The 60,948-nt window shown below is 35.1% G+C and overlaps 3 protein-coding genes across 10 annotated transcripts; 1 reads left to right on the forward strand and 2 right to left on the reverse strand.

The window, feature by feature from the left end:
• Positions 1–13,930: 13,930 nt before the first annotated feature.
• Positions 13,931–18,170, reverse strand: LOC8259282 (pentatricopeptide repeat-containing protein At3g53170). 5 transcript variants are annotated; one of them, XR_007216509.1, is made up of 5 exons: positions 17,649–18,169; positions 15,869–16,964; positions 15,487–15,562; positions 14,339–14,550; positions 13,931–14,233 (listed from the first exon to the last, which is right to left on the reverse strand). XR_007216509.1 is itself a non-coding variant. In XM_002517733.4 (3 exons), the coding sequence occupies exons 1-3, from the start codon at positions 17,985–17,987 to the stop codon at positions 15,537–15,539; spliced, it is 1,461 nt and encodes a 486-aa protein (XP_002517779.1). In that variant the 5' UTR covers positions 17,988–18,170; the 3' UTR covers positions 15,482–15,536. The 5 variants fall into 5 exon arrangements, 1 of the variants encoding a protein (XP_002517779.1); XR_001535119.3 differs by having other exon boundaries at positions 13,931–14,550; XR_001535120.3 differs by lacking the exons at positions 13,931–14,233; positions 14,339–14,550 and adding an exon at positions 14,693–15,104 and having other exon boundaries at positions 17,649–18,170.
• A 32,160-nt stretch (positions 18,171–50,330) lies between these two features.
• Positions 50,331–53,331, reverse strand: LOC8259281 (phenylacetaldehyde reductase). Its single transcript, XM_002517732.3, has 6 exons — positions 53,144–53,331; positions 52,257–52,426; positions 51,781–51,972; positions 51,468–51,630; positions 51,110–51,296; positions 50,331–50,842 (listed from the first exon to the last, which is right to left on the reverse strand). The coding sequence occupies exons 1-6, from the start codon at positions 53,259–53,261 to the stop codon at positions 50,698–50,700; spliced, it is 975 nt and encodes a 324-aa protein (XP_002517778.1). The 5' UTR covers positions 53,262–53,331; the 3' UTR covers positions 50,331–50,697.
• Positions 53,332–55,867: 2,536 nt separating this feature from the next.
• Positions 55,868–58,843, forward strand: LOC8259280 (phenylacetaldehyde reductase). 4 transcript variants are annotated; one of them, XR_007216483.1, is made up of 7 exons: positions 55,868–56,030; positions 56,570–56,739; positions 56,962–57,153; positions 57,540–57,702; positions 57,979–58,121; positions 58,212–58,298; positions 58,525–58,576. XR_007216483.1 is itself a non-coding variant. In XM_048376086.1 (7 exons), exons 1-7 carry the CDS (start codon positions 55,913–55,915, stop codon positions 58,667–58,669), a joined length of 885 nt encoding a protein of 294 aa, XP_048232043.1. In that variant the 5' UTR covers positions 55,868–55,912; the 3' UTR covers positions 58,670–58,843. The 4 variants fall into 4 exon arrangements, 3 of the variants coding, with proteins under 3 accessions (XP_048232043.1, XP_015573854.1, XP_025012869.1); XM_048376086.1 differs by having other exon boundaries at positions 58,112–58,121; positions 58,525–58,843; XM_015718368.3 differs by having other exon boundaries at positions 58,112–58,298; positions 58,525–58,843.
• The last annotated feature ends 2,105 nt before the right edge of the window (positions 58,844–60,948 follow it).

The following is a 60,948-nucleotide window of genomic DNA, read 5'->3' on the forward strand; positions in this document are numbered from 1 at the left end:
ACAATGCCTTGAAGATAGTGACAGTAATTGCTATTAATGAAGATTGAGGCAGAAGCTCATCTTCAATAAGGCGTGACCACGCCTTACAACCTGTGAGCTATGTAGAAGATCATTGTCAATAAGGCGTGACCACGCCTTACAATTCATGAGCTGCTGGAACTTGCAAAAAGAGCTTCAAATTTTTCAAGATAAATCCACAGTGGACCCATTTTTTAGTTAATTTCCTCTATTTTTGGAAGTACTGGATAAAGAGAACTTTCTCCATGAATTTAGGATTTTAATTTGTTTAGATTATCTTATCCTTCCTTATAGGGATAAGATCAGGAGCCTTTTAAAGTTTGATTTTTATTTCTTATCTCTTAGTCCTTTTTAGGGTTAGAATCATTTCAAAATCCTATAAATAGAGCTATGTATTTCGGCCAAAAGGGCATTAGATCAATATATCATTTGAATGAAGTTTATTTTCCTTGAGTTGTTAACTCTTGAATTTCTTAAGATTAAATTAACTTGTTTAGTTTAGTTTCACATATACATGTTTAATCAATCAATTAACTTTTTATTAGTTTCTTAGGTTGTTTGAACATTCTTCATCTATTTATAACTAAAGGGTTTAGTAGTTCTATTGCTAAATTTGTTAGTTCCATAATCAATTGCAAACTTTCAAGTTAGATTTTGGGGCGACAATTCGAACTTATTGTTAAGGGTGCTTCCTCTTAAATAGGGAGAGCGTTTATCAGTTTGAGTTTCTCACCATTGCTCATCTTGGTGTTTGAACGTATCCAGTTCGAGTTCGTATCATTTGGTAGTAGAGCCAAACTTATAAGTTTGGTTTACTTTCTTTTCAATTAAGGGTCTGTCTTCTATTTCATCTCAATTTCTGTTCGCATCATTAAAAAAAAGTATACTATTTTCAATTGCTGCCCGCATACCAAGGCAAATTTAAAAAGAAAAGGAAAGGAACGGAAAATTAACCCTAACCGTTTGTGTTGAGTGGTTCTTGAAGAATTGATTCATTCCGCAATTCTTTTTTTTAATTGATTGGAGCTGTTCTTCATTCTTGAAATTCTGATTTGGGTAATTTTTTTTTGTTTTCTCTTAAAAAGCTATTCTTTTGGGTTAATTGAGTCTTGTTCGATTAGTTTTAAGCTTGTTTTGTTCACACGCTTATAATTCATTTTATTGATTCACGAGTGTTCTATTGAACTTCAGAATTAATAAACGTTAAGAGGTTGTGAAAAACTTTTTTTTTTTATTATTAGAACAACTTGATTTAATTTCTATAAGGGATTCAATTCTTTGTGAGTGAAACACATGAGGGAGTGATCTTTTCTTATTTTACCTTTGACTATAAGAAGCCTCCAGAGTATAACACTTGATCACGTCTTGTTTTTTTTCTTTATTTTCTTTTCTAGTCTTTTGGGTTAACCATGTCATCTGAACAACCATTAACTTTGAAAAATTTAGCTTCTACATTGAAAGATATAGTAGAACATATGCAAAGACAATTTCAAAAACAAGATGACAAATTAACTAGGTTATTGAATGATATGCCTAAAACGTCTAAAGGGGACAATTTTGATAATGACTTAGAAAGTGAGTCTAAAGGGTCTAGACATAATCTCCAACCTAAAATTAACACTAATTTGGGTAGCATTAAGATGAGAATAACGTCTTTTCATGGTAAGAGTGACCTTGAAGTTTTTGGGAAAAGAAGGTTGAAAGGGTTTTTGAACTTCATAACTATAGTGAGTCTAAAAAGGTTAAACTTGCTGTTGTTGAATTTTGTGATTATGCTGCCATTTGGTGGGATCAATTGGTGAGTGGTCGTAGGCGTTATGGAAAACCCGAAGTTGGTTCATGGGATGAGGTTAAGCACATTATACGAAAAAGGTTTGTGCCATCGCACTACCAAAGGGATTTGTGCAACAAGTTACAAAATTTAGTACAATGTAGTAAGAGTGTTGAGGAGTATTGGCAATCTATGGAGATAGCTATGATTAGAGCTAATATAGATGAGGATAGGGAAGCCACAATGGCAAGATTTCTGCATGGTTTGAATTGTGATATTGCTAACATAATTGAGTTGCAACATTATGTAGAGATGGAGGACATGTTGCACATAGCCATAAAGGTGGAAAAGTAATTGAAAACCAAGAGCAAAAGTGCTGCTCCTAGCTCAAGATGGAGTAACATATGGAAAGGGAGCAACTAGCCCCCTAACAAGGGTCGTGAGGCATCAAAGGACATCAAGGCAACCCCTAAATTTGATGTTAACACTAAGCCAACGATGCAAAGTGACCTCAAATAAAAGAAAGTGTAATGCTTTAAGTGTTTGGGGTATGGGCATATATCTTCCCAATGTCCAAACAAGCAAACCATGGCAATTCGAAATGGTGAAGTGGTCTTTGAGAGTGATGAAAAATCCGAACCTGGTGAGGAGGATTACCTAGACATGCCTGAGTTAGAGGATTGTGATGATGTGCAATTGGGTGAGGTTAGTAATGTACTTGTAACCTTTAGAGCTCTTAATTTACAACCTGTTGATGATGAAGCTCAAAGGGAAAACATATTCCATACTACATGTAAAGTACAAAACCGTGATGCTAATTGTAGTTTAATCATTAATAAGGGTAGTTGTACTAAAATAGCAAGTGCTATGATGGTTGATAAACTTAAATTTTCAACTATTAAGCACGCTAAGCCATACACCTTGCAATGGCTCAATGATCAAAGTGGAATTAGAGTTACTAAGCAAGTACGGGTTGCATTTAGTATAAAGAAGTATCATGATAAGGTATTATGTGATGTTGTTCCCATGCATACATGTCATATGTTGCTAGGTAGACCATGGTTATATGATAGATCTGTAATTTATAATGGTCGAACCAATGCTTATTCTCTTGTAATGGATGGAAAACCGTATGTTTTGGCACTATTAAGTTGTAAAGAAGTTTGTGAATTACAAAAAGTTGTAATGGACCGAATGGAAGCATATGAGAAAGGAAAAAGTGTGAGAGTGCACATGAAAAAGAAAAGGTGCACAAGCAAAAGGGGAGTTGTATGGTAAATAATAAAGGGCGAGAGTAAAGAGTGGTAAAATGAGAGTTTAGTGAGGGTTTGCGCAAGAATATGAGCAAAAGAATGAGTAAGGCGCAAGAAAAAGGGGAAGCAAGTGAGAAAAAGTGAGTTTCTTAGTTAGAGAGCGAGACTTGAGAAAAGCTTTGAGTGAAAATAGGCAAGTACTTGTACTTATGTACAAGGAAACTTTATTTAACACTAATGATCTTGACTCTTCTCTTCCTAGTGTGTTTGTAAGTGTTTTGCAGGATTTTTTGATTCCCACAGATCATGAAGCATTGAAGCACTTGAAGGGACAAAACAAGTTGAATAAATGCCATGCTAAGTGGAGAGAATTCATTGAAGCATTTAACTATGTTATTAAGTACAAGCTAGATTTGATTGCTTTACCTTTGAGTGAACAAGTGAATTTAGAAGGCACAAAGAAGGCTCGATTTGAGTTGAAGTTGCATGAACAAGTGCATGCAAACTTGGAAAGGCGTAATAAACAAATCACCAAACAACGCAATAAGGGCTGCAAAAGGGTGGTTTTTGAAGTTGGTGATTCGGTTTGGGTGCATTTCAGGAAGGAAAGTTTTCCCAATTAAAGGAAATCAAAGTTGATGCCACGTGGTGATGGTCCATTTCAAGTGATAGAGCGCATCAACGATAATGCATACAAAGTTGACTTACCTGGTGAGTATAATTTTAGTGCTACTTTTAATGTTGTTGATTTGTCTCCTTTTGATTTTGATGGAGGCGTTGATTTGAGGTCGAATCCTTTCGAAGAGGGGGGGGGGGGGAATGATGCAACCAAGGATGCATTTAAGTCAACTAGTATAGATCCACTAGCCTATGGAGGACCAATGACACGAGCATAGAGTAAGAAGTTCAAGCAAGCCTTAAATTCTTACTTGGAGCATGTTTTGAAGATGGCTAATGATTGTGCTTTTGATGATGATAACAATACCTTGAAGATAGTGACAGTAATTGCTATTAATGAAGATTGAGGCAGAAGCTCATCTTTAATAAGGCGTGACCACGCCTTACAATTCATGAGCTGTTGGAACCTGCAAAAAGAGCTTCGAAATTTTTCAAGATAAATTCGTCGTGGACCCATTTTTTAGTTAATTTCCTCTATTTTTGGAAGTACTGGATAAAAAGAACTTTCTCCATGAATTTAGGATTTTAATTTGTTTACATTACTCTTTATCTTATCCTTCCTTATGGGGATAAGATCAGCCGCATATTATGAGTCTTTTAGGGTTTAATTTTTATTCCTTATCTCTTAGTCCTTTTTAGGGTTAGAATCATTTCAAAATCCTATAAATAGAGCTATGTATTTCGGCCAAAAGGGCATTGGATCAATATATTATTTGAATGAAGTTTATTTTCCTTGAGTTGTTAACTCTTGAATTTCTTGAGATTAAATTAACTTGTTTAGTTTAGTTTCACATCTACCTGTTTAATCAATCAATTAGCTTTTTTATTAGTTTCTTGGGTTGTTTGAACATTCTTCATCTATTTATAACTAAAGGGCTTAGTAGTTCTATTGCTAAGTTTGTTAGTTCCATAATCAATTGCAAACTTTCAAGTTAGGTTTTGGGGCGACAATTCGAACTTATTGGTAAGGGTGCTTCCTCTTAAAAAGGGAGAGCGTTTATCAGTTTGAGTTTCTCACCATTGCTTATCTTGGTATTTAAACATATCCGGTTCGAGTTCGTATCAGTAAGAGTACTTATTCTATTAATGCTATCTCTTCAGAATCCTTCTATTTGCATTGTAGAGTTAATGATATTTCAACAGGGCTTTATTAGGAGTTATGCGTGATGCATCTAAGTATTGAGGTCGAGCTTAGGCGTGATCAATGTGCTCGGTTAGTTTCCTACTTACCGAATGTGTTTGACTAGGTTTTGATATGTGGAGATTTTGATCTATTGTTGAGTACCTATGAAAAACATGGTGGTTTCCATATGAATGGTCTAAAATAAAGGAGTTCTAAGATTTCTTAAATGAGCTTCAAGTTTGTGATTTGGGCTTCTCGAGTCATCTATTTACATGGAATACCTGTCGCCAAGGAGTGGATAATATGCAAGAATGCTTGGACAAGTTTGCTTGCTTGCTTGCATGCATGGAGTAATATGTATCATGGGGCTCACATATCTCACCTTGAGGATGTCAGATCATACCATTGCCCTATATTTCTTAATTCTAGCTCTAATGTTCTAAGGCTTAGAGGTTAGTTTCATTTCGATGCTAGGTGGGTGGATGAGGCTCGTACATAAGAAGTGATTTCCTTAGCTTGGAATTCTGGTCTGATAGGTTCAACTATGTTCATTATGCATGGGAAGATTAAAACATGTCATCACTAACTCCTTGCTTAGCGGAAACAAAGTAAGTCTAATGCTAGACTCAGAATTGGGGAACTCAAAACTAAATTAAAAGAGCTTAAAGATTTAGACTAAAGTTGGGATAGGGTAGAAATCCAAGCGGTTGAGGAACAACTGGCAAAGGAAATTCAATATGAGGAGTTGTTCTATGCTCAGAAGTCACGAGTTGACTGGTTGCGTCCGGGGATCGAAATACAGCTTTTTTCCATGCTTAGACAATCCAAAGGAGGAGGCAAAATGCTATTACAGGTCTGTTTAATGGTCAAGGCACTTGAAAATTAGGTAATGAGGCAATAATGCAAGTGGCAATGGAATACTTCTAGAATATTTATTCCTTGGTAAACCCTCAAAGCATGAATTGTATGACTTGATTAGTTCATCAAAAAGTCTCAGATAGGATGAATTTGTATCTAACAAGGAATATTTTAGACTCGGAAATTTGTAAAGCGATGTTTTCAATTAATCCAAGAAAGGCACTAGGAAGTGATGGCATGACAAGTAAATTCTTTCAAGCTTATTGGGATATTATAGGGACTGACGCCTATAAGGCAGTGGCAAGTTTTTTTCGGACTGATAAGCTACTGTGGAGCTTCAATCATATTATCATATCTTTGCTTCCCAAGGTCCAACAACCGTAAATAAATATCTTAAGTTATTGGTTGTGATAGCAAATTGAAGAGGAAAACCTTCGTGGAAGTGAAAGAAAGATGTTAAATTGGCTATTAGGGTGGAAAAAGAAGTTATGGTCAGCCAAAGGTAACAAAATTATGCTTAAAGTTGTGGCTACAGCCTTTCTTGTGTATTCGATATCATGTATCCTTTTTTTTAAAAAGTTTGTGTATAGAAATCAATAGTATGATGAGCCATTTTTTATGGTGACCAAAGGAGAGGGAGAACCATATCCATTGGATTCCTTGAAAACGTTTTTTGCCAGTCAAAGAGAGATGGTGTTATGGGGTTTATGTTGTTGCTGGACTTTAGAAGAAAAGCTTAGCACAAGAAGTAAAGCTAGAGAATGCAAGTATTTGGTGCAGTAAAACTTACTACTTTTCTCATAATTGTTGCCTTTTATTTATATTGAAAAGAAAGCTACAAATAAGGACTTATAACCACGTTCTACTTCCTACGTGCATGCCACTATTTAATTAATTAGCAAACTCCTAAAGACTAGGTCAAAAAGTAACCAACATCTATTAGCTAAAAGAAAACACATTGCTGAAAATAGAACTTTTAGAGTACGAGCTTATCCAATAAATCACCTCCTTAAGCTTGCTACACTGTTGATTCGAACGATGCTGAGCTTCTGAACCATCTTGATGGACTTGTTCCGAGCCAATGCCTTTGTCAAAATATCCGCTAGCTGCCCATCTATGCCGACGTGATCAACATCCATTTTCCCGGTCTCGACACACTCCCGGATAAAATGAAATTTTGTGTCAATATGCTTGCTCCTCGCATGATACACTGGGTTCTTGCAAAGCGCAATAGGCAACTTATTATCCACCAGTAGTTTGAAGCTCAGTTCTTCGCGCCCGACTAGCTCGCGGATAAGACGACTGAGCCTAACGCCTTGGCATGTCGCGGTCGCCGTCGTAATGTACTCTGCCTCACAGGATGATAGAACAACAATCTTCTACTTTTGGGAAGTCCATGTCACTATGCTATTCTCGGTGAAGAAAGCTATCCCGGAGGTGCTCTTCCGGTCGTCGATATCACCGGCGAGGTCATTGTCGCTGTAGCCAATCAATGCCACTTTTTCTTCACCTGTCTTGTAACAACACCCGTAGCTTGGTGTACCTTGTATGTACCTAAGTATCTACTTGATAGCCGTCTAGTTTTGTGTGCTTGGCGCCTCCATGTATCAACTAGCAATCCCTACCGCGTGAGCAATGTCAAGCCGCATATTAACCAAGTAATTAGAGGCTTCCGATTACACTTTGATACTTCATTACGTCCACTGCAGTGCTCCTATCCTTCTTGTTTAGACGGATTCGATTCTCCATTAGCGTGTGACATGGGTTACAGCCACCCATGCTGGCGAACTCCAAAATCTTTGTCGCGTATGCTCCCTGGCACATCGTGATTTCACCATCGCCTTGACGCACTTCGATTCCCAAGTAATAACTAAGAAGACTGAGATCGCTTATCTTAAACACCTATTGTATTTGTGCTTTGAACTTGACGATTTCTTGAACACTTGTCCCCGTAATGATTAAGTCGTCCACATAAACGCCCATAAGCAGAAAAGATTGAGTTGTACCTTTCCTATAGACAGCATGCTCGAGCTGGCTTTTCGTGAACCCAAGTGAGATAAAGGAGGCTTCCAGCTTTGAGTTCCATGCTTTCGGTGCTTGTCGGAGCCCGTATAATGCCTTGCTTAGCTTGAGTACTTTTCCATTGTTGGCATTGTCAACGAAGCCTGACGGTTGCTGAACGTAGACTTCTTCAGCAAGGTCGCCGTTCAAGAACGCCGACTTCATGTCCATGTGGTGCACCTGCCATTTTCCGTGTGTGGCGAGTGCTAGCAACTGTCGCATTGTCTCCATCCTTGCCACTGAAGTAAAAACTTCCTCGAAGTCCACTCCCTGACGCTGAGCGTAACCCTTGGCGACGAGTCTTGCCTTGTGCTTCATGATGTTATCGGTGGGATCTTTTTTTACTTTAAATACCCACTTGAGCCCAATGGCGCGGTGGTTCGCCCATGTCTTGTTATCGACGATCGACTTCATCTCGTCCTCCATATCACTCATCCAAGACGCATCTGCAAGTGCAACTTCCACGCTCGCCGGCTCCTCCGCTAACAAGAGACATTGACTGTTTTCTTCGACATTTGTTATCTCATTGGTGGTGCTGTACAAGTCTGAGATTCACCGGTATCGCCGAGGTCCTGAGTTGGTGTCGAGGTTGTCATCGTGTGTGGGTAGTGTAGCCCACTGAACCTTCATCTGAACGAGCATAGGTGTTCGTGGCTCAACTTCCGGTATGGTCAGTCCAATTGCTAGTGTGCGTGGTGCACCTGTTGTTGTTGCATTGGTCTCCGTTGAGTAAACCACTATGAACGTGGTCGGTGCTGCTGTTGTCTCCAAGCTCGATGTCTCCCAATTCCAGGTGTGGCCCTTCTCAAAAACAACGTTTCTAGTTACATATAGCCACTTCTCTACCGGGTCGTAAACCCGGTAAGCCTTTGCACCATCCTCGTAGCCTATGAACACCCCCAACGTCGAGTGATCTGCAAGCTTGTGCATTCCTGGTCCGACTCTCTTGACATGTGTGATGCATCTGAAGGTTCTCAGATGGTGCACGCTCGGCTTCTTTTTGTGCCATGCTTCGTAGGGCGTCATGCCGTCCAAACTCCTCGTCGGCATGCGGTTGAGAAGGTACGATGCAGTTCTCACAGCCTCTCCCCAAAGCATTCCGGGCACAGCCATCGACTTCATAAGACATTGAGCCATTTCAACCACCGTTGATTTTGCCTCTCCACAACGCCGTTTTGTTGCAGCGAGTAAGGTGCTGTGGTGTTGTGCTTAATGCCATTCTCCTTGCAGAACTCCACAAATTCGCCGGAGTTGAACTCTCCGCTGTAATCAGAACGGAACGCGAGCAATTTGCACTCATGTTCTGCCTCAGCTATTGCCTTGATCTTTTTGAAACACCGGAATGCCCCATCTTTCGTCCTGAGCAACTCAATCCATATAAATCGACTAAAATCATCGACTATGAGCAGAAAGTACCTTTTATCGCTTGCGGTTATTAGAGTGATTGAGCTGCACAAGTCTCTGTGGACTAGTTCCAGTGGACGTCATGCGTGGAACTTCGAAGCCTGAGGAAACGGTGTTCTGTGTTGCTTCCCAATTGCACATCCGTCATAGAGTTCCTCTACGTGTTCGATGTAGGGAATGCCACATACCATCTCTTTACGCGAAAGATTATGCAACGCTCGAAAGTGGCGATGCCCGAAATGGGCATGCCAAAGCCAAGCTACGTCGTCCTTCTGCATCAGTAGACTCACAGGCGCCTTAAGGTTCAGACTCAATGTGTAGAGTCAGTTGCGTGCGAGTGATACCCGTGCGAGTACTTTGTGTGTTCGATCAAGAATACAAAGCACCCCACCTTTGATGACGATTTTGCAACCATTTTCATCAAGTTGCCTAAGTGAGATGATGTTGCTCCGTAGGCTTGGGATATAATATACATCGGAGAGAACACGATGGTCGTTAGTGAGACACTGAAACATGACTGTGCCTCTGCCACATATGTTCACCACTGAGCCGTCGCTGAATCGCACCATGCCATACACTGTTTCATCGAGGGTCCTGAATGCTTTCTTTTCGCCGGTCATGTGACTGCTGGTGCTAGTGTCGAGATACCATACGCCTTCAGTTGCAGCCACGGGCATCACCTTCTCTTCTTTTAGGTACATTGCTGGAGGTGTGTTGTCGACACCTTGTGCCAACGTCTCAATCTGCACCATGAGCAGCACTGGTTCATCGTCTACCTCTGCCTCAGTACGAGCAAGATTCACCTGCTCTTGCTACTCCTGGTCACGCTTTGCTTTGCTGCACTCCTTCGCCTAATGCTCTGGAATCCCACAGTAGCGACAATTGCCCTTTTTTCGTTAGCCGTTGCCTCCGCTGCTTGATGATGACTTTGCTTTGTACCCTGCCGGCGACTTTAGTTTAGCTGCAGTCTTGCTCTTCTTGTCGCAGCCACCGGATGACCCTTGCCCTTGCTCACGATGACGCTGCCGGGACTGCCACTCTTCCTCCGTGAGGAGTAAATGACCTCCGGCAAGTGCGGGGTCATCAAGCTCGCCGTGCTCCTCTACGACTAGGAGCTGGCCAGTGAGTTCTTCGATGGACAGGTTTTTAAGATCCACTAGTGACTCAATCGCCATAGCCATTTGCTTGTACTTGCGTGGCACACTCTGAAGGAATTTGAGCACTGCCTTGTGCTCAGTCACTGGATCGCCCAACACCTCGAGGTCGTTGACGATAGCTGTGAGTCGAATGCCGAAAGACTCCACTCCCTCACCGTCCTTGAATGTGAGATTCTCAAAATCAGTCCAGCGTGTCTGCGCCTTAGCCTCTCGGACACGCTCGACGCCGACCTACATGATCTTGAGTGTGTCCTAAGCCTCCTTAGCTGTCTCCTTTATGCCAAGCATACGGATTAGTTCCGACGGAACTGCCCATAGCAGTGCCGACATTGCTCTCCGGTCCTCGCGTTGATCGCCAGGACCACCTTCGATGACATCCCACAAGCCTTGCGCTTGTAGTTGTACCTTCATGAGGATCACCCAATCCGCGTAGTTGGTTCACATAAGAACCAGAAAGTGTGCTGCGCTATCGCTCTCCCTGATGATCCGTTCCACTATGCGTAGCTCACTACCGCCACCGCTGTTAAGCTGTCCGAGCGGTGGAGTTGGACTTTCCCCCTTGTTCTTGTCGACTACTTTTTTTCCTTCTTTTGCCATTTGTCGAAGCGGATCAAACACCGATTGACTGCAGAGGTTTGGATCAAACACCATACGCTCTAATACCACTTGCTGTTGCTGGACTTTAGAAGAAAAGCTTAGCACAAGAAGGAAAGCTAGAGAATGCAAGTATTTAGTACAGTAAAACTTACTGCTTTTCTCATAGTTGTTGCCTTTTATTTATACTGAAAAGAAAGCTACAAATAAGGACTCATGACCACGTTCTACTTCCTACGTACATGCCACTATTCAATTAATTAGCAAACTCCTAAAGCCTAGGTCAAAAAGTAACCAACATCTATTAGCTAAAAAAAACACATTGCTGAAAATAGAACTTCTAGAGTACGAGCTTATCCAACAGTTTATAGACTTGCATAGTTTCAACTTGGCGCTTTTGGCAAAGTAGGGATGGCGCTTGATTCGATATCCAAACTCATTGCTCGCTCGAATCCTTAAAGGCAAGTATTATCCGAATGGTGATTTCTTGTCAACTCGCCCGGGGTACAAGGGCATGAAGGAGTATAATGAAAGGAAGAAAGCTTTTAGCATTGGGTGTAAGGTGGCAAGTTGAAATGTGGTGTGTCAATATGGTGCTTGAATTATGTGCCTGGATTCTATCAAATTATTTTCTCAGTTAACAATCCTCGTCCATAGGGTGCACACTGGGTATCACAGCTCATAGATTTATGGTTGGGTAACTGGCAAGAGGAAGTAGTGCGTAGCATGTTCTCCCCCATAGAGGCAGAGGTTATCCTCTCTATTCTATTAGTTTGACTGGTGCAAAAGATTAATTAGTATAGCATTATTCTAACCCTGACGAGTATTGTGTCAAGTCCGAGTATTTTTAGCTGAAATATATGTGATTAATCAAAGGCGTATTAGGGAATTCAAGAGCAATGGCTGACCACCTCTAACCCGGGGAACAAACTCATATAAAGTCTATAAGTCTCTTCAAAACTCAAGATTTTTGTATGGAAACTGCTGAAGGGGGGCCTGCAATTGGCGAGGAACTCTGTAAACGACTGCTACATGTTGAGGGGTTGTGTCTATAGTGTGGGGGCTTCGAAATTGCACTTCATACTTTTTTCCACTATGAGGTAGTAAAACATATATGGTTCTCATGAAAGCTCAATTTGCACACTGAAGGCTTGCCAAAAAGTTCGATCTGAGAGTGTTGGCAATTTCTTGCTAATGGCCTAGCATCATCTCGAGATTATGGTTCTCTAATGTCCTACTTGGTAGCTGCACTATAGGCAATTTGGAAGGCAAGAAATGCCTTATGTTTTATCCAGGTTCGGTCGACCATGACTTAGATAGTCGCGAGGGCAATGCAGTTTCATCATGAGTTTGTTCTTAGCCATCAGGTGGCAGCTACAGTAGGTCCAACGGGTGTATTTAAAATAGCCGTTGTTGAGGAGCAACCGCCACATTGGCACCCTCCTCAGTCCGATTATATCAAGCTTAACTTTGATGGTGCCTTTCTTAAAGATGGAAAAAGAGGCGAAGTTGGCATTATTTGTCGGGATTATAGAGGTTGTGCTCTTGAGTGCAAATCGAATCTAGAGCAAAATTGCTCTGGTGCTATGCTGGTGGAAGCTCTCGGTTTGAGGGAAGGCAGTCATTTTAGCAAAGGTTAAAGACTAGCCACATGTGGTATTTGAAGGAGATGCAATGGGGGTAATTGATATGGTCATGGAACCTCCCCTATTGCATAGACCGTCTCAATTGTCGTAGGGGATATAATTAGTTTTAGAGAGAAATTTGTGTCTTTTGTGTTTCATTTTACTCATAGATTATGTAATTGACAACCGATTTGCTGGCTAAGAAGGCCCTATCTTGTAACGACTCTTGGTTGGACTTTTTCAATCATTATCAATGGTTGAATGAGCTATTGGGTTTGTAAATGGTTCATCTCCTCTCGTTTTGCTTGGAATGAAAATTGATGCTTTTGTCAAAAAAACATAGTGGTTAGTTATCAATCAACTAAATATCTATTATTATTTATTAATATTGTTTTATCTATTTTTAAATTTTTTAAAATTTAATCAATAATACTTGACAACTATGAGATTTACTTACATAATTTTAATATATATAAATAATTAGAAATTATATATAAATTCACCAATAATATAAATTAATAAAAGAGTATATATAATAAATTTATATAAGATAATACCGATTGATTTTTTAGAGTTGAAAAATAAACTGTATAATGGTAGAGTATCATAATGGTACTCTAGTTAAACTCTATATTTTGTATTTATAAATATAATTTATAATACCAATCAATTATTAGGCACTCTATCTACTAAAAGTTGATTTTTATAGATAAAGTTGGATAACAAAATGGATATCCACTTAATAAATTCATTAGATATATATAAATATATATGCAATTAAAAGATAAAATTAATGAAATAACCTATTATAATAAAATAATAACACTAAATAAATAAATAAAATTTAAATTAATCATATGAAACTAAAATTGCAAGTAAAATAATAATATTAAATAAATACTCACTACCCATATATATAAAACTCAAACCGATTACAGATATTAAAAATTAAACTTTTAAATTACAACAAAGGACCTTTTTATCAAAATCAATATTTTTAATTGAATTTCACACTTAAAAATCAAGCGCAAAATCCATCTAATTTAAAATAAATTTATATTTGTTATATACCATAACGAACATCAGATTAATTCATTTGCAACTAAATTTTATTAAACATTCAATTATTAATTGAATTCCGCATAAAACTTGAAACAAACACAAAGTAATACAATGCAAGTCTATTATCATTATGATAAAATTAAATAAATATATAATTACTCCCCATTACACATTTGATAATATTTACTGTGTTTTTAAAATTACCAAAGCATGAATTCAAGACTGAGCCCAACTAGAGTCACTTGGTGGGCTTTTCTCTGATTCAAAGTTTTTCTTTCCGCCAACTAATTACTTCAAGCTCCTGTGTGAAATACCAAGTTCATTGCTCGAACAAACAATTTCTTTTCATGTATTTTCACCCACAACGCAGACCATTTTAATCCAATCAAATAGGACCGTGTCCATCTTCAAATTGTTTAAGAGTGTATGATATTGCATGAAATCAGTAATTTGCAAGAACAGAAGTACATGTGAATCTATATATCAACAAGAGAAATATTGTATATGAGTTGATTGTATTTCACAGTCAAATCCTGTCTTTTATCTATATCTCCTTCATCTTTTCTGCCAGAACCTGGCCATCTGGTGTTGAAAAGGTCGAGACGCAGTTACCTGGAAAGCTATTCAAACTGCTTGCATTTTAAGCAGCAAGTAGTGGAGTGGGATGAGACCAAAAGAAAATGTGCTTGTTTATTCATTGCTTATATAGAGTGAAGCACAAGAATGTACCAAACCTTCCCTCATGGAACTCCAGTCTGACTTTGTACCAAATCTAAATACAGTTTCCGATAGTAGAATATGCAGATTGGCGTCATCAAATGGAAGAAGTATAACAGACTTGGAACTGATAGACTTAGAACTGCCTATTGACTGCCTCATGAAGTGAAAGATGGCTGTATATGCTTTATGAAGTAAGCATAGGTTGATTAAAGAAGAAATTACCCCCCTGTTGCAAATATATGAATGCAGAACCATGTAAATATACAAGTTGCATGTCAATAAATAAAAAAGAAAAGAAAAATTTAGAACTTTGAAGGATTGCAGGTTCCAGGAAGGCTCACTTCAATAAGGTCATCGCCCATTCAACATTAAAACCAAATAAATGTCTTTGAATTAATGCCTTGGCCAGGGTTAAATGTCAACTCAGAACATTTTGAGCACCAGACATGAGAATTGAGACCCAAGAAAGCTCTAAAGTTCTCATGATAGCCAACAGTTTCGCAGGAATTAATAGAAAATGAAAAGAAAAGACATGCTAGCTTATCATGAAATCTATCTAAATAGTTTGACAGTAAGAACCAGGGATTTGTTCAAACTGACTTATTTTGGCCAATACATCTTCAGACTAATTCAACCAATTGCCTGCATCTCATTCCGCTTAGAGTTCCCACAGTAATCAAACATTTCGATTGCGAAGCTTTCCTAGTCACTTCTCCGTCCAATTTGTTTTGCCTTCACAGTCTTGCTACTCACTCAACTAAGATTAAATTCGTGCTTTTTCTGCAGAACTAGAATCCCCAAGTCAAATACATCCTGGTTATAGAATTTGCTGACCTCTATATAGTAAAGTTACAAGTAAACAACCCTTTCTAAAATAACTTTATCATATTCTTGTATCCCAAACTCCTAATTGCTACAACATATTTTAGATACCTAATACAATCAACATTCACATTGGCATAGACATTAGAGATTGTTCCGAAATGTCCCTATTCACATGTGCCCTTCGGTGGAGCCTATGGATTCACTTTCTTCTCATTTTCCTTCCTTTATGTATCATACACACACACATATATATATATATATATGGCAAGCTTTTCATTTCAACCTTTAAGAGCATTAGTTTAAACTAATCTGCAAGCACTGGAAATGACAACCTTACCTACTGCAGAAGCAGCCACAGGGAAAATCTCTTTCCAAGTCTCTCCTCAGCTAGGCTTCAATCATCCATGTTCCTCCTGAATAAATACAAGAAGTGGTAAGCTGTGTCCATGAGTCTTTTAACATGTTTTCATCACAGTTAAACAATGTTATAATTCAGAAGAAGGAAGAAAAAATGTCTTCCCAGGTTAAGTACTAGGCAATCTTGATTGTTTAATTCTTTGAAACTAAAAATGAGGACAATCAAGGAAAAAAGAAAAAAGTATGAAACAACAAAATACAGTGAATTGAAAATCTCCAAGCATAAATTAAATGCATAGCACTTATATCCTGTAGGGAAGTTTTAACAGGAATACTATAAAAATGTTGAATGCATCAGATACCTGAGTTTCCCTTTGCTGCAAGCATCATTTTTTCCAAAGCTTGAGCAGCTTCAGTCATTCCTTGCCCTCTATAGGCTTGGATCATCGTTGCAAAAGTAACATTGTCAGGCATGCATTCTCTTTCCCTCATTTCCAGAAACAATTCAGCCATTTTATCTACATCACCAGCCTGACCATAGGCATTGATGATACAGTTAAAGAAAGTGGTATCTAGTACTACATCAGAGTTCTCTACTTGTCTTAAAATTGAATTAACCTTCATAAGAAGTCCAGCTTTGCTATAAGCACTAACAAGAGAACAATAGGTAATAGCATTAGGCTTCATTCCCAGATGCTTCATTGTTTTGAAGTACTCATCCATATTCTCAATGTCACCAGCCCTTCCAAATGTCTCAATAATAATATTATAAGTGACAACAGTTGGAGGGAAGAACCTTTTCTTCATAAATTCTATAACAGAGTTTATCTTCTCATACATGCCTGCTTTTCCATATGATTTTATCAGGATATTAAATGTCTTAATGTCTGGGCTTATTCCCATTAGCTGAAATTCATTATACCACTTCTCCATTTTTTCGATTCGGCCACTGTTCCCATAAGCCCCAATGACAGAATTAAATGTGAAAAGATCTGGAACTGAGTTGCCAATTTCAATCATATTTGTCAGTGAGTTCTCCATTTCTCGAAACATTTTAGCCTTACCATATCCATTGATAATAGTGTTGAATGTGACGGTGCTGCATTCAACTCCCAGATATGACATCTCAGAAAGAATTCTTCCAATCAGGTCAAAGCGATGGAGCTTAGTGCAAATATTTATTAGGACAGAATAGGTATATACATCTGGTTTACAGTCACTGACTGATTTCATTTCATCAACAGTTGAAAATGCCTTGGCAAGTAGGCCACTTTCTCCATAAGCACTAACAAGAGCAGTATAAACATCAATAGTGGGTCGGAGGCCTTCAGTCTGCATGACCTCAAAAAGCAGCCTAGCCTCCTCAGGTTGCCTGCACTTACCAAGCATCATCAACAACTTTGTGTATGTTTGGCATCTTGGCTCATACCAGTGTTGTTTACGAAGAAGCTCGAAAATCTAAAAGAAGACATGCATTTTCATTCCAGGAGTAGTTTTAAAGACTTGAGAAGTCATGCATGTATACATTATAAGAGAAAATATAAAAAATCATTAATAATATGGACATGGAAGCACTCAACTTTTAGCATTTGCAATGCAGCAGTTGAATTTGACAACCACGGAATGGATTTATGCATTATAAAAGCAAATTAATTATCATAAGTTCAGTTCAGACTCCAGCTTAGCAGCCTAAATCATATTATAGCAAATAGTCATTAATGAAAGAAGAAACAGAAGCAGCAAGACTTTCACAGGAAGCATTTCATTAACGAGAGTGTTTGGAAAATCTAAAAAATGCAAGAACTCATTAAAATGATTTCTATTTAGTCATTACTGTATCTAGGAAGCACATAGTTGCTAAAATGAAATAATGCAAATAATAACATGATTTTGCAAGATTCAACTAAATTGAAATCTTGCTCATGACTTACTAAAAATAAATACCGAAAAGAATGACCTGAAAGAAAAGAGACAAATTAAGCATAATAACAACAGAACAAATACAAAAGTAATTAATCATTAACATGTCTTCCATGGAGCTTACTTTTAGTGGGATAATAATCGTCTATAAATCATACACGGAGCTTACAATAATTAAAACAAACACACACATAAACGAAGAAACTACCATAACCCACAAACCTTAAGAGCAGATTTCCAGCGCCTTTCCTTTATAGCATCATCAAGAGCCTCCAAGACAGCCTTAGGCCAAAGCCTATTATACTTACTCGAGTCAGCCTTTTGCTCTATAGCCTTTATAGCAGCATCCGTCCTCAGAAACCGAGACAACTCCTTCTTAGTATGCCTCTTAGGGCCCACTGGAATCAGGTCAGAGCTCAAGTTGGATGAATGAATACCAAGAATTGGTGGGTCACTATGAAAGTTTCGTTCTTTGAGGACTTTTATCAAATGGATGGTGGGTGGTGTAGAGATGGAGTATGACCAATATAAGTTCGTGTAAGAGATTGGATGCGGGTGCATTTCTGCAAGAGCGAGAAATTGGAAATGGTGTTTGAATTCTGAGTTTGTAGACACGGAAAGGATTCGTTTTCAGTAGAAATAAATTGGCGGGAGATGTATTGGCTGTTGCCGGAGGTAACCGTTAACGGTTGGCAGCAACGTGTAGGAATCCTAATAATAATTCAACCACTAATTTTCTCTTAATATTTAAAAATTATAATATTTTGTCTTTTTATTTTATAATTTTATATTAAATAATTTTTTTGGTCAAAATTTATATTAAATAACAGTTAAATTTTTATACTATTTGTCTCATAATATTTGATATAATAATATAACTTATCTATTATAATTTATTTATTATATTAAAATCCCTTATCTAATTTTTTTTATTTAAAGAACAAAGGACCCCTAGGCTAGGTGTGCCGTCTTGGTCGTAGTTTGTGATCCTTATCCAAACCTCGACTTCTGACATGTAGTGTCGAGGAATAGCGATTCTACCGGCGATTTCGTATCGAGCCTTAGGTTACTAAGAAGAGAACCTGGCCAACATGACTTCAGAAATCACTACTCATACTTCTACTCTACAACTCTCCCCTTCTTATAGAAAGACTGTATCAAATAAGATAGACCACCTTGTGGAGATTTCTCATATTCTTGAAAATGTCCAAATAGAAAACACCCTTGTGCCCATCATATAACATTTTCAAGAAGCAAAACTTTATTTGAAAGACTTTTAACCAGATCATTCACAAGCAACCATTGTCTGTTAAAGAGTATGTCAAATCTTCCTCACTTTCACAATGTTCCCTTACTTCCACCATTTAGGAACAGTATGTTACTCTGGAGATCCCCACTTCCTTTATAGAGCAGTGGAAGAAACAGGGGTACACTCATCTCCATCTTGGAACTGTCAAGCTCGTACTCTTTTATTATGGCAGAATGGGTTTACTTGTTACGGCCTGGATGTCTCTCTTGGACACCAGGTACCTCAGATACAAACATGCAGTGATCGGGACTATTATCACAACACTTAACACCAGAAGTATTGTCCTGACTTTTTTCCCAAATTTTAATTTATCTCTTAATGATCCTTACTTGTCCACTGCACTCAAAGTCCAAGTTCAAATCACTAGAGCTAACCAAGTGATTGATGCTCTCTCCACAACCCTGCACCACCAAATTGTCTACAGACTATAAGATCATGCCTTCAATTTACAAATCCCAGGCTTCCAAGCCACTTCTGATGCCTTATTTATCATGGCAGATTCTGGCCAAGTCCCTACAATAGTTCAAGCCCCAAGGCAGCTGGAAAGAGAAGATCTACAGAAGCTAATTCCAAATGAATGAGTGACAAATTACGAGAAACTCCATGCATCTCAAACCAAGCCTGTTCAAGCTACTGATCCTCTTTTTGTCACACAAAAGGATGGTACTGTGAAAATAATTTTTATAAAAACAGAAGAATCTTCTTCTGCTCCCTCTATTTTCCAGAGCTTGATGATTCAAACTTTCGGTCCAGACTCTAGAGAAGATCCCCATTCATTCTTTCCAATCCTCTGGTCATCATATCTACACAGCAAGGATTAAGGGACATTTTATCTGGGATATTGACCTAGAAATATGTGAACCAGGCTGCACCTGCAAAGATGACCTTTATTTTGCTGAATCGTGTTCTCAACACCCGAGGAAAACCTCAAGAGCCATGTCTCCAGAGACTCCGTGTTCAGTCAAGAAACCCAGGCAAGATGACCGAGATCCAGACGGTCCTTGGATTGGCATCCACAAAAAACAGCAAAAAGAAAAGCATGATAAATCTCCTCTTCCTATGTATAAGGAAGCTTTGAAACTTCTTGCAAAAGAAGGAAAGACCATCCTTGACATTACCTATGATGAGATGAAGATCTTTTTGGCTAAAAAAGGAATTGTCTTTGGACAGAAGCCTTCTACTACTTGCAGACAGGAGATTTACTCTGATTTGCCAGCAGTCTAAGCACCCCAAATAACTTAAAACAGTTTCATGTTCCAGCCTGAAGATTTCCCTCCTCTAGGGAAGTCAGAAAATAAAAGATCTGAGATCAACCCCTCAAAGGTTATTTCATCACGAACTTTAGAGCCTCTTACTCCGCCAGAAGAAGTACTGAATTGGCAGACTTCTAATTAAATAGTCCAGAACTCTTATTTAAAGAAAATTAATGGAAAATTAGATCAAGCTCTCCATTTTGGCTCACAAGATAGATCAAAAGCTTGATAGTTATTCAACAGAAGTCTTCCAATTGTATTCTTCTCTGCAAAACAGATACCAGGCTTTAGATAAGGAATTGAGAACTCCTCAGCTGATGTCATCAGCCTTCCGATAAAAGGAAAAAGAGATCATGAACCTTAAACGTCAGATATAGCAGATTGAGTATGATCTGAAGAAAATGTCTCCAGAAATTCCTATATTTTCATTTGCAGCCTCATCATCCTCAACTGTGACTCCTCCCTTCCGATAAGGTTTCTCTCTGTTCTCACCTTCACCATTAGAACCAGTGACCAAGTTACCTTTTGGAACTTTCCACCATCTAAGTGCAAGACCACAAACTTCTGCCTAGAAAACCCAAGCTCCAGATAAGAGCAAAGCACCACAATAGTTGATGATTGGAGCTTATGACTCTGACACTTCAGAAGATTCTGAAATGGCTGATATTTCAGAAATCTTAATGAATACTCAGCAATCACAACCTGAACCTATCGTTGAAGATCCTCTTGATGATTATTCTCATTTTATGCCTACATCGACTCCCAAACCTAGTGCCTCCTCAGGACCATGGTTCACATTGGATGATATTCCACCTTTCAAATGGAAGGATAGGATGTCAGAATTTCTAGTATGGATCGACTTACAAATGTCCTACGAAAATGCTAGCCTAAAAAAGGTCCTTACTAAGTCTAACACCAGGTTTACTAGAAGTCTCAGAGATTGGTTCTAGAACCAATCTGAGTATGTGCAGATGCAGTTCACTACTATGCCTTCAGCAGCTATAGCAATCGCATTACTTCACAACCAATTTCTTGAAGATGTTGATATGATTATCAAGCAGCAGAAGCAGGAGTACTTTGATCGAAGGTGCTGTTCTTTGAAGAAAAAGGATCTATAAAAGCATTATATGGCAATGTCAAAGCTGTATTATACGATTAGCGGAAATGAAAGTGATGATACTTTAAAGTATTCTTTCATTTCGTCCCTTCCAGAAGAACTTTAGCCTGAAATTCATTCCTCCATCAATGCAACTAAAAGAGCAGTAAATGCTATAAATTTTAGAGAAATATGGCAATTTACACTGGCAGCACTCAAAACACTGTGTGAGTTACAAGAATTCTTCAAGTCATTGCAGTCTCAAGGTACTCTTACAAAGCAGGCATGTAATAGAGATCATATAAAAATCAAGTGCAAATCTTCAAATTGTACATGTTCAAGGTGTTCCAGTACGAAAAAATACAAATCCTCTTCCAAACATTACAAAGAAAGCAAAAGGAGAAACAAGACTCATTTTAAGAAGTTCCGTTACTTCAGAAAAAAAGCACCAAGTCCTCTAGATGCTACATTTGCAAAAAGAAAGGACATTTTGCAAAAAATAGTCCTAAGAACCCAAATAAGGCAATTAAGATGGTCCAGCATGACATTGTCATTGCCAGAAGATTTCGAAGAAGATATTGAGTCTCTCCTCTCTGAACAAGACGTCCCGACTAGTGATAGTCTTTTTAGAGTAGAAATACATTAAGATTCTAGTTCATCGGAAGATGATTCTTCTTCAGGATCAGAAGGAATTCCAGCTCTAATGATGGATTTACAGATGGAAAGTATTGATAACATCATAGCGGATGTAATGCAGTATCCATTATCTCCCAGCTTGGCTCCTGAGTCTACCCAATTTGCAGCTCAACCAGAGCCTCTCATTCCTTATGTGCCTGTTCAGGTCTTGCCTTCAAAATATGCCAAGCCAGTGACAGTAATTGCTTTCTTTGACACTAGGGCACAAAAAAGCATGATGAACCCGTCTATTCTTCCACAAGAATGTTGGCGATACCAAGAGAATAGATTTAAGGCAGCTAATGGAGAGATTTTTAGGACAACCCTGATTACAAGACAACGAATAGGTATACAGTTTTTCCAAAATTGTGTTATCTGGAAGTATGTTATTGGATCAGAATTGCCAAACAAGGACCTCTTGATCGGATTGACATTTATCATCAGGCTACAAAGTTACAAATCCTCCCTACAGGTATTAAATTCAAGAGGTAATTCCGTCCATATACAGATACCAGTAATCTGTTTGCTATCTCAGATGTAGAAGGACCTTTCCTAGAATACAGGGAAAAGTTCTTATCATTTTGTCCTGAATCACATACTCATTTTCAGCATCCTCAGCCACTTTGGAAGAACCTACAATTTTTCATTAAGCTACCTTTCAAACTTAATGAAGATATGAATCCTACCCGGGCGATCCACCCTGGAATGTCTCCATCAGATTTAGCTCTTGCCAGGTCAGAATGCTTAGGGCTCCTTCAGCAAGGTCTCATTGAACCCACAACATCTCAGTGGGCTTGCCAGGCATTTTATGTTGAAAAACGATCGGAGGAACTTAGAGAAAAAAAGCGGTTTGTTATTGATTACAAGCCTCTAAACTATTTTCTACAGGATAACAAATTTTCTCTTCCAAGGATCTCAAACCTCAAGGTCTACATCCAGAAAGCCCGATACTATTCAAAGTTTGATTTAAAGGTAGGCTTCTGGCAATTGGGCATAAACCCAGCTGACGGGAATAAAACAGCATTCTGCATTTTGAATGCCCAATATCAGTGGACGGTCATGCCATTTGGGCTCAAAACAGCCCCATCACTGTTCCAAAAGACCATGGTGCAAGTATTTCAACCCATTTTACATTCGACCCTAATTTATATTGATGACATACTACTATTCTCAGAAACAGAGGATGCTCATCATGAACTTCTACAGCATTTTCTGGCAATTGTCCAAAAATATGGAATCATGCTTTCTGAAAAGAAGAGCATTATTGGACAGAAGAAAATTGAATTTCTTAGCATGCATTTCAAAGATGGACAATACACTTATGGTCCCCATCTCACTGAAGAACTAAAAAATTTTCCTGACGAGAATCTTTCAATAAAGCAGATCTAGCAATTTCTCAGAATTCTTAACTATGTCAGAGATGTCCTGCCCCATTTGTCCAAATATACATGTCATCTCTCAAAAATGCTAAAGAAGAATCCTCCTCCATGGTCTGTAGAGCAAACTATAGCTGTCAAGAAATTAAAAGAACTGGCCCCGGATCCGCCTGCACTGACGATACCCTCAACAGGAAAATTAATACTCTAAACATATGCATCTGACTACGTATGGGGAGCAATATTGGTCGAGAATCTTGACAAAAAGCAAAAGTTGTGTGGATATGCATCAGGAACCTTTTGTAAAGCAGAGACACATTATCATTCAACATACAAGGAGATTCTTGCAGTCAAATACGACATAAAAAAGTTTGAATTCTTTCTCATCAGCCAACATTTCACTGTAAGGATGGACAACTCCTGTTTTCCAAAGATTCTTGAATTCAATCAGAAAACTATTCCTGAAGCACAATTGCTAAGATTGAAGTCCTGGTTCAACAAATATGACTTTGAAGTCCAGCATATAAAAGGGACAAAGAATGTGATTTCAGATTTCTTATCCAAACTTTCTAAGCCTAGTCCCCAACCAATGATTCACCTGATGTCCACTTTTGATCTTCCAATCATCTTCATGGCCTCACTCAAAAATAAAGGATCATCTTCATCCATGCCAACTCAGCCACCATCTCCTCCAACCCTATCTCCAGGACTGACTTCAAAACAAGTCAGTAATTTTGCCAGAAATATGATGTTCCATTACCTCTCCGTCATTCAACAAACTTTCAAAATCCCAATGAGTCCAAATTTCTTTTACACTGATCACCCATGGAGATTGGTTTATCACCTCACCTCCTCACATCATCAGATACAAGAAGAACTTTGGTTCTTATAGTGCATCTCTACCCTCTGTTATTATGCAATAGAAGTTCCTCTTATGGACCTCCTATAATTCCTTAATCTTGACACCAATAATGGAACATTGCCTTGGCAGTATCTTACCTGGTTTCGAACTGAATATCAGTGGAAGGTTGACCTGTTAAAATTAATCCAGGAAAATAAACTTTTCACTGATAACAATACTCGAGCATCAGAATATCGAGTAATTTTCATTATCCACAGGCCCTATTTCTAGGTCATTGAAGGAGCATATGCCACTCAAAATATATGTTACCATTGGAAAACCATTGATTGGCCTCTACATCAGGCACCTCAGGTTATAGCGGAACTAGATCTTGCACTCAGAGTTAGGAACCAGTAGGAAGACATGGTCATTTCCACTCCACTCATCTGCACACAGCAATGGATGGATGTTGTGCCACGATCTCCCACATTGCCGACACCCCGGGATGACCCCACACTCTTTCAAGAGCAGCAGGATGCACTAATGCAAGATTCCCAGCCACTAGAAGATAATGAAGAGCTAGACGACATCAACACTGGTCCATGGTACAAACATCTTTATGATGATGTCAATAATGAAGACTGGCAGAATTTGAACCTCTCTCCCTCTCATTCTATGTAATACATTAAGTGTTGTCGTGTTTCAGTTACAGTTGTCAAAAGTTGAGGTAAATTTATGTATTGTCATGTCCTAGAAGCCAATCATGTGGCGTGAACAGTTAGACTATTGTCATAGTCTTTATGTATTGTCATGTCCTGGAAGCCAATCACGCGGTGTGAACAGTTAGGCTTCCTTGAAATGTGTAATGTACAAGCCCTTTCACTTAGTGTCTTGGGTGAGCCTCAAGTCCCTATTTAAAGAGGCCTTGGTTGTAATGAGGGGGCAAGCTTCCTTCCCTCCTCTGATAAATAAAATCTTTGTGTTCAAATACTCATGGCTTTTTGAGCTCTCTCTCTCTTCTTTGATCCTTTGGTAATGGTTTCTTAGCTAAGCTACGATCTGTTTATTCTCGAATATGAAAGGGCTAGCTCGGCTCATCAGGATTTAAAGAACAAAGGACCCCCAGGCTAGGTGTGCCGTCTTGGTCGTAGTTTGCGATCCTTATCCAGGCACGAGTAAAAATATAAAATAATAAAATATAGGATACTATAACAGTTTAATGCATATAGAAATTAGAAGAATACGTAAAAATATTGATTTTTAGAAATCTTATGAATAAGATCCAAGAATAAGATTAGTTTGATAGAATGAGAGAAATAAGTCTGAGGATCCACTAGTAAGGAGAGGGGGATCACTTGTTCCTTGAACAGTGCTTTTAAAAAATTCATCTATCTGATTGATTTGATAAGTCATAAAAAAATTCATGGTTCATATGGTTATTAAGACTATAAAAAAGAATAATCGAATTGAATTCATGAATTTACCTAAGTCAGGTTATGGACCGATAAATAATTTTTTTCTTCGAAACCCATTAGAAATTAGAAAGGGCAGTGTACAAGAAATCAAATCATACATAAATGATAGAAGCTTCAAAGGCCCTGAAAATGCTATGAGGTGTTCGAAAATGGTTGAAGTAGTTGAATAGCAGGATTCACTATGACTATAGCCCTTGGTAAATTTGCCAAAGACGAAAATGATTTATTTGATATTATGGATGACTGGTTACGGGGGGACCGTTTCATTTTTGTAGGTTGGTCCGGTCTATTGCTCTTTCCTTGTGCCTATTTCGCCGTAGAGGGGTTGGTTCACAAGTACAACCTTTGTAACCTCATGGTATACCCACGGATTTGCCAGTTCCTATTTGGAAGGTTGCAACTTCTTAATCGCCGCAGTTTCGAGGCTGGATAAGGATCGCAAACTACGACCAAGACGACACACCTAGCCTAGGGGTCCTTTGTTCTTTAAATCCCGATGAACCGAGCTAGCCCTTTCGTATTCGAGAATAAACATATCGTAGCTTAACTAAGGAACCATTGCCAAAGGATCAGAGAAGAGAGAGAGAGCTCAGAAAGCCATGAGTATTTGAACACAAAGATTTTATTTATCAGAAGAGGGAAGGAAGTTTGCCCCTCATTACAACCAGGGCCTCTTTAAATAGGGACTTGAGGCTCACCCAAGACACTAAGTGACAGGGCTTGTACATTACACATTTCAAGGAAGCCTAACTGTTCACATCACGTGATTGGCTTTCAGGACATGACAATACATAAAGACTATGACAATAGCCTAACTGTTCACACCACGTGATTGGCTTTCAGGACATGACAATACATAAATTTTAAATTAATATTTTTTTATATTTTGATTTCTAGTATATAATTAAATTTTAGTAAAATTCAAATATTTTAAAAATATTTATATTTATTAAAATAATAAAAATTCATATAATTTAATTTTAAATTATTAAAGTAAAATAAATATTATTTTTATTATTTATTTTGTTATACTCGAATTATGCTTTTGCTAAAAGAATTTGAGAATCAAATTATATTTTTTTATTAATTTAGTTTTTTAATTGCATTGACTTTCAAAATATAAATGGACTTTAATGAGAAAAATAAAATATAGAAGACAATTCGTCTATTACACAAAAAAATTAAGAAGCAAATAGTATAAAACTAAATCTAATTAAAGATTCTCTGACGAAAATTCTGATTGAATGGATCTTTAGTATAAAATTATAAAATAAAAAATATGTAATTTTTAAATATTTTAAAGTAACTCATATAAGTGGTTAAAGTAACTGATTATTTTAAAGTAACTGATAAATAGTAATGAAAAAGGGGTTATAAAATTATTTTTCATCATAGTCTGTGTAGTCATGATATAACGCTAGCTGTCACTCATAACTTATGAAAACTTTAAAGGTATTAAGGGAATACAATATATCAATGATTAGGAAGTGTCGTAATATTTTTTATTGCCAATTTAAAAACGAACCTAGAAAGTCACACACAATAAGAGAAATAAGAGCAGATTATAAGTTAGATTTGCATAACCTGCAAAATGCTAGCACACTTGAAGTCTAAAGAGCTAAGAGAATATGGTGTGATCTAGATTCAACTATAGGAGTTATAATTTGAAAGATATGTATATCTTGTAGTTATATTTGGTTGAGACTCTAATTGAAAGTACAATTAATTCTAATGCAAGTAGAAAATTTTTAGTAATTACTATAGAAATTAATTATACTTTAGTTAAATAGTTAAATCAAATTATAAATATATATTTATTAAAAGGAGGTTAAATGTTAAAATTAAAAGAATTTTTAATTTACCTTTATCATATATTAATTAATTAATTAATAAGTGTATTAATTAATAATTAATATTATGGTTTTCTTTTAAGATATATCTCAAGAAAAATATCTCTGGAGATAAAACAATACAGTCTTTTAAGAAAAGAATATTATAAAGATTTTAGTGGCTATAGGAGAAAACAAATCTAGGGTTTGGTTTTGGCAAAAGGGTTTGACAAAGAAAAAGATCAGATCTTTGCAATACTGCTCCTACATCTCTATGTGGATGGACTAGAGGCTTTATAGTTGGAGAGCTAGAAAGCCAAGAAGCCAAAATATTTTTTTCACTGAATTTTTGCACTATAACAGGTAATCCTAATTGATTTTAAGATAGATCTAGGCACTTGATTATGCGCAATACAATTTGATATAGTATATGCAAGAGTTGTGATATGTTGGGTATTTTGTGTTTTGAATCTTAAACTTTTTTTAATAATTTTTTATTCCATTATGCTATTATTATATATTAATTAGGATTTTCTAACAATAAAGTGCTGAAATATCTAAAGTAATCTTCAGGCCATAGTATTTTCTTTCTTGCAAACTTTGAGCTCAAGTTGATAGCATTTTGTAATAGTGACTAGGTAGGTTGTAAGGATTCAAGGAAGTCTTTAACTGGTTTTAGCATTTTTTTTTTGGAAAAGCTTAAGTTAGTTGGAAATCTAGAAAGAAAAATGTAGTGGCCAAAAGTTTGACGGAGTAGAATACATAGCAATGGCTTCTATAGTATTTAAAGTGTTGTGGATCTTGTTTCTATTAAATGATTTGGGAGTAAAGCATCAAGAAAGTGTTGAGCTGAATTATGATAACATGTCTGCCATAAGAGGTCAAAACACATTGAAATTGATTGCCACTTCATGAGAGACAAATTTATTGAAAGTGTCTTTAAGCCAATTCATATTAACACCATGAGTAGATTGTTGACTTCTGCACAAAAGCTTTGAATCCTAGACAGTTTGTAACGACCCAGAACTAGATCACATGAAATATTATCCGCTTTGGCCTCCACTAGCCTTACAGTTTTGTCCCTTTGGCGGGTTCGAGAACTTCCTAGGAGTTCCCCCATCCTAGAATTTCTCTGAACCAAGCACGTTTAACTTTGGAGTTTCTATGACTCCACAGCCAAATAACCAAAAGGCACCTCATGTGATTAGTTCCATCTCTTTACATATATGTTATCAACCATTCCCCACCCCATTTCAATTTGTAATTCGATTCATTCATGTACCCCTGTACCTTAAAGTGCTGCCATCCTAGAAGCCTGCGAGAAACCGCTTCTTGTCTAGGCATCCTATCTTTTCCCCAGCGTCCACTTCCCGCTCTCGTTGGACCACTCTCTAAGTCAGGTTGTCACATGCCCACTAGCTTCCGCCTGGTTCGTCCTCGAACACACATCTACTAAAGGGGTCCTGCTCTGATACTATTTGTAACGATTCGGAACCATATCACATGAGATATTGTCCGCTTTAGCCTCCACTAGCCTCACGGTTTTATCCCTTTTGGCAGGTTCCAAAACTTCCCAAGAGTTCCCCCATCCTCGAATTTCTCTAAACCAAACACGTTTAACTTTGGAGTTCCTATGACTCCACAACTAAATAATCAAAAGGCGCCTCATGTGATTAGTTCTATCTCTTTACATATATGTTATCAACTATTCCCCCACCCCATTTCGATGTGTAATTCGATTCATTCATATATCCCCGTATCTTAGAGTGTTGCCATCCTAGAAGCCTGCTAAAAACCGCTCATTGTCTAGGCATCCTATTTTTGCCCCGACCCACTTCCCGCCCTCGTCGGACCGCTCTCTAGGTCAGGCTGTCACATGCCCACTAGCTTCCACCTGGTTCGTCCTCGAACCACACATCTACTAAAGGGGTCAATTTGAATTTATATAACATATGTTATACCCAAAATACAAAACATCAACGTTGCTGGAATTTTGACAGTTTTCTGTCTTAATATACTTAAAATTATATCAAGCTTAATCTTTATGTAATTATTCAACACTCTACTAATTCATGATAATCAGACCTTTAATTAATTAATGAAAGCATCAATTGAAGTTTTTCCAATTTATAATAAAAAACCCTAATGATAAATTAATAATACTCAAGTAACAACTCACCAATTTCAGCTTTTGGGTCGCTAATATGCTCAAATCCTTTAGCTTTAGGTTGGCTTCTTCAATAGTTGGTAAAACCCTATCTTAATTTTAAGTTTTTCTAGGTATTTCACTCATCTCTCTTATTCTAAATTTTGAGTTTTTGGCCATGTACGAATTTTAAAAAAATGAAGAGGTAAAATAAGCTTGCTCATGGTCCAATTTTCAAGATTCATCTCTGAATGCCACCACCTACTAAAATTAGTTTTATCATCCCAAGTTAATTCTTACTAACCATACATAGGTACTAACTTTTAATTGTATCTTTTAAGTCCAATCTATTTACCCAACCTTCAACTATTGGTTCAATTAAGTCTTAAGGCTTAATACACATAATCCAAGTACTTAATCAACTTATCTAAATTAATAATCTAATATCATGCTTCTTATTCTCTACTTATAATTAATATATGTCTATTATTAATATACCACCATGCCCAATGATTAAATGTAAATGCACATAACATGTATGATGAGAAAATGTAGGCGTTACAACTCTCCCCTCCTCCCGAAATTTTAACAACTCACCAACATTACTATGGAATAGATGCAGGTACTTCTATCTCATATGCTCTTCCACTTTCCAAGTTGCTTCTCCTGGTGAATGATGACTCCACTTAATCTTGACAATAGGAATGTCTTTATATAGCTAGATGGAACATGTTTACATGATATTAAAATAGTTTTTGAGAGTCTTAGAGGAAGAGTTAGACCTATGAATTAGAAAGGGAATGATATTGTAATGCATTAGAACTAGCATTTACATAAATATTTGGAATATGCATAAAATGTGAATTGATGAATGTGTTAACAGGAACTCAAAGGCCTGGAAAGGAAGTTGTGGAGAAAAGAGATTCTTCTATGTTGAAGGAATAAGTGTATTTTGAGTAAGTAAATAGTTAATATTTGCTATATTCATATATTTAATCAAATGTTCCGCGAATGATTGTGTTTTCTTAATATCGTGTTATGTTTGAAAGAATGAGATGGAAATTATTGGTATTGGGTGAAATAATTGTTATTGCTTGAATATAATATAAGTGAAATGATTGAATTGTGATGCGCATGTGAATGGTGGATTCCCTTGTGAATATATATATATATATATAAGTATGTAATGTGAGGATGAGGCGGGGCAGCTTACGTGTGCGATAGGTGAGGATGAGGTGGAGCAGCATATTAAATGGGATCCACGAGCCGTGAGAACTAACCATAATTGCTGAATTGTATTGTTTTTATGATGGTTGTAATGAATTGAGTAGAATGGTATGATCTTATGCGTAAATTATAAATCATGATAAGTTATGTGATTGGTGAAAATTGTATTAAGTGTATGTGATATAAATTATGTTGATTATTTATTTACCGAACTGGAGGCTCACCCCTCTCCAAATTTTTTTTTCAAGTTTGTAAATAGTAGTGCATCAGTTGGTTGTATCCGAAGTCTAGCTTTTAGCAGTTCTGTCAGGTTGGGCCAGTTTTGCGGAGTCTCCTCTTGATGCATTTTGTATGCAGTTATGTGATGTATATGAAAGTGTGCCTTGTAAGGCATAAGAAGATATTTTGAATACTTGTTAAATGATTTTTAAGTATAATCATATGTTTATATGTTAATAACCTTATTTCTTGATTCTTAACAATCTCCATATTGACCTATCTACAAGTAGTATATAGTCTATGACGCTTGTATGCTACCTGGCAAATGTCTGTTGGTTAACATGTAATGGGGGTGTGAATTGTCTGAGACAAGGAAGATGTAGATAGGGTTTGGTCAAGTACTTGAATCTCGTACTGGAACTAGTTATAATGTTTTACTAATGGTCTTGGATTATTATTGTTGATTATGTGGTTTTCTAGAATCCCAACAGCTTATGGAGCAGTATATATGCTGAAATGATCTTGCCATACATTCGTAACGGATTATGGTGGTTTTTGCTTGTGATTTTCTGGGATCCTAACTACTTATTGAGTAGAATACGTGCTAAGAATAAAAAAAAGAAGGGGTTTTCTTAGATCTTGTGCTACAATCTGTTTGTGATTTAATTGGATTTCTAATTGTGGTAGATTTTGAGAATTATTTATGTGATTTTCCATGAGTCATCAAGCGTGTGGAGCATCATGTCTCCTGAGACTGAGAATTAGGTTTTCTTTGTTGATTTCTTCTTCTTATGTTTGTATGTGATTGGGTGGAAATTATATTAAGTGTATGTGATTTGGTTCTGGGTCGTTACACAATTTAACTACCTTCTTTCCAAGATGAGTATATATAACATATATGCACATCTTAAGGGGGAGTGCAAATAGTTTTGTAAATAAAGATTAGTTAGGATTTCGTTATGCTCATTTGCTCAACTAGCACGTGTAGCTTACTGCCCTTCTATATTATTTAAAGAAGTTGTAATATGTTATTTATCACTTTTGTGAAGAATTTTTTCCACACTTTTACTTTTACTGGATACTAGATAAAATAGATACGTGCAATTTATGCATCGACACATTAAGTTTAAGTTAAGCAACTAGGTTGTTTTGCGTTATAAGTTTTCCTACAATCTGTTCTATAGACAAAAGCGAAGTCAGAACTTGTGATCCAATATCAATTACAGTTGAATCTAAACTCATACTCGAGAGTTAGTTGTTCATAAATTATTAATTAATGTATAGATTCTAAGAAAAATAAGTCTTATTATGGTTTTCTTAGATGACTCCGACCCTATAAATGAATAAAAAGTTAAATTTATATTGAATCTCACTTGAATTGCCCATTTATCCTTTTAAGGAGAAAAATTTGTTTCAAATCAGGTTTGATTTAGAAAAGTATGCCATACTAATGTGCCTTAGATCACCCATATCTCAAGATTCCGTCGATGAGCAAATTGAACTATTCATATAGTTGAAAATTTTCACAAGCCAAATACAAAACACGATTATTTGGGACACATTCTACCACTGAGTCAATTGTCTATTGTGCGGAATTCTTACTGGAGACTTACTATGCCAAAAGTGAGAGGAACTCTGTTTTAATATTTTTGTATATTACATGTATTTTATTAATAGAAAAATAAATAAAATTGTGCATCATAAAATAAGATACGGAAAGATTTCATATTGTTCATTTGGGAATCCTCCCAAAATAGAAAAGCAAAGCATTTTGGGAGAATTTATTTATGTTATATATTGAAGGTTCAATGGTTATGAATTATATATCCTATCCTTATATTATTTACATACAAAGTAATTTACATATTCAAAATCTCTAAATTTAGAAAACAAACGTTATTAATATTCAAAATATTATTCTTTTCAGTACATCATAATGTGTGAGGGACAATTAACCTCATCTATAAGATGGTTTCGTCCTAGATTATAAACCAATTAATTACATCAAATCAAAATAGATTAACCTTTTTAAAATTACTGATAAATAATACAATCATTGTAAAAATATTTTAATTAATTTCATAATTTAAATTTTTAGCAGTTTAGTTAATTAACTTGCTAATATTGTCTTACTATTTTTTAAAATAATAGTAAGTACAAAAAAAATAGTTAAGCGAGAAACTAAAACAAAGCGAAATCCTATTTTCAGAAGAGTTAAAATTGTTTTTCTTCCTTTCCTTTAATATGGAGTTATAATATATATATATAAATATTTTGAAACCTAAACTTTTTCTGATATTGTGTCTTTTTTTTACACATAAAATTTTTATTTTGACACGTGTACTTATTTTTGACACACGAGATTCAAGCTTATGTGTTTATAATTTTTTTCTATTAATTTATTGATTAATAGGTTAAATTCCTAATTAAATACTAATTCTTATTCCTAAGAAATATCATATTAACAATAAATTAATTTTCTAATTAGATAATGATTATCCTATAAAATAAAATATTAATTATATTTTAATATTATATTAATTGATAAATTAATTTTCTAATTAGATACTAATTATAATTTTAAAAATAATATTTTAAATAGTTTATTCGCTAATAAATTAATTTTTTACAAATATAAAAAATTTTAATTATAAAAAGTAGAAATATCAATTATATTGATAATGTTAATTTATATAATATCAGATTAATTAATAAATATTTTAGAATAATTCTATATTAGTACATTAATAAAATTTTAAAATACTAAAAAATTAAGAAAGACAATTAAAAATATCTAATTTGCTATTATTTTTAAAATATGATGAATGAATATTATATATTAAATATTATATTAAATTATATTTATAAAAATAATTTTATAATCATAAAATAATAACGGCAATACAATATACGGGTAAACGACTAGTGTATACTTAATTTATAACACATAAGATTTTTATTTTGATATGTGTGTTTACTTTTGACACATGGGATTCACGTTTATGTATAACTTTATAGTTTTTTTATTACTTTATTAATTTATAAGTTACATTCCTAATTAAACACTGATTCTAATCCTAAGAAATAACATATTACTTATATTTTAATATTATTTTAACTAATTAATAGTTTTCTAATGAGATAATAATACTAATTCCATCATAAAAAATAGCATATTAATTATGTGTTAATATTATATTAATTAATAAAGTAGTTTTATAATTAGATAATAATTCTAATTCTAAAAAGTAACGTCTTAAATTATACTTTTAATATTAAACTTAATAATAAATTATTTTTTAATTATATAATAAATTTTAATCATAATAATATCAATTATATTGACATATTAATTTTAAAATTAATTAACAAATAATTTTTAATATAATTCTTATATTATGCATTAATAGAATTTTAAATTTTTTAAAAAATTAAGGATATTTGAAAATAGTTAGTTTGCTCTATAAATTAATATTAAATATTAAATTTTTTATTAAATGTATCTATCAACTTTATTTTATAATGAAAATAATAATAATGGCCATGCAACATACGGGTAATCGACTAGTATATATTAATTTATGAGATCTAATTTTTTTTAATATGTGTGCTTAACACATAAAATTTTTATTTTGACATATGTACTTATTTTTGACACATCAAGTTCAAACTTATATGTAATTTTATAGTTTTTCTATTAATTTATAGTTTAATATGTTACATTCCTAATTAAATACTAACTTTAATCCTAAGAAATAGTATCTTAATTATATTTTAATATTATATTAACTAATAAATAATTTCCTAATCAGATAATTTTACTAATTTTTATCATAAGAAATAGCATATTAATTATATTTTAATATTTTATTAACTAATTAATTAATTTTTAATTAGATAATGATTTTAATTCTAGAAAATAACATCTTATATTATATTTTTAATATTTATTCAATAATAAATTTATTTTTCAGTTATATAATAAATTTTTAATTCTAAAAATAGTAATATCAATTATACTGATAGTATTAATATATATAATACTAAAACTAATAAATCAATATTTTTAAAATAATTTTTAGTTTGCTATTAGTTCTTAAGATATTAAGAATTAATATTAAATATTAAATTTTTTATTAAATTATATCTATCAATTTAATTTTATAGTTGATATAATAATAACGGTTGTGCAACACACTAATAAATGACTAGTTATTTTACTAGTAAGAATTAGCCGTTTGCTTTAGAAACAAACACTTGAAACAAACAACATCTATTATCAAAAGTTTTGTTTAAATAAAATTCAATTAAACTCTTAGACTTATCTATAAAGACCAATCCACCTTTTTTACTACTTAGGATTATTCTACTTCACTATTCTAGCTCAATTACTTCTTCTTTTTTAACAGCTGGAAAAGTACATGGTTTACACTCTTGTCACTGGGTGTGAAAAATGTAACTAAAAAATCAATTAATTTTTAGATGTAATTTTAAAAAATTAATTACTTTCTTTAAAAAAAATCAATTTCTTATAAAACAATTCAAAGTGTCAATTTAATAAGAATAAAATAATAATAAAAAAAGGTCATTACCGGCACCTAACAACAAGCAAACAACCTCTAAATCAATAACCTTTAAACCACCATTTCAAGATAATCAATCTCGAAGTTTGCAATAAACATAAGTAATCATCTTACATCTCCTTATCACAACCATTTTAAAATTGCTGATCATTATGAAATTAGTTGAATAAATCTAATAATTTAAAATCCTGAGTGATTAATACCTTAATTGCTTAATTAGCTTGCTAATTTTATGTTAAGATATAACTAGTTTTTGAAAATTCTTTGATGTTCTTTTAATATATATTAAACTTTAATCAAACTGTGAAAAATTTATAACTGATAATAATTATTTTTTGAAATTAAAGAGTAATAAGTTATAAAATAAATAAGTTTTATTTTCATTATTTTTGTCTAATCAAATATGTATTCGTAGATTGCATTACATTATATAATTTATCAAATAAATTCTTGAGAGAAAACATTATATAGTTTACCGACTTTAAAAAGTATATTTTAAAACTCAAAAAGGAATTCCGTCTGGAATCTATAGTGAAACCTTTTATATATATATATATATATATATATATATTATATAGAGTATAGATTATAGATTATAAATGTGGAAAATGAATGGTCTCGACTCGGGATGGAGATGAGAATAGCCTTACTTCCGCCTTTTGGGCCTATCCTTTACTCTTCTTTGATCTATATCGACGACATCCTTCTATTTTCGGAAGCAGAGAGGACACTTCCTTGCCATCATCCAAAAATATGGCATTATGCTATCCGAAAGAAGAGCTTTATTGGCCAACGAGAAATTGAATTTCTTGGAATGCATTTCAAGAATGGCCGATACATATGGTCCCCACTGACAAAGGAACTTGATAATTTCGGGAAGAAAATTTATCAAAGAAACAAATTCAACAGTTCCTTGGAATCACGAATTATGTTCGAGAGGCCATTCCACACTGTCTAGTTACACGTGCCACCTCTCAAAGATGCTCGAAAAGAACCCCCCTCCATGGGGAGCTGAACAAACAATTTGTCAAAATTAAAAGAGCCGGCCCACAATCCGCCACCTCTTACAATCCCGTCAGTGAGAACTTATTCTCCAAACGGATGCATCCTGACTATGCATGGGGGCCATCCTCCTAGAAAAGCTCCACGACAAAGAACAACGTGTGGATATGCATCGGGTCGATTTTCCTCTTGGAAAAACATTATCACACAACCTACAAGGAAATTCGCGTCAATGCACGGGATAAAAAGTTTGAATTCTTCCCGATTGACACTTCCGGTTCGGATGGACAACTCTTCCTTCCCAAGATTCTTGAATCCAACCGAAGACCTTGCCGAGCCCCAACTATTGCGATTAAAATCATGGTTCGAGGTATGACTTTAAGGTTGAGCATATAAAAGGGATAAGAAACCTAATCCCGGATTTCTTATCCGGACTTTCTAAGCCTCAGAATCAGCCTATAGTTCTTCTCACCTCTACAATAAATCTTCCCATAATCTTTATGGCCTCCTCATCCTTCAGATCCAACCTGCAACCTCCTTCACCACCAGACCTTCCCAACAACCTTACAACCAAACAAGTCACAGACTTTGCCAGAAACATGATGTTCCATTATTTGGCAACTTTTCAACAAATCTTCTCACTCCCAATCCAACCCAACTTCTTCTTTCCAGACTACCCTTGGTGTTTGATTTACCACTTATCTCCCCGAACATCCAAAGCATGAAAGTGAGTTATGGTTTCTATGGTGCCTATCTACAGTCTGTCATCATGCTATAGAGGTGCCTATTATGAATCTCTTACACTTCTTTAATAATGAAGCTAACTCGGGGTCTTATCCATGGAGATTCCTTACCTGGTTTAAGACTCCATACCAATGGACAGGAGATCTCCTTAAACTTATTCATGGGCACCAGTTATTCTCAGACAATAATTCCAGAGCTTCGGAATACCATGCTATTTTCATATTACAGGCCCTATCTCCGACTATCGGGAAGACACCTATGCAACTCAAAATATCTGTCACTATTGGAGAACGCTTGATAGTCCTTTACATCTTGCTCCTCCACCAATCACAGAAGAACTAAAACGGGCCCTGCAGTACAGGAATGAATTAAGGACAGCTAATGTGTCTGCACCATTAGTCTGCACCTTCAATGGACATCAATCAACTGAACAATCCATAGAACATTTCTGTTTCTCTGATCTTCCAACTCCTCCTGGATGACCCTACCTTAACCAGTGAAGCCCTCATGCAAGACTCCCGACCAATGGATGATGACTCATATGATGACGTCTTCTGACCACATACGACTGTCGGCCACACTTTTATATTATTGTTTGTCCTTATTATGTAAGTGAAGTGTATTATTAGTCTCAGTAGGATGTCCACTAACCTTTGTTTGATAGTGCTGTATTATTAGTCTCAGTGGGATGTCCACTTTGTTTGATAGTGCTGTATTATTAGTCTTAGTGGGATATCCACTAACTTTTGTTTGATAGTGCTGTATTATTAATCTTAGTGGGATACCCACTAACCTTTGTACATTTTCTACCGACTCTCCACTCTATATAAGGAGAAGTCTTTGATAATAAGAAGAAAAGCAACTTTTCCTCTAAATAAGTCTCTTTAAAACTCTCTCTACACTCTCTTATGGCTTTCTAACTTTCTCATTTCTCTTCTCTTGATCCAATGGCAATGTTCTAATAGTTGCTACGATCTGTTTATGGTGTAATCCAAAAGAGCTAACTCAGCTAATTTAAAGATCCAAAAGAGTAGAAAGACCCCATGGCAAGAGGCCGCTTGTGTCTTAACTTGAGGATCTGTCCATGCTTTGAGTTTACAGCATGAGGATTATGCCATGAACAGCTCTCGGCTCCCCTTTGAGAAGGATGTCGTCGATATAGATCAAAGAAGAGTAAAGGATAGGCCCAAAAATCTCAATCATTGTCTTCTGGAATTGAGATGGGGCCGTCTTGAGCCCAAAAGGCATAACAGTCCACTGGTATTGGGCATTAGGGATACAAAACGCAGTTTTGTATCTCTCTGTGGGCTGGATACCGAGTTGCCAAAAGCCTGCCTTTAGGTCAAATTTGGAATAGTACTGGGCCTTTTGGATGTGGACCTTGAGATTTGAGATTCGAGGGAGAGGGAATTTGTTGTCTTGAAGGAAATGGTTTAAAGGTTTGTAGTCTATGACAAGCCTCTTTTTTCCTCGGATTCTTTCAGACCTTTTCTCCACATAAAAGGCTTGGCAAGCCCATTGTGAAGTAGTGGGCTCAATTAAACCCTGCTGTAACAGTGTCAGGCATTCTGATCGGGCAAGGGCTAGGTCTGTGGGAGACATTCCCATGTGTGTGGCTTTAGTAGGGTTAATGTCTTCATTAAGTTTGAAGGGGAGGCTGATATAGAATTGTGGATTTTTCCACAGAGGAAGAGGATGTTGGAAATGTGAATGGGATTCTGGACAGAACTGAAGGAATTTTTCTGTGTATGAAAGGAATGGAGGAATAGTATTCGTCACAGAAAACAGATTTGAAGTTTCAGTGTATGACCTAAACTGTCTTTTGAACTTTATACCAGTTGGAAGGATTTGGAGCTTTTGAGCTTGGTGATAAACATCAAATCCTATCAGAATATCCTTGCTTGGAAGATCTGAACCAATGATGTGTGTCCACACAACGCAATCAGGAAAGAACTGAATTCCGATCTTCTGTCTTGTGATCAGAGTAGTTTTGAAGGTTTGACCATTGGCTGCCCTGAAGAACTGATCATGGGGCTTCCAATACTCTGATGGGAGAACCATTGGGTTCATCATGCTTCTTTGAGCTCCAGTGTCAAAGAAAGCTATTACTGGAACAGGCTTGGAGTATTTTGAGGACAGTATCTGTATGGGAATATATGGGACTGGAGGAGGTTTTATAGTAAATTGAAAAGTTTCAGGAGGTGGAGGAGAAACAAAGAAAGAAGATAATAGGGTTGGAGAAAGAGGATATTGTATTGCATCTTCCAGAATATCCTTCTGACTTTCTTCATGCAGACCAATCATCAGGATTGGTATTTCACTATCATCCGAATCAAGAAGATTCTTGTGAAGACTACGTGGAGTCCGAGAACTCCATTCTAACCCAAATAAGCTTTCTGGGGTAAGATCTTCTTGCTCTGAAAGTAGGGATTCTATTTCTTCTTCGAAAGAGTCTGCAAGAGATAAGGACATGCTAACTTGTTGTATCATCCTTGCTGACTTTTCTGGATTCCTGGGACAATTTTTCGCATAATGTCCCTTCCTTTTGCAGATGAAACATCTATCAGACTTGTACCCCTGGTTCCGTTTTTTACGGAAGTATTTAAATCTCTTTGGGTTCTTTTCCCTGAACTTCTTGTTGCTGCGCGTGTATTTCTGGAAATGATGTCCAGATTTCTTCTTGTGATTTGTACAGACGCAGTTGGTGGCTTTGCACTTGATCTTTAGGTGGTTTTTGTTGCAAGCCTTTTGGACAATCAAGTCCCTTTGAGACAACCTTTTGAATAATTCCTGTTGATCACACAGTCTCTTAATGGAAGAGAGTGTGAATTGCCAGATTTCTCCAAGTGTAATAGAGGTGACTGGTCTTTTTGTAGCCGCAATCATATTGTTAACCTCAGGTTGTATCTCATCTGGTAGAGAGGTGATGAAGGTATACTTTAGTGTATCATCACCATCATGTCCTCCAATGACATAGTAGAGCTTGGACATAGCCGAATAATGCTTTTCCAGATCCTTCATCTTGAATGAACAGCATTTTCGATCAAAGAACTCTTGTTTCTGCTGTCTTATGACAAGGGAGCCGAGAGCTGTTCATGGCATAATCCTCATGCTGTAAACTCAAAGCATGGACAGATCCTCAAGTTAAGACACAAGCGGCCTCTTGCCATGGGGTCTTTCTACTCTTTTGGATCTTTAAATTAGCTGAGTTAGCTCTTTTGGATTACACCATAAACAGATCGTAGCAACTATTAGAACATTGCCATTGGATCAAGAGAAGAGAAATGAGAAAGTTAGAAAGCCATAAGAGAGTGTAGAGAGAGTTTTAAAGAGACTTATTTAGAGGAAAAGTTGCTCTCTTCTTATTATCAAAGACTTCTCCTTATATAGAGTGGAGAGTCGGTAGAAAATGTACAAAGGTTAGTGGGTATCCCACTAAGATTAATAATACAGCACTATCAAACAAAAGTTAGTGGATATCCCACTAAGACTAATAATACAGCACTATCAAACAAAGTGGACATCCCACTGAGACTAATAATACACTTCACTTACATAATAAGGACAAACAATAATATAAAAGAGTGGCCGACAGTCGTATGTGGTCAGAAGACGTCATCATATGAGTCATCATCCATTGGCTGGGAGTCTTGCATGAGGGCTTCTTGCTGCGTCCTGGTTAAGGTAGGGTCATCCAGAGGAGTTGGAAGATCAGAGAAACAGAAATGTTCTATGGATTGTTCAGTTGATTGATGTCCATTGAAGGTGCAGACTAATGGTGCAGACACATTCATCCTTAATTCATTCTATCTTGCGGGGCCCGTTTTAGTTCTTCTGTGATTGGTGGAGGAGCAAGATGTAAAGGACTATCAAGCGTTCTCCAATAGTGACAGATATTTTGAGTTGCATAGGTGTCTTCTGATAGTCGGAGATAGGGCCTGTGTAATATGAAAATAGCATGGTATTCCGAAGCTCTGGAATTATTGTCTGAGAATAACTGGTGCCCATGAATAAGTTTAAGGAGATCTCCACATCCATTGGTATGGAGTCTTAAACCGGGTAAGGAATCTCCATGGATAAGACCCCGAGTTAGCTTCATTATTAAAGAAGTGTAAGAGATTCATAATAGGCACCTCTATAGCATGATGACAGACTGTAGATAGGCACCATAGAAACCATAACTCACTTTCATGCTTTGGATGTTCAGGAGATAAGTGGTAAATCAAACACCAAGGGTAGTCTGGAAAGAAGAAGTTGGGTTGGATTGGGAGTGAGAAGATTTGTTGAAAAGTTGCCAAATAATGGAACATCATGTTTCTGGCAAAGTCTGTGACTTGTTTGGTTGTAAGGTTGTTGGGAAGGTCTGGTGGTGAAGGAGGTTGCAGGTTGGATCTGAAGGATGAGGAGGCCATAAAGATTATGGGAAGATTTATTGTAGAGGTGAGAAGAACTATAGGCTGATTCTGAGGCTTAGAAAGTCTGGATAAGAAATCCGGGATTAGGTTTCTTATCCCTTTTATATGCTCAACCTTAAAGTCATACCTGCTGAACCATGATTTTAATCGCAATAGTTGGGGCTCAGGCAAGGTCTTCTGGTTGGATTCAAGAATCTTGGGGAAGGAAGAGTTGTCCATCCGAACCGGAAGTCTTTGTCAATCGGGAAGAATTCAAACTTTTTATCCCGTACTTGTGCGAATTTCCTTGTAGGTTGTGTGATAATGTTTTTCCGAAGAGGAAAACTGACCCGATGCATATCCACACAGTTGTTCTTTGTCGTGGAGCTTTTCTAGGAGGATGGCCCCCCATGCATAGTCAGATGCATCTGTTTGGAGAATAAGTTCTCCTGCTGACGGGATTGTAAGAGGTGGCGGATTGTGGGCCGGCCTCTTTTAATTTTTGTGTTGTTTGTTCAAGCTCCCCATGGAGGGGGGTTCTTTTTGAGCATCTTTGAGAGGTGGCACGTGTAACTAGACAGGTGTGGAATGGCCTCTCGAACATAATTCAGGATTCCAAGGAACTGTTGAATTTGTTTCTTTGATAAATTTTCTTAGGAAAATTATCAAGTTCCTTTGTCAGTGGGGACCATATGTGTCTTGGCCATTCTTGAAATGCATTCCAAGAAATTCAATTTCTCGTTGGCCAATAAAGCTCTTCTTTTCAGATAGCATAATGCCATATTTTTGGATGATGGCAAGGAACTGTTGTAACAGTTGGTGATGGTCCTCTGCTGTTTCTGAAAATAGAAGGATGTCGTCGATATAGATCAAAGAAGAGTAAAGGATAGGCCCAAAATCTCAATCATTGTCTTCCCGGAATTGAGATGGGGCCGTCTTGAGCCCAAAAGGCATAACGATCCCGGTATTGGGCATTAGGGATACAAAACGCGAGTTTTGTATCTCTCTGTAATTTGGATACCGAGTTGCCAAAAGCCTGCCTTTAGGTCAAATTTGGAATAGTACTGGGCCTTTTGGATGTGGACCTTGAGATTTGAGATTCGAGGGAGAGGGAATTTGTTGTCTTGAAGGAAATGGTTTAAAGGTTTGTAGTCTATGACAAGCCTCTTTTTTCCTCGGATTCTTTCAGACCTTTTCTCCACATAAAAGGCTTGGCAAGCCCATTGTGAAGTAGTGGGCTCAATTAAACCCTGCTGTAACAGTGTCAGGCATTCTGATCGGGCAAGGGCTAGGTCTGTGGGAGACATTCCCATGTGTGTGGCTTTAGTAGGGTTAATGTCTTCATTAAGTTTGAAGGGGAGGCTGATATAGAATTGTGGATTTTTCCACAGAGGAAGAGGATGTTGGAAATGTGAATGGGATTCTGGACAGAACTGAAGGAATTTTTCTGTGTATGAAAGGAATGGAGGAATAGTATTCGTCACAGAAAACAGATTTGAAGTTTCAGTGTATGACCTAAACTGTCTTTTGAACTTTATACCAGTTGGAAGGATTTGGAGCTTTTGAGCTTGGTGATAAACATCAAATCCTATCAGAATATCCTTGCTTGGAAGATCTGAACCAATGATGTGTGTCCACACAACGCAATCGAGAAAGAAGCGAATTCGATCTTGTCTTGTGATCGAGTAGTTTTGAAGGTTTGACCATTGGCCGCCTGAAGAAATCGATCATGGGGCTTCCAATACTCGATGGGAGAACCATTGGGTTCATCATGCTTCTTTGAGCTCCAGTGTCAAAGAAAGCTATTACTGGAACAGGCTTGGAGTATTTTGAGGACAGTATCTGTATGGGAATATATGGGACTGGAGGAGGTTTTATAGTAAATTGAAAAGTTTCAGGAGGTGGAGGAGAAACAAAGAAAGAAGATAATAGGGTTGGAGAAAGAGGATATTGTATTGCATCTTCCAGAATATCCTTCTGACTTTCTTCATGCAGACCAATCATCAGGATTGGTATTTCACTATCATCTGAATCCGAAGAAGATTCTTGTGAAGACTCTGTGGAGTCTGAGAACTCCATTTCTAACCCAAATAAGCTTTCTGGGGTAAGATCTTCTTGCTCCGAAAGTAGGGATTCTATTTCTTCTTCGAAAGAGTCTGCAAGAGATAAGGACATGCTAACTTGTTGTATCATCCTTGCTGACTTTTCTGGATTCCTGGGACAATTTTTCGCATAATGTCCCTTCCTTTTGCAGATGAAACATCTATCAGACTTGTACCCCTGGTTCCGTTTTTTACGGAAGTATTTAAACCTCTTTGGGTTCTTTTCCTTGAACTTCTTGTTGCTGCGCGTGTATTTCTGGAAATGATGTCCAGATTTCTTCTTGTGATTTGTACAGACGCAGTTGGTGGCTTTGCACTTGATCTTTAGGTGGTTTTTGTTGCAAGCCTTTTGGACAATCAAGTCCCTTTGAGACAACCTTTTGAATAATTCCTGTTGATCACACAGTCTCTTAATGGAAGAGAGTGTGAATTGCCAGATTTCTCCAAGTGTAATAGAGGTGACTGGTCTTTTTGTAGCCGCAATCATATTGTTAACCTCAGGTTGTATCTCATCTGGTAGAGAGGTGATGAAGGTATACTTTAGTGTATCATCACCATCATGTCCTCCAATGACATAGTAGAGCTTGGACATAGCCGAATAATGCTTTTCCGGATCCTTCATCTTGAATGAAGCATTTCGATCAAAGAACTCTTGTTTCTAGCTGTCTTATGACAAGGTCATAACTTCCAAGGCCCGGTTATGGAGGATCGTTCTGCTAGCGATGGAGTCGGTGAGTGACAAATTGAAGCCTAGTGTATTCGGTGAGACCGAAACCAATCTCTTAAGCTTAGGTAAACCTTGTGACAAATTCGGCAAGGACTTTTTTGAGTGTGGCCCTTCAAGGGTCATCCGAAGATCAATCCATGCCAAGAATTCGGAAAGCTTATCCTTCCATTTTGATGGTGGCAAGTCATCAAAAGTGAACCAAGGTCCTGTGCTAGGCCGGCTTTGGCCTTGGGTTTGGAGCTCCGGTGGGAGCAAAGAATGACCGAGCATCTTCATCTTGGGGTTCTACTACTTACGGGTGGGATCGATGGCGAAGTGTTCATGAGAATTCGGTGATGTACGCCATCTACGAATCAGAAGAAGATTCGAATCATACTGGACTGATGAGAGATTGCTCTGGAAATTTGTCCTTAGGGGCTAGAGGAGGAGAGGATTTCTTTTCTTTGGGTTTCTGTGTTTTTTGGGTAAAGGTGAGAAAATGTGCCAAAGGGCCGATAAAGGGTTTCTTGTGGTTGTTCGGTTGTGAAAGAAAAGGGAAAGAAGAAAAGTATGAAGGAGTAATAGCCGATATGAATGTTGGAATTGCAGCAGACTGGTCTTTCCGGAGATCATTTTCAATTTGATCTATTTGCTTCTTCAGCCGGGAAATCTCCTTTTGCTTTTGCATGAAAGAGGGGGTAATCGGTGAGGTATCCGGAGTTCTTTGTCCAGGAGCTTGATACTTTCTTTGTCAAGGATGAGTATGATTGCAAGACTTCTTGTGAAAAAGTATCCAGCTTGTGATCCATGTTTTGAACCAAGTGCAGGGCTTGATCCAATTTGCCATCTATCTTCTTCAAGTAAGTGTTTTGGACAATAGAATTAGATGTCGCGATTGAGAACTTCTTGAGGGGGTGTCGGCCGGTTCTAAGTTTCCAGAAGGTGAAATCCGTGTAGGAAGGATTTCAGATCTTTTGTTCTCTGTTTTTCCCAAGGGAGGGAAATCCTCTGGTTGTAACATGAAACATTCTTGAACCAAGGGTTGTACTGTTGTCTGATTGTGAGAGATGAAGTAGGTCCAAAAGTTCGTGGCGTTGTTATACGTGACGTTTTGTACCTCCTGTACAAAGCGGGCCAGATGGGTTTCCGACCTATAAACCTTTGGATCCGACTCGATCTCCATTCGCAAGTTGCGGAAGGGGATTTGCCATATTCAATGTTGAGTTGTGCCATAATTTCTTTGAACTCATCATAAGAAACGTCAATGACCGTTTTTCCTTCTCTGGCAAGAAACTCAATTGCCTCGTCGAACATTGGCAGTGGCTTTTTATTCTCTTTCTGGGAACCATCTGGATCTCGATCATCTGGCTTAGGATGAATCTCCGAACAAGAAGTATCCAGAGACATCCTTTTCGGATTCTTCTGTTGATGCTGAAAACAGGGTTCAGCATAATCCATGTCATCATGACATAGGCACTCTGGCTTGCACATTTCTGGGGCTACATCCCAGACAAAGTGTCCTCTGACTTGTGCAGCATAAATCTGGTTGCCAGATGCTTGAAAGGAGTGAATAGGGACCTTCTCCCTAGGCCGTGATACTGGTTGTATCATTGATGCTTGGAAAATTGACGGTGCTGAGGAAGATTCCTCAGTTCTTGTAAAGATCGTCTTAACAGTCCCATCCTTTTGCTGTATAAAGAGGGGATCTGTGGCTTGAACTGGTTTTGATTGAGATGCCTGGAGCTTCTCATAATTTGTTACCCACTCAATAGGAATTAGTTTCTGTAGATCTTCCTTTTCAAGCTGTCGAGGAGCTTGAACTATTGTAGGGGTTTGACCAGAATCAGCCATGATGTACAAAGCATCTGATGAGGCTTGGAAGCCTGGGATCTGCAGGGTTAAGTGCATGATCCTGCAATCGATAAACGATCGATGGTGAAGAGTGTTTGAGAGAGCATTTTCAACTTGACTAGCTCCCGTGATTTGGACTTGTACTTTTAAGGCAGTGGATAGATAAGGATCACTCAAAGAGAGGTTAAAGTTTGGAAAGAAAGTCAAAACAACACTACCAGTGTTGAGTGTTGTGACTATTGTCCCAATCACTGCATGCTCGTACTTGAGGTAACGAGTGTCCAAAAGCGACATCCGTGCTGTAACAGGCAATCCCATCCTTCCATGATAGGAAAGGACAAGTCTCATGACTCGAGATGGAGATGAGAATAGCCTTACTTCCGCCATTGTTCTATGAAAGAGGTGGGGATTTCTAAAGTAACATCGCTCTTGAGAAGTAGCGGTAAGTGAACAACGAGAAAGTGAGGAGGATTGAACATATTCTTTTATGGTGAGGGGTTTTTTGTGGATGATTTGGTTAAAGGTTTTTCTAACAAAGTTTTGTTTCTTGAATATGTTGTAAGGGTTGATGATTGGTACTAGAGTATCTTCTATCTGTACGTTATCAGGAATATGGGAGATCTCAACAAGATGATCTATCTTGTTAGATATGGTTTTCTTACAAGAGGGAGATAATTGAAGGGTAGAAGTATGAGAGGTAATCTCGGTTGACATGGTGTTTAGGTTTTCTCTTCATATTGACAAATATACCGTTCTTATGGGACGTTTTCTCTTATATTGATAAATATACCCCTATTTTATTTCTAATCCTCATGCTGTAAACTCAAAGCATGGACAGATCCTCAAGTTAAGACACAAGCGGCCTCTTGCCATGGGGTCTTTCTACTCTTAATAACATTAGATACTAATTAAATAAATAATAATATTAAACCCGTTTTAATATTAAATACTAATTAAGTGCTTATTAAAATAAAATGATAGCTGAATATAATTAAAAAATTAGTGATATAATGGCACTAAATCACTATGTATCTATTTTTTTATTAAATTTGAAGTTATTAAATTAAAATAGTACTATTAATTATTTATTAAAGTAAAATATAACTAAATACAATTGTTTTTCCTATAATATAATATGTTTATAATTAAAATAGGTTACTTTAAACTAAAACTTTTAATCATAAGATTATTTATAATTACGTATTAGTACAAGTAAAAAAATAATATTACTAAATACTTATTAAAATAAAATGGTAGTTAAATATAATAAAAGAATTATTATAAATAATGACTCTAATTTACTATATAATGACTCTAATTTATATATATTAATTATAATTTTTAATTATTTTTATAACTATTAAACATTAAAGTTATATAAGTAAAATGATAATACTAAGTGCTATTAAAATTAAATAATAATATTTTTTATTAGAATAAGATATTTCAAATTAAAAATTTATATCATAGGCTTATCAATAATTGTGCATTAGTATAAGTATATTACTAGTATATATATAAAGAATACCAAGTTTGAAGGCCAAGATACGATACTTGTAGTAGTTGATAGAACGACAAAGTATGGCCATTTCCGTTCTCTATCACATCCTTATACTGCCTTGACAGTTGCTCAGCTATTTATGAACCAAGTCTATAAGCTGCATGGCCTTCCTTGTAGCATCATATCAGACAGGGACAAAATCTTCACCAGCAATTTTTGGCAAGAGCTGTTTCTACTAGTGGGGGTAAAACTTAATCTGAGTACAGCTTATCACCCTCAGTCTGATGGATAGACTGAATGCTTGGAAAATTACTTGAGGAGTATGTGCTTTCACAAGCCAGGGAATTGGAATAAGTGGTTATCTCTCGCAGGATTCTGGTACAACACTAACTTCCATACCAGCTTACAAATGACTCCTTTCCAAGCTCTGTATGGAATCGCACCTCCTTTAGTTACTTCTCTTCCTGCCAATGGCACTACTGTGGCTACAATTGAAGAATACTTTGGAAATTAGAAGGCAAACGACTCAAAATCTAAAGGAGAACTTAGCTAAGGCTTAGAATTGCCAAAAGCAATTTTTAGATTCTCACAAGATAAAGAGAAGTTTTAATGTTGGAGACTTGGTGTATCTGAAATTTCAGCCTTATAAGCATAGTTCATTAACAGTAAAAAGGAACATTAAAGTCTCAACTAACCATTTTAGTCCATATAAGGTGCTAGCCAGGGTTGGCATGCTGGCTTATAAACTGGAGTTACTAGAGAATGCTTAGATTCATCCAGTTTTTCATGTCTCACTCCTTAATAGACATATTGATCCTAAAGTCTTGATTGCTACTGATTTGCCTGTCGTGCCAAGAATGGGGAATTTAAAATTCATCTTGTAACTATTTTACAGCAAAGGGAGATTATCAGGAAGAAAGAAAAGGTGCAGCAGGTCTTAGTTCATTAGCTTAACATGTCACCAGAGGAAGCAACTTGGGAAAATCTCAGTTTCTTGAAAGGCCAATTTCCTGAATTCTTTCTTGAGGAGAAGAAAGTTATTGCAGAAGGGGGTAGTGTCAGCTAGAGAATGTTGAGTCAGCAAACAAGTGAGCAGATGATGAGGCAAGGATGAGCTTAGGGAATCAAAAGGAATGAATGGAAAATAGGCCAAGGGATAGTTTAATAACATTATAGAAGTTCTATTGTTAATATTTTAGCTGGAACAATTATGTTAGTATGTCTTTTTGCTTATTAATTAGCTGTCACAATGACTATATCATTATAGAAAGATTACATTCTAGCTAATGATTGGTCTTTTTATTGAAAGAAAAAGTCTCCATTGGAGCAGACAATCATTACAACAATAAATACAATTCCCTATTTTCTAATTTCTTTCTCAATTCTTCTTCTTTTCTTCTTTTGTGCTTATTCAACTCTTAATTTTGGCTGCCACTTTTTAAGGTCTTTTAGCTATTAATGAGCTTAGAGCCCGACATTAAACTTGTAATTAATAAATTATTAAAATTATTTAATATTTAAATTAAATTAATAAATAATTTAATTAATTAAAAATTTAACAAAGTCCATCAGTAAATTTATATTTCCTCTGCATTTTTATTTTTATTATATATAAATTATATATTGGCTTACAGGGAGAATCTAGAATTGGAATTTTTGTGGTTTCAGGATATGGTATTTCTTTTCATTATTGCCAATGATGTCTAGTCATGATTGACTACAATTAATATAGTCACAATAACATGCGTAAAGTTTTAGATTCCAAAACCATGTATTAAAAAAGATTGCAAAGTAAAAAATTGGATAAGGGTAAGATTAAAACAGGAAAATGAATAAAAAGTAGATACTGTATGGAACAAAATATTAATAATTTATTTGTAAACTGAACAAGAGACAATTAAACAGAAAGACAGGAAATATCTACATAAATGGTACTATCCAGGCAGGAAATACTAAGGTTCTTCTGTCCCACGAAAGATATGAACCCTGAACATCTATTGTTCGAATGGAAGTGTCATTTACCTTATGGAAAATGACACAATCCATCTTAATATATATTTAGCAGGAAATTATACATGATGTACCAGTTCAATAAATTTAATTTTTTTAGAAAAAAAAGGAATTTTATTTTATTTTACATATTAACCATATAATTTGTTGTATTTATATTAGTCAAATAATTTTATTATTACTATTTTTTAAATTAAATAATCGACATACTTATCAAAAACTATATCTATAAATATGTATTATGTATATTATAATTAATTAAATAATTATTCTGATTTATATTTCAAATTTTCTAATCTAAAAAACTTTTAAGACATATTTTATATTATTAAACCTATAAACTAGGGTGATATAATTCCTTTTTATTGTTAGAGTCGGTCTTTTTTTTTTTTTTTTTATTTTAGCTCCTTAATAGACATTTGATCTTATATAATATATTTTTATTTTTCATATGCATACTGAAAGTTTTTCAAACAAATTATTTCATCTGAAAGCACTTGTCACAATTACATCCAATATCTAATTTTGCGTTCATTTCATATAATCCCACTATAAAATTAATAAATGAAAGTAAATCTTACTATAAAATTAATAAATAAAAACTGATGCATCTAAAAACTGATGCATAGATACATCGACCTATTAAAATTTTAATATCTTTTAACATTCGGAAAAGAAAGTTGGATATCAAAAAAGAAGAGAAAATCAAAAATCAAAAGCATGTGAAAGAAAAAAGAAAAGAAATTGGCCCTAATGAGTAGCAAAGCTTAATGTTGATTTTTAAAAAACTAAAGAGCTTCAAGTCTATTGAATATAAAATTATTGGTAAAATCTATAATTAAACTCATGAACTTTTCAATGGGCAAAGCATAATTTCCAGTCTTTGAAACTTCTCCATCTGTTTTGGCATCCCTCCACCATCTAAGCCTAAATCAGATGTTGAGGAAGCCCTTCTCCTTCAAGCTTTCAATAGTGTCCTGGAGAGTCACTTCAAAAGGAATGTAGTTGATTCCCAAAGTTTTCACTTTCTCGTCGGATACCTTGACACAGGGCGAAAGTAATGGGGTCTCCTCGCATCTGCAATGTTTGAACAACATAGATTGTGAAATATGCATTATAGCAATGATTATTGCTATGCATAAACAAAGAACTTTAAGATCATATATGCAAGTCCTCTTGCACTTGCACGTTTTTACTTTTTAGACTTTCCTAACAAAGGGTTAAGTCCTCCAGAATTGACCTTAATTGTTCACTTGAATAGACCACATAACTATAAAATCTATTAAACAAAAGATGACTAGCCTAACATGATTCCATGCAAATTGCAGAACACACAACACTTACTTTTCAGGAAGGTGCAAAGTTGGGTAGTGTTCATGGATAATCTTTACTACTTCAGAATAGTGCAGCATATTTGCAACTAAACAATATCTTCCACTAGCTGAAGGAACCTCAAAAGCTTGAATATGCGCGTCTACGACATCTCTAATATCGATTGACGGATAATATGCATTTGGATATGTCTGTGATCCTGCACCCAGAAAACTAAATGCATAATTGTATGAGAAGAAACCATAAAGCAACATCATGCTGCGCGGCAGACTGCTTCATCCAGCTAATAAGGATAAATTTTATATGAAGCAAGCATCAAACAATCATGAGCTACTGCGAATAGATGTTTAGTTTATTTGGAAGCCCGTACCATTTGTGAGCTTGAGAATCATCTCCACAGTGGAATTAAGAGTTGGCTGTAACATAGGGCCAATCACATATGTTGGATTTATAGTAACCAAGTCAATTGCATTCTCTTTTGCAAAATTCCAAGCAGCTTCCTCTGCTAAGGTTTTCGAAAGTGCATACCAATCCTGCAATAAGAATAATTCAATTTGCAGTAGCATGTAAGAGGCATTAACAGGTAAAGCAAACGACTGAAGAGAAAATAGGATATCAGTAGATTTCAGTTTTAGCTTCAAGGTAAAAGTCAAATGATCAATTTGGAATCCAGAAAAACACACCTTTATTTCCTTGCATACTTCTGGATCTGAATGCCAAGTCTCATCTATCACCACATCACCGGTCAGAGGTCTTCTGCTGTATACAACTGCTACCATAGAAGAGGTTATAACCACCCTCTTAACAGACTGGACTTTTGCACATGATTTAAGCACATTAAGCGTTCCTTCAATTGCAGGATCAATTAGTTCTGCCTGCAGTTCAGCAAAATGAAATGAAAGTAAGCAATGGATACACAAGTTTATGAGGCAATAAAGAAATCTGATAATACTCCGGATAATACCTCTAAACTACAAGAATAATTGACACTGCCACAGAAACTTTAAATCAGAAGCCAGTGCTGGTACGAGTAGATGTAAAGCTTTCTTTTGATATGGCAACCCATTTCATTTGGACAATAGTTATTAAGTAAAATGGATCTATCTTTTATACAACCTATCAAGTAGATCCAAGGCAGCAAACGGTATGAGAGATGAACCTGCGGATCAGTTACTGAAAATAATACAGGAGATGCTGTATGGAAAACACCATCACATCCATCAACTACAGAGTCAAAAGACCCTTCTTCCAATAAATTAGCTTTGATCAAATGAAGTCTTCCTTTAGCTCCATCAAGAGCAAGCAAGTGATTTGTTTTCTTTGGATCACCTGTGCCATATTGGAATAGAACATTCCACATGAATGAGACATTTGTTAGATTTCGAGAAGAGAGTAGAAATCAGGAAAGCAGAAAACATGAAACTTGTAAAATAGATATTTTGAACAAAAACCTGAGCAAAGAGCAGAATATTTCTTCCTCTTGTTCGTCTTTATCTTTTACACTTTATTTCTTTGTTACAGCAGCCTAGATTTATAGACAGAATACTTTTACAAGTCGACCACTTCACCTGACACAATCTCTAACCATCCATACTAACTGTTCTTAGAACTTTAAGGATTCCCAAGACTTTTTACCAAAGCGATATTACACCAGTTTTTCTGAAATCGATTAGCTCCAGAAAAACATAAGAAACATTATAATTTCCTTATCTAATTTGGATTCTGAAATAAAAATCTTATCTAACTCCAAAGAATCCTCTCAGGCCAACAACTTCCTCATATATCACCAATTTTATAAAAATTATCATAATTTGGTCTAACTTTAGGCAAGATTTAAGCTAATAAAATCACTTCATATATGCTCCCTTCTAAATAAACATATCAAACAATCATGGCATACCTCAAACGACAAGAAAATTGCAAAAGAACCAACAACTAAAGAAAGAAGAAGAAACTAGTATCCAAAACACAGCCTGATGATATAACAGATGCATAATCAAATGAAACATAAGGAAAAAGAAAAAGAAAGAAAAAAGAAAAACTGACTTGGGTCACGAACAGTGGCTTTGACAGTATAACCCTTGCGAAGCAAATTCTTAATCAGCCATGAAGCTATGTAACCCGACCCTCCTGTTACACACACCGCCTTCCCTTCTCCACCCATCCTCTCTCTTCTTTCTTGCTTTCTTTCTCTATGTGTGGGTGGCTAAGAGATAAAAACATAAACTAGAAAAAGGAGTTTGAGATTTTCAGCATAAATAACTTCTTATTATTTGTTTGTTCATTCACGTGTCTCATTCAGAAAACAAATCAAAATGCGCCCACTCCATGCGTCGACACATTAAGTTTAAGTTAATCAACTACGCTGTTCTGTGTTACACATTTTCATACAATCCTTTCTGTAGACAAAAACATGTCAATTGCAACCGAAGCTAAATCTGTGTTCGAAAGACAGCTGTGTATACATTAACAAGCCATGTACGAATTCTCGAGAAGACAGGCGTCGTAGTGCTCTTCTCGAACCGCTCAGACCCTACAAAAGAATAACATACATTTAAACGGAAAAAACAGCTAAATCTGCTGCAACAAAATGTTCAACAGAATCCGGGATAGAAACAGAAGAACATCAGACCTCAAATCTAAAGCAAGCTTTGCTAACTTTGCTAAACTATGTGTCACAACATTGGCATTCCTTCTAGCAGGTGAAAAAGAAAGACTAGAAAAAGTATCAAACAGAGACTGAATACCATCAAGAATCTGGAAATAATGTGAGAGGCTAGTTGCAGTATACCTCAGGTGAAATATCAAGGAGAGAGATTCACATTCCAGATTAAAAAATGTTCTTCCAAGGCAAGGATGACATGCTTACAAACTTTCGAACATTGCAATAGCTTCTGCACTATCAGCATTGCATTTCATCTTGACCTTCTTTTGCAATGAAAAAAATATTTTCGTAAATAATAAAAATATTTTTATAATTACGAATAAATTGCTGTCTTATGAAAATTGGAATACTTTTTATATATTTCGTAAGTAAAAATAATACTTTGTAATTTTTATTAAGTCAATAATTTGATAAATAATATGTTAATTTACAAAAAATAATACTATTTTTTGTAATTGCAAAAAATATTTATTATCTACAAAAATTCTATATTTTAAATAATCTATTTATAATTTAAAATAAAATTTTTATAAATTTTAAAAGTATATATATTTTTAACAATATTTTAACTAATTTAGTAAATTAGTATTTTTACTTATATGCAACAAATATTGATTACTTGACTCATATAATTATATATATAGTGTTAAAATACTGATTAGATATTTTTTCTACTATAAATTCATTTTCAAATGAACATTTTTATGATTTATAAAATTTATATTAATTATTTGTATAGCTATCAATAAATAAATTTAATATATTATTAACTAAAATTTTAGATTCATGTTATAAAAACATATTAATATAATTAACTAATTATACAATAATAGTTATATTTTACTCTAACAAAGTAAAATATAGTAAACACTTTTTAATATGAACTATTTTTTTTTCTTAGTTTAAAAAATTATAAAATTAAATATTTTAATTTTAATATTATATTTAGGTTAAATATTTAAAATATGTTTAAGCTATTACTACGATTTATAATAAGTATAATTAAATAGAAATTTAATAATTTATTTTTCAAAAATTTTTAAAATGTAAAAGGATTATCCAAATTATTACAAAGACTTTACAAAATTTTTATGTGTAATCTTGTCAATTATTTTGAAGTACTGATGAGTTAATAATCTATTATTTTAGATGATATCCATTGCTCATCACACTATTGAATAAATAATTTCTAATTGTCTTAAATATTTTAAATTTTATTACTTATTATTATAAAATTAAATAAATAAATAAATAATTTTTCATGCACGTGCCGTGCACGTGAATATTAGTAATTGAAGTGTTAATATACTATTCAATTAGCCTAATTCTAATATATATATTATATCTTTATTTTTTATTAAAATACAACTAAAGATAATTTATTTCATAATTTCTCTATATAATTGAAGAAATTATATTCCTACATTTTAATAAAATATTTTATTATTAAATTTAATAATAATAAGATTTTAACTAAAGAATTATTAATTATATAAATATTTCTAAATAATAAATAGTTAGCAAATTATAAATTATTTTTTAAAACTAATTAAATTTTTGATAAAAATAGAAATTTAGTAGCTAGACTTCTACTATTACAATATAAGATATTTCTAATTCACTAAAAAGTATTAAATCTTATCGGATTTAATAAAGTTAAATTTTCATTTTAAAGAATTGTAGTTGCATTGAATTGTCATAAGATTAAATGCATTTTTTTGGTAATTAAATCTAAACAACTGTAAAAATATTCTATCATTAGTGTAAAAATATTCTATCACTAATGAAAGTTAAATTTTATTATGGATCCAATTACCATAAGGTTAAATGTGTTTGTTTTGGTAATCAAGTCCACACAACTGTAAAAATATTCTACCATTAGTGAAAATTAAATTTTACAATATCACTTTTTTTATAATTTTTAATGTAAATTTATTATGTTTTAAAAATTTTATTTAAATTATATATGTAATTAATAATTGTTTAATATTATTCATTAATTTTATTAATTAAATAATCATTAAAATTCTTTTAGTAAAATTAAAATATTTTTGGATTTAAATAATTTTACAATTTTCTATTGGTTGTTTCAAACTAGAGTTGAAATTCCCACATTTCCTCGCAAAGTTTCCATCTTCTACCAAATTCAAATGAGTGGAGAAGGAAAGGTAGTGTGTGTTACAGGAGGGTCTGGTTACATAGCTTCATGGCTAATCGAATTCTTGCTTCAGCGTGGCTACACTGTTAAAGCTACTGTTCGTGACCCAAGTGAGACCTTATCCTCCTTTCTCTTTCCCTTTTACAAGCTTAATTGGACCACTAGAAATCATGGTTCTCTTGCATGTTCTTTGGTATTTAGATTCTGGGTTTGGTTGACTGTTTAGTAGCTGTTTGTACTTGTGCTTCTAGTTTTATCAATCTGGGTATAATCTTGTTTTGTGTTGTTCGTCTAACAAAATTTCAAGGGAATTTAGTTTCACCTGAAGATTCCTGATGTGGGTATTATTGGTTACTGATAAATCTTATGTGCTAATCTGCTTGTCACAAGTGAATTAAATGAGCCCTAAGCTGGATGAAGTAACTAATCGACTTAATCTCATGTGCTCAAAAGCAGAAATTTATCGCCTAGCAGAAGAGGAGAAGTAGGGAGGGCGGGAGATTGATAGTGTGCAATTTTTGACCATGTATAATCTTAAATTTATCACTCATTACAAATCCTGCGTCTGCTCCTGAGGACATCCGGTTTTGTTATCAAATCATTATAGACTTGTTTCAGCTTAATTTTGAATCTGTATTCTGTATCCCAGATGATCCAAAGAAAACTGCACACTTGCTTGTACTTGAAGGAGCCAAGGAAAGACTTCATTTGTTTAAAGCTGATTTACTTGAAGAAGGATCTTTTGATGCTGCAGTTGATGGTTGTGTAGGTGTTTTCCATACTGCTTGCCATGTATCTTATACAGCTACTGATCCGCAGGTCCATCCCTCACCAACTGTTCACTGCCTTGCTCCAGTTCATCTTGATTTGCATGGGTCTTACAATTCACTATCCTTCTAGTTTTAATCCGCTTTTTACTTTTTTCGCAGATTAGCTTTATCAACTAATGCCCATTTTATTTTTATTCTTCTTACTAATTCTTGTTCTTCTTTGTTTGAATTTATATGGCTGATTGATTACAAGAATGTTTTCATGTGTCAGACAGAATTAATTGATCCTGCGCTGAAGGGAACACTTAACGTTCTTAGATCTTGTTCAAAAGTGCATTCTATCAGGAGAGTGATTCTAACATCTTCTTTATCAACCATCCCATTCAATGGAAAACCTATTTCCCCTGATGCAATACTTGATGAAACTTGGTTTTCAGACCCAGCTGTTTGTATGGAACAAAAGGTTTGTCTCTCTTTATTTATTGCTGAAATGATACTCATTATCTATTCTGTGATTACCTTCTTTTCTCATGAAATAATATCTCTGCACTGTGAAATAAGTAGCTTAAAGGATGATGAAATTTAATGTGTGTAATGTGATTTTTCTCTTCTACTTATCTTTACCTTGAATAGTTCAATCCAAGGGCAATATGGCAAACATGACTGTCCTTGACACATTTTGTTTTTAGCAGTTTTGATAACTTCTCAATGTAGCCATTTAACTTCTTATGTATGAAAATCATCTCTCTGATCATAATATGCTTAGAAAAAGTGTCCATATCTAATATATGGGCTGTTATTCATTAGTAATATCACTAACTTTTCAATATCTTGAACTTCTTTCTACAGCTTTATTATCAACTTGGGAAAACCTTAGCAGAGGAGGCTGCATGGAAGTTTGCAGACAACAACAGAATGGACTTGGTTACAATAAATCCAGGATTTGTCATTGGTCCTTCTTTACAGCCAACCCTTAGTTACTCTCTAGAGATAATTCTGAACCTCATAAATGGTGCGGCTCTGCAACTCTATATGATGCATCTATTTTCCATCTTCCACATGCGATGGCGGACACGGGGGGGCAAGAGGGGGCCACCGGCCCCCAAACTTTTTAATTAAAATTGTTTTACTAATATTATTCATTTTTCATTTTATATCCCATATACTTTCTAAAAATATATAATCAGCTCCCTCCCCCACCCCAAAGAAAAAAAGAAAAATTTTAATGCCCTGTCCGGCACTGTCCACATGGATTTCGAGTGTTCAGTGATTGCTTCACTTTTTTCAGATGCTAGATGTCTGGACATCTTGTGTGACGAATTCGCCATTATGATTAACATGGAGCATGAGAATCTGACCTTACCTGAATTACACAGTTTGATGTGAGTTCTTGAGTTATCAGTTGAAGGTTGTTGTTGCAGGAGCTAGAGAGTATCCTGACGCATATTATAAACCTATTGATGTAAGAGATGTTGCTTATGCACATATTCAAGCTTTGGAAATTCCTTCAGCTACTGGAAGATATTGTTTAGTAGAAAGAGATATTCACTTCTCCGAGGTTCTAAAGATTGTGCATCAACATTACCCTTCCCTGGACCTTCCCAATAAGTAAGTTGTGTTCTTCTTGCCATTTTTCTCTTTTTCATTTTTTTTTTTTTTTTTTGTTTTTTTTTGTTTCATCTCCAGTTAAATGTGTTGATATGATACTAATATTGGACCATCTATGTAGATGAACAAATTTTTAGCAGTTCGTAGTTAGTAGTTATGAATGATTGATTTTGATTATGACAATTACAAAAGCATTGTTGCATAAGTTGCTGTTTGTTCATGGCAGGTGTAGCCCTGGATTGAGTTTCTCAGGGAAGTACGAGGTATCCAAGGAGAGAGCCAAAACTTTGGGCATCAATTTCATTCCTTTAGAGGTGAGTCTGAAGGACACTATTGAGAGCTGGAAGGAGACAGGCTTCCTAAAAATATGATTTTGGCTGTTGATAAATCTTCCACTACTCTTTCAGCTTCATTGATTTCAAATTTCACTGCAACAGGAAAATACTGCTATTCAAGGTTGCATTTGTAATAAGTAAATGTACTAGAGGTCTTGTAATGGCTCTTAGAAAATTAAATAATTCTTGAAGCCCACTTATTCCTATTAATTCTGCAGAAGCACAAGCTCTAAAAATGGGTAGATGCAAGTTAGACAGAAGTGTCAAAAAGCAGCAGAGAACTACTCATTAAAAGGGTCAGAGATGATTTAATCAATTTCTAAAACATATTATAATTTTGATAGGTAATTCTCCTCCACATGATACACAAGCTTACAAACTGCAAACATGTTCTGGTCATTAAAACTTAGTTTGCAAATAATTTGCCTATAAAACACAGTTGAAATTTCTATAATAGACATTCCTGAGTCAATGTGTGCACATGGTTCTGCTTTGTTTTTTTTTTCTTTTTCTTTTTTCGTAATTTCAAGTACTTTTTAAACAAATAACATTATGTGTGTTTATATTATTAGTAATTTTCGTTATATATGCATTTATATTGTTATTTTGGCTGTAAAATTTTAAATTATCCATTTTTATGTAATAGTTAGTTAAATTATTGTACAAATATGAGGAATAAAGTTGAATTTGGCTACTAAACTTGTGACATGGGCTTAATTTATTATTTTTTTAAATTTATAAATTTTTTAATTCAAATTCTTACATATTTGACTCAAATTAATTCTATTTTAAAAAAAAATATAAAAAGAAAATATTTAAAAGAATATGCAATAATTTTTTATAAAAAAATTATGCTTTAATACAATACAATTAAATAATAAGTAGCTCTTACTGTTACTGTCTCCCTTACAATCCTCACATTACCACTCTCATCACCTTTAGTACTATCACTGTTGTAACTGCCTAACTTTACCATTATTTTTTTAAAGAAAAAACCATAAAAACATTAACAAATATTAATATTTATTTTTATTATATCTTATTTAAATACTAATATATAATTTTAATTTAAATAATTTAATTTACTAGAAAATTAATATTATTTTATTATATCCATTCTTCTTTTGAAGAGTAGGTAGTTTATTTTTTATTTTTATCAAATATAAAAATAATTTAAACTAAATATACTAAAATTTGAGTTAAAATGTTCCTAATTTTAGAAAGAACTAAATTAAACCCAAGCAAGAAAGGTATATGCAAGCAAGCATGAAATAGGGTATGGATTGGATTTTGAGGAAATTACTTTTATTATATCTTTTACTTTTATACTACACCTTTTAGGTTCTTATTTTTTTGCTAGCTCTTTATTTCTTTTATATGCCTTTTTTATCTTTTTTTATTTTTAATTTTACTTTTCATTATTTATTTATTATGTTTTGCAGTTCTTATCCTAATTTTCTCTGTTTCTTTTCTTTTTTTTTTCTTATAATTTTCTTTAGTTTTTCTTTTCATTCCCATTGTCGCTTAAAGATTAGGAAATATATTTTTTCATGCAAGTGGTTGTTCTTCAATTTTGGATTTTGTAACTTCAATTTAGTATGGTTAATACTATCTGCTTTTCTTTATTTTATTTGCTTTCATTAAAATAATTAAGCTTATTGGTTTTTGTTTTCTTCAATTTGCTTTTAGTTCCTTTGATATTTGAGTTCTTTCATCAACGAAGAAATTAATATTGTTGCTGCGTTTACAAAAGAGACTAAAATCATTCATTTAAATACCCATTTAGCTCGATGTTTGATTTCTTTGATATTTACAATAATTTCTTTAAAATTTATTATTATGCTTTATACAATTACTTTATTAATCTTTTTATTGTCGTTAATTTTAAATTTTCAAGTTATAATAAAGATAAAGACAAAGAAAGAGAAAGAGAGAAAAATAAAAGTATATGTGTGGTTTGAGAACTGAAAAACTAAGAAGGTAAGAATAGATGATAAATAGAAGAATGGAAAAGGAATAAGAGTTAAAGAGATAATTTTGGTTGTTATTTATAGGCACTAAAATTTGAACTCGTTGTCATGCTTTTTATTTTCTGTCTTTTGCTTTATTGTTGTCGGATTGGTATTTGTTAACTATATTTAGTTAATTTGTTAGTATAGAGATAAGTATGTATAAGCTTGTGGTAGTTAGATGTTATTTTAATTGCATTTTTGATAAGGTTGCTTCTTACATAAGTAGTTAGAAGTTATCCTTGTCACAAACTTCTATGTATATTCAGGTTGAATGAATAGAGAAAAGTGACGGAAATTATCAAT

This window comes from Ricinus communis, chromosome 6 (genome assembly GCF_019578655.1).
Source record: "Ricinus communis isolate WT05 ecotype wild-type chromosome 6, ASM1957865v1, whole genome shotgun sequence".
NCBI classification, from domain to species: domain Eukaryota; kingdom Viridiplantae; phylum Streptophyta; class Magnoliopsida; order Malpighiales; family Euphorbiaceae; genus Ricinus; species Ricinus communis.

What these genes read in the sequence shown, in the direction of transcription:
- LOC8259282 (XM_002517733.4), bottom strand. Translation starts at nt 17,987, where the DNA reads ATGCACCCGCATCCAATCTCTTACACGAACTTATATTGGTCATACTCC. An exon ending in GCTGGAAATCTGCTCTTAAG is followed by an intron (nt 16,965 to 17,648) that starts GTTTGTGGGTTA and finishes GTCTTCTTTTAG; the next exon opens with ATTTTCGAGCTTCTTCGTAA. An exon ending in TGCAGCAAAGGGAAACTCAG is followed by an intron (nt 15,563 to 15,868) that starts GTATCTGATGCA and finishes GTATTTATTCAG; the next exon opens with GAGGAACATGGATGATTGAA.
- LOC8259281 (XM_002517732.3), bottom strand. Translation starts at nt 53,261, where the DNA reads ATGGGTGGAGAAGGGAAGGCGGTGTGTGTAACAGGAGGGTCGGGTTAC. An exon ending in GATTCTCAAGCTCACAAATG is followed by an intron (nt 51,297 to 51,467) that starts GTACGGGCTTCC and finishes TTCTGGGTGCAG; the next exon opens with GATCACAGACATATCCAAAT. An exon ending in ACTTTGCACCTTCCTGAAAA is followed by an intron (nt 50,843 to 51,109) that starts GTAAGTGTTGTG and finishes CAAACATTGCAG; the next exon opens with ATGCGAGGAGACCCCATTAC.
- LOC8259280 (XM_015718368.3), top strand. Translation starts at nt 55,913, where the DNA reads ATGAGTGGAGAAGGAAAGGTAGTGTGTGTTACAGGAGGGTCTGGTTAC. An exon ending in ATACAGCTACTGATCCGCAG is followed by an intron (nt 56,740 to 56,961) that starts GTCCATCCCTCA and finishes TTCATGTGTCAG; the next exon opens with ACAGAATTAATTGATCCTGC. An exon ending in AATTCTGAACCTCATAAATG is followed by an intron (nt 57,703 to 58,111) that starts GTGCGGCTCTGC and finishes TTGTTGTTGCAG; the next exon opens with GAGCTAGAGAGTATCCTGAC.